Raw genomic sequence first — 72,089 nt, 5'->3', positions numbered from 1 at the left:
CATGATTCCTATCACACAAGACATAGCTTTAAATTAGGAAAATAATTCTATCTATGTCTCCAAAATAATGCTTCAATAATCCTCACAAAAATATTAAACCATTATGTTGTGGTCCTTACATCATTTTACACATAGACGGAGAAAATTATTTCATCCTTGATCTTCCTAATACTTGGGCCTAAACCAAATGTTTGGCATAAAAAATTATTTAAATGATAGTTTCCTCCACTTTGAAACTCACTTAATCTAAAAATCCTAAGAATTTGATCCTACTCATCTCTATCTAGTTGCGAAGGATGAGATAATAGAGGGTATCATAACTCATACTCACCATAGTAGACATTAGCTCTTTGATGTAGTCAAGGACATGGAATATAAAAATTAAGTCAAAAGATATGACCTACAAGAAATATGCATCTAGTTTCCTCTTCTCAATATTGATTCAATAGGGATAATTACTTTTCAAAATGGGGTACATGATTTGAGCATAGTCATAGAATTGCATTCCCTTCTCATGTGTGCATCACATCAATCCCATTCTCAACCTTTACCACATATGCAACTTATAGTAGCTTGGGTGTTATTACACTCTCATTGAACCTCCACATAGGTTTCCCATGAATTATGCTACTAACATATGCATTGTGTCAATCTCACTCTATACAATTGTGTCATGTGATATATTTACAAGGAACAAAGTGATCATACCATATGCATCCAACATGTTAAATTATTTTATCTATATTCAAGAAGATCTTATTATTTTTGTACATTAAATAAGATCTACTTTTTCAAATCTCTCACTTAAATAATGAGTTATAACATAGTTGAAATATCTTCCTCTCTCACAAATCTAAACAACTCATTCAAACTCTAATATCAAATAAAATAAATCCTATGAAAGAAACAATACAAAAAACTACAAAGATCTAAAAAAATCAATAGCATAACAAGTGACACAATGTTTACCTTATTAAACCATTTCAAAAAATATATGATAGCACAATTAAGTTATATTACTCAAAGGAACAAGGTTATAATACAATGTGTTTTAGTACTATCTATGAAGATCTTCAACTCTATATTTTGGAATGAATCCAACTTGTAATAATAAATCCTAAAATATTTATCCCATACCAATGGAGAACCTCAACTTTGTCTTATGGAATTAATTTGATAGTGTGTATTTTCAATATAGTCTCCATCCTAACTGCCTAATACATAGGCCATAGAGATTTGGAAAAACATTAATAGTTTTCCAAAAATGTCAACCAACACAATTAAGATCCAAATTTGAATAATTTTCCCTACATCATGTGTTACTCCTTCTAACATAACATGTAACTCTTCAAGGAGGAATCCTACAAATAGGGGGACATGTGCTCAACTCAAGTGCTTCAAGTTAGAGCACTAATTGCTCTTATGACTCTCTTACACATGACCATAAACAGTTAGTCAAAGATGTTCCACCTAATATATATGTAACACCAACTTCAATGTTATTTAACACTCGTCATAATTTACCTTCCAAGTGATAATGTATCATCCAAAAAATCTTGAAATACCTCTCAAAGATAGCACCCATTCCATGAGGATATGCAAAATACAATATATTAAAAAGATCAAGTAATTACATTTTTACTATCATTTATAAGGTGTAAAAAATCTTATCCTAACCAAATTAGTCATGATTTTTTTAATATAATTTTGTCTTTTTATTTGTAGACAATGAAAAATCCTTAATCTCTGCTTTCAACTTTCTCACAATTTTAATATTTCCCAATATAAGATAGCAAATTTACTAGAAGCAAAAACATAGATGATTAAATATAATTGTGAAATATTTGTGAGGTTGTGACTGAAGGGCTTGATGAAGATCAACGGTTGTCACTCACTCGCGAGATTCTTTGAGGATTCATAAAAGGGGTTGTGAGCTTGCAATTAAGAGGATTTGGTAGCATTGTCGCTAACTCGCCAGTTACTTTCAAAATTGTTATAACCAGTTGCAAGTGTGCGATTAAAGATGGGGATTGACATGTGGACTTGTTTGCCTAGTTCTGTAAAAGTTTTGAATGGCAATCGCCAATCAAATACAAGGGCATGAATTAAAATTTCGCTCGAGTACTTCAGCTTTGAATTAATGCCACAGTAGCTAGTTCATGCAAGTGTGGCAATTAATGAGACTTGAGAGAAGTGACGGTGCCCAAATACCATAAATTGCATGATCAAGCTGAGATTTTGTATAATTATTAATTGCATTAATGCACATTCTATCTTCGAGCTAATCTAGTGAATTGAGCTCTACAAAAACATTGGAAAATTCGGAGTGTTCGATGTGGGAAAATTTCAGAAAATTGGTTAAGTTTTTCTCCTACAGCTAAAATGAGCAAGGTGGCGAGTGGAACTAGAGGTTCCAAGCCCAAGGCCACTGAGGAAAAGATGGTTAAGAAATACAAAGAAGAATTTGTAGATTTGCTACCAGGGACTTCCATTGCTTTGAATACAAATGATTTGGCATTGAAAGATTTATGGAACCAATGCAAAAACCCGACCACGCTTCATATAACTGGTTCTACTCTGTTTCATTATTTCTGGAATAATAGGGTTGAGGGTGTCCCAATGTGAAACCCTTGGGATTTAAATATGGCAAAGTTAATTGTGTTAGATGTGTATGTTGATGTGGATTTGATCAAAGAGTTGGCCAAACGCTATTGCCCAATATCTAGGGTAATCAGAAGAAAGAACCAGTCTGCCCTAGTTTCAATTAACAGAGCTAGCTTTGTTGAAGCTTTCTAGATTACTGGTGTTGCATGTACAGATATAGATTTGGAGCAGATTGCAGAGGATTATGACCGATACAAAGGTGTTATCAAGAAGCATGCAATGCCCAGATACATGCCTAGGGTGAATAGGAAACCGATAATAATTCCAGATAGTATCGAACCACTATTTGACATCACACCTTTCCACCATTATATACATTGTACAATCCATGGATTATGCATAGTGTTGGGTTTTGACAGAGATTCAACAGTCTCAGCTGAATTACTGATGATGGCTATGGACATTCAACACCCAAATGTTAACAAAGATTACAATTAAGTGGGATATGTGGTTGAACACATTCATAATGCTCTAGTTGAAATTCAGAGTGGTGCACCCAACCCTACATTCAAGCATTATTCATTGTTGATGCATTTAATCTTGTTCTATAATGTTGAGTTCATGGATAAAGAATTGGAGCTTTTCAAAGAAGAATTGGGTGTCTTAATGCCAATACAAAGATGGACCCAGGTTTGGGACAGTAGTTCTCCCCATTCTTCTTTCCTTCTCTTTGAAAATTGGATTGTTTTGCCAATTATGGAAATGCTAGGAATAAATAGGGAACGATTGTCAATAAATGTTAGGAGTGTTTTGAGACCTTACCAGTATGTTCCAATCTGGTCTATTTCACATAACTGGGGGGACTTTTTCTTTGTTGATAACTTTACTGTGATCAGAGTCTATGGGTGTCCTCAGCCTCCCCATATTTTACAAAAATTTGTTCCAATTAGGATTGCTTTTATGGAGTTTATTTGGCAATTGACCCTAGTTGTAAAAGAATACCTTGACAAACACATGAAGGGTTCTCTTCTTCCTATGCTTTGGGTTGTGTATGATTTTACCATTGGTAGGAGTTCCTTTGATGAAGTAAACAATTTCCTTAAACAGTATAGGTTGGTTAATGTTGTGTCTAGATTCTGTGATCCTGAAGAATTTATTAAACGTGCATTGCCAAAAATGACACCTTGGACCACAATAAAGGACCATGAACCATTGGATGATGAAGATGTGGTTAGAAATTTGCTGAGAAAAAAGGAAGTATAAGAAAGGAGAACAAAATGGAAAAATTTGATGAGGGTTGAAGCAGAATTGAAGGTTGTTGACCCTAGTTGCTCAAGTTTTTGCCATGATAACCCGTACCTAGAGAGGATTAACAGAATGTTGAGTTTATATGAAACTTTGATGGAACAAATGCCTCAAATTCCAGAAGTGGTTGCTCAGCAGCAAGACCCCCAAGATGGACATTATTCACATGGCAAGACGCCACTTAGTGTGTCTCCTAATGATGTAGAGAGTGGGGATGAAGTTCAATCTACCCGAGTGCCAGCTACAAAGAAACAAAAAACCAAAGAGGTCGGTACAATTATGAGGAGAGACCCTGCTAGAGCAATTGTTATAGAACAAGGACATTACTTTCATCAAATAAGGACACATCTTAGAGAAGCATGGCAGAATGAAGAATAGGGAGAAACAAACGAAGCCCTTGCTCAAGGCTTTGATGAGCATGTGATGTTGTCAAATGAGTTCATGAAAGATGGTGACTTTATTAAGTCAGATGAATTTAAAAGTTTTTTGACAAGGTTGAGACAAAATAAATTAAGACAAAATATGATCATAGAGGAAGGAAATGTAGAAAAGAAAGAGGAGATCATCAAGGCACTATAGGAATATGATCCTGACAGGGAGCAAATATATGTGGAACAGGCAAGACAATTTGTTAAGAGTATTGGTATGATTATGATGCTTGACTGGGATATCCGGTCTATTTTTATTATTTATCAGATTAGGATGCAAGAGGACCCAATGCTTAAAACTGAATTTGAAATTGGAGATGTAATAAGAGGATCAAGATTTAATCCTAAGTCAAAGACACTTGCTGCTTGGTCTTTGGCCCCTTCCACTCAAAAGCCCCACCTTCTAAATATCCAAGTAGAAAAGAAAGCTGACAGAATGATCTGGAATTTGTAGAACACAATTGACATGGAGATTGCCTCATTTTTTACTCAAGTTTCTTTCGTGAATTTATCAAAAACAGAGGATTTGTCAAGAAGATACACAGAAACATATAGCCAATTGATTGTATTATCTAAAAAAGTATGAAGAGATGTTGATGAAGAAGGGCGCTCTGGAGGAAGAGTTAGTGGAGTTGAAAGAAAAAATTGCAAATGATCCCCCTCCAATACAGATTACAGAACAAGTACAAGAAATACCAGCTGATGTGACGGTAAAAATGGAGGAATACATAGAGAAAATTGAAAAGCTTGAAAAGGAACAAAATGTCAAGGCTATCTATGTTGTGTCAGGAATTCTGAAACACAAGATTAATGCATTGAAAGGAAAATTGATGGTAGTGCATGATTTGCACATTTCTTTGAAAGAGGCAAGTAAAACATCCTCTAAGGTTGTCGCTTTTCTTGGACCTTTGTTAAATGTTTGGTCAGGAAGAAGCAAATTAATGGATAACCTAGATACTGCAATGATGTATAGTGACGAGTTCCCTCCCAGGATCAGTGACACTAAAGACATGGTGGAGGTAATGAATGCAGCTTATGCATTTTTCACAGGGAAGGATGTGCTTATAAATGAAAAATTCCAGACATTTGGGGAAGGTTATAGTAAATTGGTGCCTTCAATTTATGGTAGTAATGGAGATTTGAAATCAGTTTCTGATTGGACCAATGAATTTGATTTGATTTTGGAGCAAGAAGAAATAATCAAGCATATAGATGAACAAGTTGATGCTTATTTCCTTAACGCTATGCTTGATTCACTATTCAAGGTTTAGGTTGACCATGCAAAGTTTATTGTTGAGGTCAAGGTAGTTACAGATGTCAAATGGATAGATTCAGTTGCAAATTTGGAAGAGGTAAAGGCATTCAGTTGGCCAACAAACAAAGAGGTGGACAGGTGGCAAGCCATGCTAAAGCAAAAGAAGAAATGTCAGGTTGCTACCCAAGATTCCTCACAGTAATTCTAAGCTTGTTGAATCCTCATCTTATAAAAGGATTCCAAGATTAATTTGAGAGGGATGGCCACTTTTTCTTTTTGATCGATAGAGAGGGATGGTCAGTTGGCCACTTTTATTGATGTTGAAAACTCTTATATAGTTATAATAGTTCAACTGTTCAAGAATTTGATAAGTGCATAGCTAAATCACATTTTGAATTTATTTTCTGATATCATTATGAATATAATATCAATATCATTTCCAGTTTGAGATCTTCACATAATTGTCTTTGTGTTGAATTTATGTTTTCACTGTGAATTGAATGGTCAAGGGTTTTTCAGTTTACGTATGAATCTGGGTTGTGTATGTAATGGCATATTAATTCCTATTTATCTGCAAATGAATCTTATTGAAGTTTATTATCAGGTTGTCTTTGAATTGTAAGTGACTCTATGTCCTAGGATAAGGCACTGGTTTGTTGTCTTGATGTTGACTAGGTGAAGTGACCTTCCAATTATAATAGTTGATTCATTGTGGGTGAATATGTTTTCTTGTTTGCCTTTGATTATGAAATTGTGATTTGTCTATAACATCTATCATGGAATTGGATCCTCAAAAGATATTCCCTTTAATTGAGTTGCGTGCATGTTTTACTAATTATGTTGTATTCCTATCTATTGTGGTGTTTGATACTTTCATTCTTAATACTCTTATGATTTTATATGCTATATATGTTGATGTAATATATATGGAGGTGTTCTATGACTATCATGTACATGTTTTCCCTCCTCCATAAAGTTGGCATTTACTCATACCTATAATCCGCCCACCAATTACAATGAGGTGAATCCTTAATATGATTTCAGACTAACAGAAATTTTGCACTCCTGGGCATAATAGGAAGCATTAAATGAAAAATTACATACACCATAACAAAGAAACAAATGAAAAAAGTTAAAACTCATGATTCTGATCATTTGAAAGAGATAGAATTATACACCGAAGAGAAATAGATTAGAATTTAATTTCTATTGAATAAAATTACTATTTCTGTCAATTGTCACAAAATAAATTTATATATAACTCCTTCAAGAACCTGCACAAAGCTTGACACTAAATGCTTTTCATTTGCTCTGTAAATGACTATACAACTTGCTTCCTTCACCTAGAGTCTAGAATCACTACTAGAACCAGAAAAGGAACCCCAATGACTATAGAACTTGCAAAACTGCTTGAGCCATGTCATTATCACCCTGATGCCTTCATATGGAATGTGAGATGTTATGTTCTGTCCAACAAATCATTTCCAAATATAGGAGGAAGCCTTCATGCCCAGGAACAGAGAAAATGGAAAGAGGAGTTCGAGCCTTCATGCCCACGATCAGGGAAAGTGGAAAGAGGAGCTTTAGGGTAAATGTAATATGTTGGGGAGGGGTTGCAGCTTCCATGTCATCACAAAGATGATTTGCTGCCACTCCCCACCCAAACAAATCCTTCTTTCATTCCTCTGCGGGCTCCTTCTTCAAACCCCCTGCCATCCTGTGGCAGAGTAGAAGCAGAGGATGTGCCATGCTTGGCCTTTCTTGATAAGAAAAGGCTTTCACACCCCCTCCGGCAATCCTTCTCACTTTCACAACCCCTCTGACAATAAACAAACTCACATAGGAGAAAACAAAAAAACACCCATCTGGTATCACAGAGCATACAACAACTCCATGCACGATCCTGCTCAAACATCATCTTCCTTTCTAAGGAAAAAGCCACTTTAAGAAAATGAAAAAGGTTTCTTTTCACTTCTAGCAATTAAGTCACCACTTTTTTTTATTTATAACCTTTTAACACTTCATTTGGTGATGCTCATTCACATGAAAAGTCATTGTAGGATTTGAGAAATACAAATCCACAAAACCCAAAGAAACCTGCATGCAAGAAACCTGTCACAGAGAAAGAGAGAGAACGAAACAAGGGTTTTGGCTCTGACAAAGTGAAAAGATTTATTATCAGAGAAAAAATGAATCAAGAAGTTACAATAATACAAGAGATCAATTCTTATAAAGGAGATCAACACCAAAAGGAAAACCTAACCCTAAGGTGAGAGCATTTAATAATTAAATATTAATTATTAAATGACTAATATATGCATAAAGTGAAATCTTAAGAGGAGAGTAAAGGTAATTAATTACTTTACTCTAACACCCCCCCTTAAGATGAGCTACAATGCAGCTACAAACAATGCAGAAGAAAGCAAAGGAACTACAATGCAATAGAGGGTCCCGGCAATAAGGCCTGATCAGGTACTCGAATACAAGAAAATCTCTATAAAGCGGAGTATAGGAGAAAACCCAGTGGGAGAAAACTCCTCTCCAAAAAGAGATAAATAATCATGTTGAAAAGAAAATATGAAGGAAGGAAGGCCTCACTGAGACCCCCCAAGGACAACTTCCTTCACCCCAAGCATGGAGCGCAACTGAAGATAGCGCGGAGATGCCAAAGGTTTAGTGAAGATGTCTGCAACCTGCTCCTCTGTAGGAATGTACTCCAAGATGAGAGAACCATCTTGAATCAACTGCCTGATGAAGTGCATGTGGATTTCAATGTGCTTTGTCCGTTGATGCTCCACTGGGTTGCGAGAAATGTGAATGGCACTCTGATTGTCACACCAAAGAATAGTGGGACAATCTGGAGGAAACCCAAACTCTATCATCAATTGCCGAAGCCATAAAACCTCCTGACTGGCTAACACTGCTGCACGGTACTCAGCCTCTGTAGATGATAATGCAATAGCAGACTGCTTCTTGCAAGACCATGTGATAGGACCAGAACCAAGGCAAAAAACAAAGCTAGAAGTAGACTTCCGATCATTGACATCACCAGCCCAATCGGAGTCAGTGAAGCCAATGATGTGAGGGGATCCTGAAGTGTAGTGAATGCCATAATGAGTGGTGCCCTGAATGTACCTCAAAATACATTTGGCTGCTTGCCAATGGCTCTCATGAGGATCATGGGAGAACCGAGAGACAAGGCCAACCGCAAAGGAAAGATCAGGACGAGAATGTGTCAGGTACAACAAACTGCCAATTAACTGCCTGTATAAAGTGGGGTCTACTGAAGGAGTAGAGCAAGTGGAAGACAAAACAACACCTGACTGAAATGGAGTGGGGGCAGACTTGAAATCAAGCATGCCAAATCATTGAAGCATATCAAGAGCATACTTCTCCTGAAATATGGAAATCTCATCCAAAGACTGAATAACCTGTAGACCCAGAAAGAAGTGCAAGAGACCAAGATCTGTCATCTCAAACTGCTCCATCAAAGCTCTCTGAACACGCTGAATCATGGAGGATGAGCTACCTGTAAGGATGAGATCATCTACATATAGCACAAGAATCAAAAGATCACCCTCCTAACGCTGAATATACACTGTGTGATCGGAATGACAGCGTGTGAAGTGAGAGGAAAGCAAGAAAGAGTCCATCTTCTCATACCAAGCCCAAGGGGCTTGTTTGAGACCATACAATGAACGTCGAAGTCTGCAAACCAAAGAAGTGTCCTGCACAAATCCCTAAGGCTGCTCCATATAGATCTCCTCATGTAGGTCTTCATGCAAGAAGGCACTCTTCACGTCCATTTGAAACACTGTCAATCCCTGTGAAGCTACAAGTGAAAGTACCAGGCGTATAGAATTCATCTTGGCGACAGGAGCAAAGGTCTCAGAGTAGTCAATACCCTCTACCTGAGAAAACCCCTTCGCAACAAGACGGGCCTTATACTTATCAATAGAACCATCGGCAGCATATTTGGTACAATACACCCACTTGCACCGAACCAACTTTCTTCCCTTCGGAAGAGGACAAAGATCCCAAGTATGATTCTTCATTAAAGAAGAATACTCCTCATCCATGGCCCTATCCCACTCAAGGTGTCCTGTCGCCTCTGAAAACTTTTGAGGATCATCTGAAATGGCATGACTCAAAAGACTAGAACCAGATGTCTGAGTACGAGTGCGACGAGTATCTGAAGGATCACCTGCCAAAGAACCAGCTGCATCAACAGTGACACAGGCCCACCTCGGCAAAGACGAAGCAACTAGTGGTGGTGGAGATGGTGGATCATCATCTACATCATCCTCAAGAGATAAGTAATCCTCAAGAGATGAAGAGGAAGGAGTAGGCAATGAGGGAGAAGCTGGTGATGGAGAATCCATCTGAGGATAGCGCTCATCAAACTGGACATCCCATCGAAACAGGACCTCTCTGGAATCAGGATCAAACAACCTGTATGCCTTAACATCCTCACAGTAGCCAACAAATATGAGTGGCCGGCTCTTCCTCTCCATGGCTTTCCGCTGAGCATCAGGAATAAATGCCCAAGCCTCACTACCAAAAACTCAGAATATAGAAACATCAGGCTTGACATGGGTCCAAGCCTCCTCAGGAGTCATATGTCGCAATGCCTTATGAGGCATCCGATTCTGAATATAATTGGCACAATTGACTGCCTCAGCCCAAAATGAAGAACTCATAGCTCGAGACTGTATCATACAATTTGCCATCTCCCGTAAGGTTCTGTTCTTTCTCTCAGCAACACCATTCTGCTGAGGGGTGTAAGGAACTGTAAATTGATGCTGTAAACCATGCTCAGTGCAAAAATCTCTGAAAGCCTGATTAACATACTCCACCCCATTATCTGTGTGTATCCTCCTGATAGAAAGTCCAGATTGCTTCTCCACAAATGTCTTAAAAATCCTGAATGAGTCAAAGACATCAAACTTGTACTTAAGAAAGTACACCCATGTACGTCTGGAGAAGTCATCAATAAAAGTGAGCACATAACGGGCCCCTGAAAAGGAAGGAGTCGGAAAGGACATAAGATCACTGTGTACCAACTCTAGGGCTGCCCTAGCACGAGAGGCTCGACCCTTAGGAAAAGGATCTCGATGATGTTTGTCAAGGACACAACCACGACATACACCATCAGTACAAGAAATATGTGGAAGCCTAATCACAAGTGCCTGTGTACTCATCTGTTGTAGATATTTGTAATTGACATGGCCAAAACACTCATGCCAAAGCCTGCTCACTGAATCTACATGTGCTATAAGAGAGGAACCAACAGTGTCTGAACTCTCAAAGCCATCAAAGCTATATAAGTGAGATGCAGAATCCACACTCCCAGTAGCCACAACCAAGTCAGGATCATGAAGATCTCGAATAACCACATCATGAGGTGAGAATTCAACTATCTTACCAGAGCCAGAGTGGCAAATCTGATAAACGGATAGAAGGTTTGTCGAAATGTCAGGAACCAAAAGCACATTCTGTAGACAACCACCATCCAATGAAACAGTACCGGAACCCTGAACGGAAAGTTGTGCTGAGTCACCAACTGCAATATGTCTAATGCCGGTAGGGGCAAGAGCGGTGACCAAATCCTCTGTGTGTGTCATATGGTGAGAGGCACCAGAATCTAGAATCCAAGTGGATGCTGAGGACAATGCTCATGCAGAAAGAGCATGACCTTTCCCTGTGGGCTGTGAAGGAGCCTGAGGTGCACTAATATTATGCTGTTGCATGGCTTCCTCCAAAGCCTCTAAATGTTTCCAACACCTGGAAACGGGATGTCCTTCCTTGCCACAAAAACTGCAAGGATTACCAGATTTCTTCTTAGTCTTGGAGGAAGACTCACCAGACTTTGAAGATTTTCCCTGTTTAGAATTGGACTGTGGTTTTGAATCAGACTTAGGTGGTGGCTTGGAGGGATTCTCACTAGCCTCTGAATCTTTCTTAGGCTTAGGTTTCTGCTTCTGTTTTCCTTTGGAGGACTGGGCTACCAATGCTTGGTTCTGTGAACCTGAAAGTGAATCCAACTGCTTAAGCTTAGCTTGCTCACGAGTCAGATGATCACAAAAGACCTCAAAAGAAGGCATGACATGTCGAGCACCCAAGGCATCCATGGTGGAATAGAAGGTTGAAGAGAAGATTTGAAATGGACCCCGAAGCTTGGAGAGGATCAGGAAAATGCACTCTGTATCAGTCTTAGTCTTACCACAACCCTGCAAGATAGATCTTTGCTATTTGAACTTCATCAGAAAGTCCTCAATAGAGGGAAACGAATCAGGTACCAAGGATGTTAACTCTGCCTTAAGCTGCAAAGCTTTGAACTCGTTGACAGTACAAAAAATCCATCAAACTTGGTCCAAATGGCTCAAGGAGTGAGACAACCCTCAAAATGAAACTGGAGACTGTCGGAAATGTGTAAAGCCATCAATCCCATAGCCTGATCCATATTGTTCCTGTGCTGCATAACCTCAAAGGCACATGTCAACTGAGGCTAAACCTCATCCAAACAGGACCATAACCCTCGAGACTGGAGAAGAGTCATCATGCGACCCTTCCAAGTGTGGTAATTATGCGGTGTGAGAGATTCAATAGGTCTGTCGGCCATCCTGTGAACTGTGCCTCAACTGCTCTGAATTTTTTTAATCATTATTAAGTGGTCTTTCAGAACTAGACAGAAGATGCAGAAGGGGTTTGGTTGTTTTATTTTTGGTGTTTGTAGATTCTGGTTTTCTGATGTAAATAACAGAAAGCAAGAAAAAAACACCCCCCCACAATGCAAAAAACTAATCCCCAGTACGAACTGAAAGCCGGAAAATGATAGAAAGCAGTAACTGGTTGAGACAAAATTATGAGCACTTGAAGAATTTACTGATGAAACAGACTACAGATATGGAAAGAGCACAGAACCACCTTTTCAACGCCTATTTGCTTTCGAAAAATGGAGCAAAAACGAGCAAGTTATGCCCCTCAAAGTGCAAAAAGGCTCATCAGACTTTGACTGCGAAAAAATGCAATCAAACTGGAAAAATATGAAAAAATTCCTGCACCATTAGAATGGGCTTGGAGCCATCTTTCCAACGCCTATTCATTTTCGAAAAACGGAGATCGGACGCCCGATTTATACCTGATTTTATAAAGCAGCTCCAAAAGGTCCAATTGGGCCCTTATAGCCCTCAGGGGCTTAAAAAAAATGGGCCCTGGTCCGCTGGGCGACCAGGGGCTGGCGCAAGGGCTGGTGGCGCGGGGGCGGCACCGCTGGTGCTGGCGGAGGGCGGGAGGTGCACGGGCGACGCAGGGAGCGATGCGACGGTGGCTGCCTGGCCACGGCTGGTTGTTACCGTCGACGGCAGAGGCCACCGGGCTGCACACCGGCGGCGCGGCGCTTGAAACGGGCGGCACCCAATATTTTTAAAAACTGTGTTACCTTTGTAATTTTTTTTTTGTTTTTATTTTGTTTTTCGCCTCGAACTGCGTGCCCTGGGGCCGTATGGCCTTGGGGCAAAAAAATTTTGCCTTCTGGAGCAACTGTGTCCGAATCGGACGTATTTTATATGAAAATAGGGGTTTTTGGGCGCTGTGAGTTCAACGGTGAGGTTCGTTTGGGCTCAAAGTGCACCAAAAAAATACCTCCTATTCCAAAATAAAAAACAGAAGACAAACACAAATCTGATGCAACCAAAACCTAGATCTCAAAATCTTTCAAAAGTCTGAACAAGCTGCAGCAAATCTGGCTCTGATACCATGTAGGATTTGAGAAATACAAATCTACATAACCCAAAGAAGCCTGCATGCAAAAAACCTATCACAGAGAAAGAGAGAGAACGAAACAAGGGTTTTGGCTCTAACAAAGTGAAAAGATTTATTATCAGAGAAAAAATGAATCAAGAAGTTACAATAATACAAGAGATCAATCCTTATAAAGGAGATCAACACTGAAAGGAAAACCTAACCCTAAGGTGAGAGCATTTAATAATTAAATATTAATTATTAAATGACTAATATATGCATAAAGTGAAATCTTAAGAGGAGAGTAAAGGTAATTAATTACTTTACTCTAACAATCATCATTTTGGTGGTTTTCAAAATGACTGTAGACTCTAGAAGTCATGCCTATCAAATCCACTGCATCCTGCTAAGGCTCATCTATTGTGAACAATTTTGTTCTGATTTTATTCCTCCTTGATTGGACAAATTCTGCTTCAGAATCCCTGATAACAAGCAACCTGAGCTCTGATTTCTCAGAGAAATCTGTGATCTCCCATCTCTAACTCAGAAGTTGTCCAATCCTTTTATGCCTCTGAAACTGTCGTCCTTGCTTGTCTAATCAACCTCGACTCAAGAGAAACCTTCAAACTAGTTCCTCAGGAATGAGTCGGCATCCAAGCCTTAAAAATTCCTCGTACATATTAGCTTGCCACCACAGTGGTCGCTAGCTCTCATGTTTGTTTAATGTTAGCATTTTTAGGTTGCGAGCTAGCGACCAGATAGTTTGTGGTTAAGTTTTATGGTTATCGCCAGCTCACGAGGTAAAATGTCTGAAGACGTGATCAAGTCGCGAGTTGGCAACAAGTTGGTTTGGGTTTACATCGCGAGGTCTCTAGCTTTTTGGGTGTTAGCGTTTTATGTTACCGAGCTGGAGATTGTTAATGAAATTGCTTTGGTCGCGAGGTCTCGAGTTGGTCTGATGTCATACATTATAGCCGCGAGAGCTAGCGAGTAACTCATTTCATACAGTTGTTTAATGTTAGCATTTTTAGGTCGCAAGCTAGCGATTAGACAGTTTGTGGTTAAGTTTTATGGTTATCACCAGCTCGCGAAGTTAAATGTTTGAAGACCTGATCAAGCCGCGAGCTTGCGAGTGAAGTGCTAGCGGTTAAGAGATAAACAATTTTATGTAGGCGAGTACGTGACAAGGGATAAAGTTACCACTATCTCCAAGTCGCTGCGGTGACGAGGACTTAACATTTTGTGGTCGAGAATTGGCGAGTGGCAGTTCAATTTCCCTCAGTCGCTAGATCTCGAGGTTATGAAGGCTTAGCATTTTCAGCTTGCAAGTTGGAGATAGAGTCGTAAGGGCTTGTCGCTAGGTCGCAAGATTTTCTAATGGGCAGTCTTTCAGGCAGAGAGTTGACGATTGTATGCCACGTGTTTTAATGACTTAATATCTTGAAATCGCTAATATTTTTTTTTTATGGTTTGAAAATAGCTTGAAATCGCCAATATTTTATTTTTATGGTTTGAAAATAGGTTGAAATCGCCAATATTTTTTTTTAATGGTTTGAAAATAGGTTGAAATCGCCAATGCAAATATTTTTCTGGTTTTAAAAATATTACAATTCGCCCATGCAAATATTTTTTTGGTTTTAAAAACATTACAATTCGCCAGGATTTTTCACAAACTTTGAGTGATCACGGCTAATTCGCCAATGGAGATTATTATTTTTTCTCTGTAAACCGCAAAAATTCACTAGGTAAAATTAAAATTTTCCTCAGGAATTATACAGCTTTCACCAGGGTTTTACACCTTGTCCAAGGGGGTTTTCTTAAAGTTTTCCCTGAATATTTGTGCTCCTCAAAATTGTATCACACTTCCGAGCACTAATTTTAATAATCTTTCTTCTTTAATTAATTAAATTATTTTAAATAATTCAATGTCATTCTTCTAAATTAACTTCATTCTTCTTATTCAAATTTAAACATTGAAATTTCCCTCTTCTCTCATAATTAAATAACATTAAATTATTTAATCATCTAATTTTCATCCAACATTATTTTTATTATTTAATTAATTATTTCACCACATTCATTTAATTAAATAATCTTCATTATTTAATTAAATTCAATTTCTATATCTCCATGATTAATAATTTCTTCAAATTGTTTAACTAACTATTAATGTTCTCTCAATTAAATAGATTTATAAAATTATTTAGTTTCATTTCAAATAAATCTCATTTGCCTCCAAATTCAAATTAACTTCAATTCACTCTCATTTTCATTTCAATTTCATGTTTTTGAAAACCAAAATTTCCTCCAAAATGACATTTCATCTCAAGTTCCTACACCACATGTTGAAAATCCTTAACTTCCACTCTCAGTTCCGACTAGTGAGTCAACAATCATTTTTTTCTAATTAGTCAACCCACTCTTTTTGAAAACACCTTTTTTTAACTAATCAATCAATTATCTTAACTTGTCAATCAAATCAATCATCAAGTCAATCAGATGAATAAAATTCTCAATCAAAGTTAGTTATTGTAGCATCATAAATCGAACACCCTTAATTTGGGTGGACAATTCCACACTTAGGTTAGCACCATTCCACACTTAGATTAGCACTCGCCTTAGTGTCTTGCATTTTGCATTTTAAATTCTCTTTAAGTATTTAATTAATTAATTTAATTTAATCTAAAGTCCTCTTTTATCACTCCATGCATCATAAAATTGGGTCCTTAACCCTAAGTGTGTCCCTTTTTATACTTTTAATTAATCCATTCATCAAAACCCTAATTAGGTCCACTTTTGACCTTCAAGGCCCGATTTTGCATATCTAAACACCTTGAATTGTCGCACCGAGCTGGGATTTACTTTGTAATCATGATACCTTGCATCCCTAAAAATTTGAAAAAAAGTTTGGTCCTGAGTTTTTCTCCCCAAATTTTAGGATCGTGTTTTGGCAGCATCATAATATTTAAATCCAACTTCGTGTGAAAATATATCAATTATAGGTTGGCCTAAAGGTGACTTGAGATTTTAATATTTCCTACTTTGCCTATTGCTCATGTTTAGCTCCAACCTTAGGTGAAGAATGTCCCTCCTCTTCCACCTTGTGCTTTATGTGTTGGCATGCTCTTTGTGGGGGTTTCCCATAATGGTTTCGCTTGTAAGTTCTAGATGATAGAATTGCTTAGGCCTTAGACTATTGTTAGTGAAAGAAGGAAAGGTCTTTCTTCCTCTTACAAAAATTTTCCCCAAGTTACAAGCAAAAATCCTACCCCCTCTTCATGTGGGTCATTTGTAGTCTACAAGTGGTTTATTAATGACCTAGGTAGTGTTGTAAGTGGTATGTTAATGGCTTGTGTAATGTTGTAAGTATCCTATTTTGGCTTGTGTTTCTTTATCTTTGGGTCTTTTGGTTGCAAAGGGTCAACACCCTAGTTTGTTGCTTAAATTAATCAAAAGCCTATGAACAAACAACTTCTCTGACTCCAATTCTTAACCCTAACTACCTTTAGAGAAAGAAATCAAGTACCCTACAAAAATATTACACATTTTCATGAAGGTACACTCACTTTCTATTAGCTCCACATAAATAAGTTAAGAAGCCATAAAGTTGGAAAAGAAAATCCCCAAACTAAAATAACATAAACCAAAACATACGAATAATTTTTAAGGGGAAAAATTATATTATATTATTTTTCTACTTTAACTTTTGATCAGTTAAAAGAACTTGAAAAATGCAGGTCTAATATAGGCAAGGCATGGATGGATAAAAATTTAAATAAGTTTCTTAACTTCTTTATTCACCATGATAAATCCATTACACTGTGATATTTAGTACATCATGACTTCATACTATTTGATGATATATTAATTATTAATAATAATCTTTTCTTTTAATGTGTTGCCTATTTAGTGACAAGATTCATGTCACAATATGATTCAATAAAGTCTAATTAACAAGAATCAAATATTTGAATCATTCTTTAGAGAAGTTGAGCTGAAATTTTTTCACATAAATCATGGAAAATTCCAACACGGTGGAAAAGAAATGGTCATATTGAGTATTTAGTCATATTTTGTTTAACACCACCTCTTCATTCATTTTGGTAGCAATGTAGTTCAACCCACTTATTGTAGTAAGAAATTCCTAATAGTCAAGGCAATTTTTAGTTACTTTAATGAGTTCCATAAAGTTCATTGAATTTTCGCACTTCAATTTTGAAGAACAACTTTCATGTGAAGGTCGAAAATATGGTTATGAATCTAAATCCAATTTCAAGTAGAAGCTTATAACATTTTTTAAAAATTGCAACTTCTAATTATTCCAAATTCAAATTCATTATATAAATCAATACTAAAGTGAGACAAGTTAATAAATAGTGTTTTCCTAAAACTATTGTTTATTTACCCACAAATATATAAAAATTGATATGCATTACAGAGAAACATTCGAGAAACCCAATTTAAAAATCACACTTATCTAAATCACCATTCTCACTTATATGAATTCATGCTAGGAATAAGAAGAGCATTAATAAGATGTTGGAAGCTCATTAAGCAAAATTCTTGTCTTCAAAAGTATAATCAAAAAATTATAAATTTTATAGTAAATTATTATTTCAAATTTATAATACTATATATATATATATATATATATAGATCCAATATCATAGTTTAAATTTTGTAGTGATTTTTTTTACAATAAATTCTAATGAAGAGTGCAAAACGGCTCTAAAATCCAAGACTTTTAAGTATTCAACTTATTTTCATTTAAATTTATATTTTTTTTCTCGATACCTCTGATAAAGTAGTAGTAGGCCACACTTAAATGTACATGCATGTCGAAGTTATAGGTTACCTTATTATTAAGAGAGGGGACTTTGAACTTGGCCCAAACTCTTCACGTGCCTCCATTTCCATTACACCACGCCTCATTATACTTTTTGTTTTTCTAAAGCTAAAAAAGTTCTATAGGCTTGAAAGTGGAAAAGTTTCATCATCAAAGCTTGGAGTTTCATTTAACTATGTTAAAATTTGAAACTATATGTCCCATAAAATTGTGTATCATCACATCTATAAAATATGAACAAATGACATGGGAAAGACATTTCCAGTATCTAATGTTTACAGCAATATGAATGTGTCATATTCACATAGGGTGTGCAAAGAATTGCACCATCTCTCTAGGCTACATTAATTTAGTTCCTAAGAACACTTCTATATATCTTCAAAATCAATATCTAAATGATATTTGGACTCCAAAATGAATGCTCAAATGTCTTTAGAATCGTTACCTACTACTTAATCTAATTTGCAATCATTAATAATTGAGTACAATTGATGGCAACAACTTCATTCAATGAACAATTAAAATGACAATGAATTCCAACAGCTTTCCCACCTCTGCAAGTTTGAACCCTGTCGACTTGCCTCTGTCCACTATTCCTCCTGGTCTAGGGGTTGCTTCCTCTAGCACTGGTGTGCGGGATGATGTGTTGGTTGTCGTTGGGTCGTACCCCCCTCCCCACCTTACGACCTCTACAACTATTCCAGGGACTCCCCCACCCCCTCCTGTGGGTGTTGCGGGTCTGAGAGGTCTTGTTGCTACTGGTGAGGGCATTGAGGATGCTCCTTCTACTGATGTCGTGATCCCTCCTAGACCTCCTCTCTCTCGTGGAAGAAGCTTTTCTTAGGTGGACGAAGTTGCTTCTCATCATCCTAAGGGGATTTGACCTCTTCCCTATGCCAAATCCTTCGTTGTGGTGGTTTGTCGACAGGATGTGGCGGATAATATTGATTCTCTATCAACACCATGCATTGGTGTGCAAATTTGTTGGACTCTGGCCTTCTCTTCCAAACCTCCATCATTGGGTATGTGGGTCTTTGAAGCCTCTAGTCGCACATAACATTGAACTCTATCCTTGTGCTAAGGGGTTTTTAATTGCTAACTTTATTTCTTCTTCGAAAAGAGATCTGGTTTTGAGTAAGTTGTGGGCTTGGGGAGATTACTCCCTTTTTGTGAAGCCCTGGACAGCTTCCTTCAACCCCCTTACTAAACCACTTAATATGTGTCTAGTTTGGATTCGCCTTCCTAATCTTCATCTCCAGTTCTCGAAGCTTTCTTACTATGAAGCCATTGGCAACTCCATTGGACATTTCTTGAAGGTGGATGAGGCCACGTCTTCTATGGAGCGCTCTACCTTTGCCTGCATTTTAGTTGATATTGACAACTCTTCGCCTCTCTCAAGAGATGTGGTTCTTATGGTTAGGGATGTGCCATGGACACAACCATTGGACTATGAGGGCCTCCACTTTCGCTGTCAGAAATACTTCTCAACAGGAAATCTTGCTTCAGACTATGCTATTCCACATCATTGAGGTGTTGCTACTTGAAGGAAGAATGCTACTACAAATCACTTGACGATCATGGTTGGCCCCTCTCAGAGAGGAGGTTGAATCCCTCTCTGCTACAAATGCTCTTGTTGACCCTCACTTCTACTGTTTTGGCCTCCTTTGTTGAGGCCCCCACTCTTGTTCCATAGCCTCGTTCTACTCCTACTAAGCGTGCTTCCGATATTGTTATATTATTGATATCTTCTACTACTTTGCTACAGCAACCTATTCCAAAGTGAATAGCTTCACTACGGGGGCCTCCCCGCCTGATCAATCTATTGTAGATCCTCGTGATAGTATTGCCTAGACCATTTTTTGTCGCAGGTGGAAAGGGAAGTCTTCCCCCCTACCCCAAACCCCTCTGTGTCAAGGCCTGGGTGCTTCTCCCCCTCCTTGAGCTAGGGTTTGGGTTTTTGGCTTGACAAGTTTTTCTTTTCGCTCGTCTTGTTGTGGAAGTGACGTCACGGCTAGTCTTTGTTTTTGTTTTTTGTAGTTGCGATTAATGTGATGTTAATGCGCTGCTACTGGTTATCTAATTGACTTTACGCACTTTGGGCTGTTGTAAGGGCCAGCACCCAGTTTTTGCTGCTTTTAATATCAAAAACAACTTATTTCAGTGTGTCAAGATTATCACTACAAAACTACTATGTATTTATCAATTTTTTTAACATGTAGCTTGAAAATCAGCAAAAAATGAGAGATTGCACTTGCATATCCATTTTGTGCATATCCTGCAATCATGTCCATGACATCACATTTATTTAAGACATTCTATAATTACACATATAGTTCTACTAGGGCAGTTGCAACTACATCTAATAAAATTCATCCTTCCATTTTCCTTCGATGGATGTCCTTACCTTGTTCCAAATCTCCCATTTTAGCACAGGCGGAGAGGCTGCTAGTAAGAGTTGATGGAGCTTGGCTTTACACCTGCCAAATACACCTGCTTGAAAGTTCCTAAAATATTTTTCTACTGCCGGTGCTGTCTCTGAGATTGTATTTACATCTGTCTTGTTTAAACTTGCACATTTTGCATACATTTCTGCCAGAAATTTCCAACTCTAATGCCTGACAAAAATATCACTTCCATCATGCTTTGACGGATATACCCTGTTCCAAGGCTCTTGTTTTAGCACGAGAACGGAGAATGCTGTCAAAAGTTGTGGAATTTGAATTTACTGGAAAGTTTCAGAAGCCTTTTCACAAATCCAATTTGTGTCACTGTACCAACTTATTTGAAAGCTCAAGGAATGGACAAACTGTTTATGCGTTCAAATTACTCCTAATTGAACTTCTTCGTAGTGGTTTCTTGTTTGTTAATCGTGGGATTTGCCTTTATTAGAGTAGTACCTGATATGATGCCAATGTTCACATTATCAAGTATATCATGTCTATTTATTCCAATCAGGTGACTTTTATCTTAATGTGCTGTATGTTGACAACCAGACCAACTAGTTTCAGATTTAACAACACTGAACTCTAAAATAATTTTCATAACATGTTCAGTGGTTTCTGGTGACTTCTTAGTGCCTTTTGATATCGATTGGGAATATGGTTTTTATTAGTAACTTGTCAAGCAATGCACCTATTGATATTGATTGGGAATGTGGTTTTATTAATATAACGCTGTTAAGCATATGTACTTAAAGTCTTGATTTCAATTTTGTTTCGTGCTTAATGCCATGTTGGTGGCTTGGGCACGGTTCTAATGATTTTGAAGGCCTCTCCCATAATTCCAAAGGTTCCCACCAGCTCTGAACTTTTTTCTCTCTGTCTAACTGCAATCCTTCTCTCCTCTGTCATCTGCAAAACCGCTCCTTATGAATCGAGCATTATCTTCTATCAGATCTCGTTCTTATTTGCTTTTCTTCTTTGGATTCCTTTCTATTGCAGAGGAGACTTTAACAAAGTTACTTTCAGAGGCGTCCTCCATCCACCATATAAACGATCTGTCACACCTAAACAACTAAAATGGTGGAAGTCATCACGCATTGCCTGCCTGCAGTCCATATTCAGGCTGCCGGCTGCTTTTGTGGTTGGCAATCTGATGGAGATGAATAACCTCCGTGACAAATACACTGCAAACGATCAGGACTGCTTCACGCGTGACATGGCACAGGATCTTGCCGCGCTATCTCAACAACTCAAACTTACACTGAGATAACCTGGGTTTGTGGATCTGGAAACTAGTTTAAACGTGAAGATAAGCACTAGATTCTGAATTATACAAAAAGCAAGCGATCAATCAATAATCGTGTTATTAGGATTTACATCTGTGGAAACAAAAACCACTCTTGGAATTTACATCGTAAATTAGATTAACTTGGATTGAGTTTTGGTTCTCCCTCACCATTTTTTAATTTTTACACGAGTCTGTGCTAAGAAAGTGAATGTATCTAGTCTTTTCAGAAAATTAACTCCGTTTGGCATAAAATCCTCCACGAAAAAAGCGCAAGGCTATACGTGATTTTATCATTTATAAGAGAGCAATTTTAACGTGATGGGAGGAAAAGCCAAGGTTAGCCGTGTCCCAAGCAGTGTGTAGAATCATAGGGATGGAAAATCAGAATTGCAATATAAGAGTCCACTTAATGTATGACAATCGTATTTTTATTTTGAAAATCGTCTTACTCTCTTCGTATAATTTTGCTTTTTTCTTTACTTTATGGAATTTGAAAATGCAAGCGGAATAGTGTCAATAGAAAAACAACAAAAAAGGAAAAATAAATGCCTTAATTGACTCAAATTTCTTGTGTACTCCACGCTCTCTAGATTAAGTCTACACCTTAACGTTTGGAAATTCGACACACTTTAGTGAACGCCAAAGAAAACTGTTTTTCATGCAAATTTGGTCATTTCCTAACTTCATGTGGCGAGACTAAAAGACAATTATAAATGATCGATGGCGCTGTGAGTGAGTTGAGTGGCAGGATGTGACAAATAAATGGCAACACATATCTTGCTGCTTGCTGCTTGCTGCTTGCTGCTTGCTGCTTGCTGCTTATAAAGGCATGCATTCAATGTTTGCTTGATAATGATGTCTGAAACATTGAAATGGTCTTTTTATAATACTCACATTGAATCCAACAGTACAAATAGTTAGCTTAGATATTTCAAGCTGCCAACAGTTAACCAAATTGTATGGTTTGTTGTGCCCCTCAAAATCATACAGTTTTAAGAGCTATATTTTGTCAATAAAACACCTAACGAGTTTCTCCACAAAAGAAGAAACTTGATCAGTAAGGATTAATGGTTGCTCTTGGTTTGTTTCTGGGTTTTGGTTGGTTGGTTCTTTAGCGGTCTTTGTGCTATTCTCAGTTTTCAGTCCCATAGACTGCCTAGTCTCATGGACTTCATCAAAAAAACTTCATTCATTCATTCAGGGAATCTCTCTCTAGACACTACAACAATGGTTTTCTATGACATATGAATGGCTTCAAAATCTCAAAGATTAATGAGCTTCTTGGACTGCACTCCACTTTGACCCGATTTGAATATGGGTCCTAGGGTTCTCTATGGCCTCAGCATTTGGATGGATTCCTCTGTCACGTGGGGAATTGATCCGTGCCTTTAAAAAAAGAAAAAAATTATTTTTATAGTGAATAATATTATTCTGATGTTGGATATCTTAAGAATCATCAATATTGAAAAATTATAACACCTTCAAAATTGTTTTTTTAATGAAACCATCAATAAAAATTAGATTATATTAACTCATTAAATTCAAAAAAATAATAAAATTTAATATCTTGCATGGTCAATAAGCACAAATATTTATTATTTTATGGGTTAAATACTACACCAATAAGAGAACCAAAACAACAAATATGCAATGTTTAACCACTGCCCATCCACCATTCACTTACTAACATAAGTAAACCTTAACTCTTACTTCACTAGCCATCATTCGCAATTTATTTATTATGAGCATGTTGATAAGAGATGGTTTGTAATATATTGGTAAATTCAAGAAGCCACAATCTTTGAGAACACCCTTCACACCACATTGTACTTATCTTGAACAGACCATACAGAACCTGCCTAAATCGATCCTACTTACCATGCTTTCTGCATGAGGGCCCCCGTATACAAACATACAATGCTTAATGAAAAATACCTGTATTCTTCCAAATTCAAAATTGTGCACTCTAATGTACACATGCCTTCACAAGGCCAAGAAATATAAAAGCTCGCCCATGAGATTTAATAGAAATCATTAAATTATTTCAAGCTGTATTTGAGGTCTCTCATTCAATGACAATCAAGTTAACTAAGCACAGTAAGTGAGATGCCAAGCAGGATAATTAGTTTAATAATATTTTTGCATTCTAGATATGCATGAGAAAAGATGATTTATTATTTGTTTATTTAATGAAACACCACCTTTTAGTTTTAATCAAATGAAAAATTAATTTTATTTAATTTATTCGTGTGTGTTTGTCTTCCCAGCCAGGTGTGTGCTCACGGAAGTGCTTAACATGTGATATGTCAATACTTCCCCTTCTGTTCAACAAATTCATTAAATACAACAAAGCAGAAACCATTTTCATGAGAGATTCCTCCCTTCATGTTAATGGATATGGTAAACATAGAAATCAGACATTGCAGTTCGACTCAAAGACCACTCCACTTCCTAAATAAGAAAATTACAAAGATGATCTGCAACTTTGAACCATTTCTAGAAAGGAAAGTGGAGTTAATTGTAAATGTGGAGAAACTCAAATTGACAAAGCTACATCATGCACTGCAGCTTCTCAAAATTAGTTAAATAAGGACTTACAGAAGAATAGTCTTTCAAGACACCGAAAAGGATGCAATTTACAGAAATATAGCTATTCTCCCTCAAAACACCGGAGAAAGGACGAACTTTATGTTAGCAGATACTGAAAAAATTCTTCAATGATGCAGTCCTATACATGATGACCAGTCTATGATACAAATAAACTGCAGTTTCCTCTTGTTAATCAATGCCCTAGGCATGGAAAAGTGTGATATACATCTCCGAGAAATATGATATATTTCAATTGAGCAGAAAGTAATTCTGCTGCACATACACGATTAACGCTTTGCAAAAATATTTGAAAGTGACTAGTATATTACCAAATAATATAGCAATCATGTAGAACTGTTGTTCTTGTGGCGTATCCTTTTTAGGATGCTCAATCTTACCCGCTGACCTAAAGCTTCCAATTTCTCAGTTTTTGCCTTCGGAACTTTCTTGGGTGCAGTTAACCCTTTTAGTGCATCTACTTTATCTGCCTGCAAAATCATCGCAGTATGAAGCTGTCTCAGAAACCTGAACAACAAATTGCAAAATAGATATTTCCAATTGACAACTACTCCACTCTCATTAAACTATGATTTTCAGATAGCAGTTGTTTAACAACAGTTCTTAAAGCATGCAAATATTTTATATAATTAAATTTGTTCTACAAAGTTATGAGCATAAGTAACACCTGTTCATCATTTGCATTCAAGGAAAAAGGTGCAAAGTTTTCAATGGATGACTCTTCATCACTCACTCCCAAGGAAGAACATCTTCCCCAACTTTCACGATTTGAGCTTGAATATGAGGAGCAGTCATCATTTTGACCATTCCCTTTACCCTGAAAAAACATACGAATGTATTATAGATGATTTACACCTAAAATAGTACTTTTGTATTTGTTATACTGGCAGAGTAGCTAAGACTTACATATTTAATTTTTATGGACATCCAAAATGCTTTAGTGAAACATACTCAAAGAATGCACAAGTTAGGAGGCTTATGGCCATATTAAAAATAAAAATGAAAAACATTTACAATTTCCAATCATAGTCTCTCTATGTAGAATCACCTTGGAGAAGCTAACCTTTTTATACCCACTCGCATGGCCCAATTCTGCATCATATCACAGCTAGTGCAATATATGCCCAGAAAAGCATCTTTTAAGCACATTGTGTGTTTTTGTGGGTAGGTGCAAAGGCATTTGACAGTCCTTTGCATTGCACTCAATCATCCAACTGATAATCTATGTATCCCCTTGCCTCAATGGCTTCTTGGGCCCTAATTAAGTAGTATATAGACCACATATGGCTTAATATTAATGCCTGTAAAACAGGTGACTTGGGAGAGAGATAGATCAATGACCCTGCAACCCAGTATAACTAGAACATGTAGTTTATTATTTTGCTATGTGCAAATAATATATATTATAGACAAGTACAACCTGAGTTGGCCTAGTGGTGGAGAACTTGTGCTCTTGAAAGAGAGGTCACAAGTTCAAATCCTACAAGGGGGTAGGGTATGTACACCTTATCGGCTTGGGCCCATTACCTATCATACAAAAATTTAAAAAATTAAAAAAAAATAATATATATATAGACAAGTGCATTGGTATAGGTAGATAGACAAATTATATAAATAAAGACATGCTATAGATATCAGTACTCTAGGTTTCAGAAGGTTGAGACAAATGAGCCAATGCTAGCACCTACAATTGCATAGACATTACCAGGATTAGCATCCAAAGAACACCAACATTGCCACAAATTACATCAAACATATTCCAAATGAATTGAGTAGGCAAGTGCAAAGATGCAGGGCTATAGGAAAGGGTATAGGGGTATACAAGGTGAGACAGTTCCAACACCAAGATATTTGGAAACTTTCAGAGAGGACACAATTGGATACTGTATTACTAGCATGAGTATTTTAATCTTAATCAGCTACAGAGCTCTGATTACAAGTTACAGTGGTTAGTGCTAGTCTCCCTAATAAGTAATAAATGTTCCAAGAAGTTTTTTGATGAGCAGCTCAAATGAGTAAAGCAAAGTAAGCTTCCTTTGTACTGTGGAAGCTTTGGATTGAATTGGCAATAGGATTAATATCATGACTCAAAAAGTTGAATAGATTATTAAGAAATTTCGTGCCAAAATATGTTGGGCATATGAGATTACAAGTGCATATGCAGATTTAACCACTATAAAATAGAAAAGCCTCAGCATATCAAATTCTAAGAGCAGTAATAAAGACCAATTTTATATATATCTAACTTTTCAACTATGTTTCCATTGATGTGTTAAAACTTGGACTTCTTGTAAATCCCAACAAGCCCCTCTTCACAAATCACATACATTCTAGCTACTCCATCACAATTGAGATTGAATATCTGTATCAACTGATTTGGAATTTTCAGATTCTGTTTCACCTATCAAAATTAATATTGACCATTGTATCATGAGAGGAGACCAATTTTGATATTCTTTCATGTGTTGAGATGGTAGCCATTTATGGTATATACCATGTCCTGTACATAGCCCGCAATTCAAATCATTCCTTGTCATGAGATGGAGCTTAGTCCTAGCATATTGTTTGTCCCAAGATAGGTAAAGCATCAGCATTCTTCAGTGTCCAGAGAAAGAGCCCTAGATTGATTATGGTTTCCTCATCCCAAAATGCAAATTAGGGCTAGTTGACTATTACTCGCTGAGATGGACAGAAGTCTAGAATTCAGAACCCCTTGTCCAAGATAGAATAAGCTCCACTGAATCTTCAAATTGCTTTTATTTGAGACTTATTATATTAAGATGTCTAGTATTGATAACTCCCTGTCTGAAAGATGGAATAAACTCTGTTAAATTTCCAAATTGTTCTTATTTGGAGTTAGTTGTTGTATTTTGTTCTTGGCTAGGCATAGAAGACAAAAGTAATTGATGATCCATATGATCGATGTATTGTGGTGGTGAAAATGGAAAGACCACCTTAAAGTGTGATTTGGTGATGGTATTCCTCCAGCCTACACATGCTGGATTTAACTACCATAGTAGTCCAGGAATACTTATCTTGCATTTGTTGTTGTGTGTGCAAGTATCCCAAGGGCCAATTTGTAGCACAACAGCTGGTTTATAGATAGATGGATGGATGGATGATCAAACAAAGCTTCTCAAGAATTAGAATCATGACAGGTCACCCTCTATATCATTCTCTCCCAACTTGGACTAGTTGGAATTTTAGGAGGCCAGATGAATAGATTCTTAGATCTCTTCACAGGTCTCGCCATGCCATATCCTTTGTATTAAGGATGGAAAAGTTAAAAGACTCACTAGAGATAAAACACTGCTAAATTTCAACAGTCGCAACATTTACATCCATTAAAAGAACATTAGATGAATGAGGAGGTGCTTGTTGCAAAGCAAAACATTGCTTGACAAATGTCACATAGATGAGAAAGGAGCCTCCTCTTCACAAAAAACATCATAAACTAAGTCCAAGACCAAGAAAGTGAACTTAAGGAAAGTAGAAAACATTGGATACAATACATCTAGGATGCTGCAAATGTATGTATGCATGTATGTCTGCCAAAGAAAATAATATAAACATATTAAATTTTAAATCCCATTTATCAATTTGCAATAAACTTAAAAAAGGGTGAAGTTCCATTAGTTCTTGCAATAAACCTTAGAGAGAGATGATGGATAGGAGCAAAACAACAGTGTAATCCAAGGCCTGTGTGTAATTGTGGACAGTAATGTCTGTAAAATTCATAGCATCGTACAAATTTGCTCTGATTCATTTGAATCCTGCAAGGTTTCTTTTCTAGACCTGTAGAATGATATTTTATCAGCCTGAATCTTGTCTGTCCATTGCTCAGCAACTCAGGGGTTTCAATCTTTGTAGGTGGACCAGCGAAGAATGGATAAGGGATTGGAGCATTTACCTGTGGATTTTGCCTGGCATACCTTAGGTATAGAAGTTCTGGTTTGGAGTAGGGATTTTCATGAGTTATCTGATCACTGGCACCTGGCCTGCCATTGGATTTAAGGATGTAGTTTCTTTCAGCCATGTTAAATTCCTAAGGCTACCATGAGTGGTGATATCTTAATCTATCCCATATTGTACAGAGGGAACTCTACAGTACAAGGTAGGTATTAATCTTGTAGACAGACAGAAGAAGAGATCTGTTACTAGCCCTGCTCAGTCTGGTTTGAATGAGCAGCTCCCTGTGGTGAACAAAGGTCAAAGAAAGAGTAGAATCTTGATCTGAGAGCTGATAATTTGTAGGGAGATTTTAAATAGGAAAATATAAAGTAAACTTGCAACCCATGCATTCAAAAAGAGGTTGCATGAGCCTATCAAAATTGGTCATGAAATACACAAGCTAGGAAGGACCAATAATGCTGCAAACAAAACATTCAGCTCCCCAGCTTCAGTCAAATCAGAACCCATTCAATTGTTCGAGCTCTGTCTAAAGCACTGTCAACTCTTCTGTAGCAAGTAGTGGCGCATCTTTTCTTGATCACACGATTCTTAAACTTCTTAATAAAGTCAAGTATATCATGGAATAACAGAAAAATGATAATACGAGAAGGTAAAGAAAAGAGATTGTGTAACATATGGGTCTTATTATTCCATATTCCCTGAAATTTTATGTCCTTGAAGCTGATTTGCAAGGGAATGATGATAGACCAGATTATGGCCTCTACACCAGTATGTTTTCTCAATGATCTCAGGATGCTTGATGTTGGTACCAATTTTAAATATTGTCTATGTTCCAGCTCTGTTCTGAAGACTTTGTATATCTTTTCTGCATGGAAAAAAAATTGTAGTCTTTTTTATAAGCTGTACATGGCATGTATATTTTACAATAGCTCAAAGTCCTGCAGGTTTAAGCTGAAAATCAAACATTATTGGATGTAATCTCTTCTTTTGTGCAGATGGGTCCAATAATGGAAGCACATGTTTTAAATTTAAAAAAGAATATTCAAATATGGCCTCCTAGTTGACCAAGCTGAGTGGAAAATTGTATTTTGTCACTCCATAATGGGCACGTATCTTTCATTTTCATGGGTCTTTTACTCGACCTTTTTCTAATATAAATTATGTTCTAGCCATATCCAATAGGTTTCCCAACCATACCCAGACTGTAGCTGGAAACAAGTATGGCCCAGATGTGTATCCGGCTTTCATTGAGGAGCACCCAACCCAAATACAAATCAGAAATGGGAAATTCACATTGGGAGAGGTTTAAGCTGAAAATCAATCTTTACAATTTGATGTAATCTCTTCTTTTGTGGGGATGGGTCTAATAATGGAAGAACATGTTTTAAATTTAAAAAAGAACATCCAAATATGGCCTCCTAGTTGACCAAACTCGGTGGATAATTGTATTTTGTCACTCCATAATCTACATGGTCAAACAAAACCTGTCGCAAAGCAGGTTTGGAGAGTGTTAAAAAATCAGCAACGGAATTCCTGATCGACCAAAGACAAATCTTTGCCTTGAAATTTATCAGGAAGTGTAAAAGAAATAGAAAGAGACCAGAATAATTATGGTAATATTATCAGTAGCACTGAATGCAAGATTCCAGAGCTTCATAAAAGGACCCACTAAGATCATAGGATGTGGTTCTCTTTGAAAAATACCAGCAATATCATTTTCTGAAGAGAATGACAAGTAAATATATTTGCGTGAGAAATATGATTCTACTTCACATTGATCCATTCACCAAAATGTTAAGCTTTCAGATAAAAATCCAGACGAGGTAGATTAAAGCTCTTTCCATTCTCTGTACTCCACCTCCTCCAATGGAATTTCTGCTCCAGGTGTAGCTCTCCAGAGAATATTTAACAACAGAATTATATTGAGGAAACTCCCTGTTTTCCAAAAATAGATAAATTATAATTCATCATTTGACATCTTGGAAGTAACTAACCATGGTAGAACAAGAGATTTGTTGCCCAAACTCCACATATTGTGCTATGAATGAAAGGATTATTCATATAGCAATTCCATAAACTGATTGTCAAATTCCTGATGTTCCCAATATTGTTCAATAGAACTGGGAAAGAAGCGACTTCTCAAATACACACTCCCATGTAAACAAAACCTGTTAGAAAACAAGTAAAATGTCAAGAGGACAGAGCAACATCCGAGAGTCAATAAGATCCTTTGTTCTTTCAAGAATAAGCTTGAAAGACCAATCTGTTTGATATTCCTAGATGCATGGTGACTCATCTTTCTAATGGTAGATTCACCCTTCTTCTTTTCTTGTTTCAAGATACAAATGTCGTAACAAAGATCATTTAAAGATTTTTAACATCTTCTAACACAGAATCTTGTTAATCTTGTTATATTCATGAAATGCACAATGCAAAATTCTCTAGGTGTCTCAAGAAATAAGGAAAATTTGAAATGATAAGTAACAATAGGTTCACTCTTCTTGATCCCCAAATGACCACAACAGCTCATTTTTGCTTCAATTTTTACACCTTGGCAGTAACTAAAAGAGGTAGAACAAGAAACAGTTAGCCAGTGTGTGATTCCCTAAAGTATTGCAACTTTCCTAATATTCTCCATATTGTTCAATAGAAATGAGAAAGAAGCAACTTCTCAAATACATTCACTCACATGTAAACAAAATCTGTCAGAAACAAAAAAAAGGAAAGACTTCAAGAGATCACAGCAACATCTTTGTGTCAATATGATTTTTTGTTCTTTGAATGGTAGGCATGAAAAGACCAATCTATTTTGACTTTCTTACATAAACAGTGACCAATCTTTATAATGGTACATCAGCATCATGCTTTTCTTATTTCACAATGCACATGTCTAACTGACTCTAAAGGATAATAAGGCCATCTATGTTCAAGCAAATTGAACTAAGATCATGAAGGATTTTTTGTATCTTCTGGCCCTGCATCTTGTTTAATTAGAGGACCACGGGTAAATTAGCATAAGAAAGGAACTAATGTGTTAAATGGCATAATCGTGAAGTGTGTACTACAAAATTGCCTATGTTTCTTTGCACATGGGAGAGAATTTTAAATGATGCATAACAATAGATGGCGACCTTGTAATGTTTCCAGAAGACTGCAAATCTAGAATATGTTTTTTATCGAACCTTTTGCAATGTAAAAACTAAAATCAGGACAGGCTTAAATCAAATAAAAGATTTTCAAATAGTTTGAACAGACATGTTACACTATTTCCGATGTTTTTACTGAGAAAAATATGTCTCGAAAAAAGCCTTCTATCAAAGCACTGCTAATTACTCCACTAACGCTAACATAATCCTATTTTCAAAGGTCGTCCCTATCATGTCAAACCCATATCAACCATCAAGCAGAGAGAAATAATTGTAACAGATTAAAAGTATTCCACAATAATTATGCATATTTAAATCACCTTATTTAACACGCATTGCATGGACTGGGATGAATTGAAAGTTGAAACCTTCAAAAACAAATTCCCACAAAGCACAAAAATGTTGTGGCACTATCCTATAAAAGAATAAAGCATACTATCCCTGTCAGTATTTGGCAATTCATTACATCGGAACATTGGCCTTTATAAGACTTACCCGTCCTGAACATGATTCTACCTCATCTCCCCCTAGCTCAAAGACAACATCATGTTGTTCTATGGTTCCTTCTGGCACCTGAAGAAACAATGTAATAAGCTACATTGTCCAGAATTAAATGAAAAAAATTTACAATCATAAGCTACATTGTCATTTTCCTAATCTTACAATCATTTTCTGGATTTCTGCAGAAGACTCGGACTCATGAAGTGCTTCATTTGGTAAAGGCATGCTGGATCCTGCAAAACATAAGCTACAAATAAACACCCAAATCCCAGCTTTAAAGCTGCCAAACAGGACTTCAGAGAGCTAGAATATAAAGGGCCAAAATCTTAAATGAAAAGCTTATATCACCATTGGTTGTGCAAGGAGCTGAAGAAGAGCTAGCTGCTCCAGGCTCTAGCATACGGATTCCAGTGATGATCTCATACAGTAAATTCTGAAGAGTAAAACAAAGCTTCAATAGATATATTTCACAAAACATAGGCATCATTTCATCAAATATTTTATCTCAAATATATCTTTCTTATTTCAGAATATGATTTTGACTGCTTTTTCAGACATTTTTTTTCTTACCTTCTCAACTGTTTCTTATTTCAGAATATGATTTTGACTGCTTTTTCAGATTTCTTTTTTTCTTACCTTCTCAACTGTGTCCTGAATCTAGTATCAAAGCAAGTTAATTTTGGTTTACCTAAGGTAGCAGAATTAATTCTTATTCAATTTTCCAACACTAATATTATTTACTTCACCTTTTCAATACTGTAATATTGTTTGCAGCTCTAATTTCCCATCTGATGATAAATGAGGTTATCAAACACAGTGGAAGCTTTCAACAAATTTTACCTCATCCACTGCATTGCCCAGCCGTAATGCGCCAAGCTCAAAATATTTATCAGCTGCAGGAGTCCCTGTAGCTGGCAGTTGTGGAGGGCGAAGGACATTATAGAAGAAGATTGACACTGAATCATAGTAGAACTGGGGACGTGCAGAATTGTGATCACCCTCAAACTTAATTATATTCTTGTCTCCCTATAAAATCAACCAACATGTACAATATAGGAATTTGATTACTTGTTTTATGCATGCTAGTCTTGCCTCCATAACAGGAGGTATTCAGATTTAACAGAAATAATTAAGGAATACAAAACTCTAATCCAATACCGCATATGATTCGAAAATGCTGTCAGAATGATGTGGCTGGATGAATACATCTTCAGTTGCATGTCCAAACAGCGCTGGAATGAAGGTTTTTGGAGCTATCTGCAATATTGATTCAATTTGTGGATTACAAATAAATATTAGCAGCTCATTCCTAGGATTTTGCAGTAACCCTATTTTTGTTATATCATTGATATTTCTTTTATATTTCTGTTGCAATTTAACTACATTATATCATAATGAACAAATTACAAAAATACAGCCCAAGTACAGAAAAAATCGACATATGCCAATAGTATGAGACATGAAATAATGTTGAATAATTAAAAAGAACTTGATAAGCTACACCCATGCAGCTGCAAAAATTACATAGGCATAATGAATTATGATCTAGATTCCAGATAAGGTATAATGAATAATTATTTGTTTCAAATCACAAACCTGGGCAACATTTAGATCCATTATATCAAAGCCAGCTCTCTTTTGAATAACCCGTCGCATATACTGGACAGCCACTTTCACCTGAGACAAAGAAAACCCACATTAGACCATAAAGCATTGTTCTCCAGAAAATAAAATTCTCATGAAAAGCACAAGAGAAGTCAAAAACAGTACGAGAACTGAAGTTTGTCTAAACAGATAAACCAACAATCATTGCGCAAATTATATAGTTTGTGTTTGGCTATAAAACATAAACCAGTTTTTAAGGGAACGCATTGGGAAAAGTTGAAATTGTGTATTTCAATTTTTAAAGCATCATAGATCCAAAATTGAACTAAAGTGATTTGGTTGCAAAATTATCTTTAAGAGATTACAATAATAAATAAGTTGAATAACTTCCCATTTGTCTTGTAAATCTAAAATTGGAGGAGAAAGCTACACAAGCTTGCATGAAACTAGGGTGCAGGTACGGCAGAGGTCCCAATATTTAGAATTCAGAAATTTGCCTACATGCACAGACATTTGGAAAATAGTTATACATTAAATAGTATTATGTGATAGAATTATAATATAAAATACATAATAATGTAATTATAAAATATATTATCGTAATTGTTAAATAAGATAGCAGAACTAAGGTAGTCACATGACTTAATAATTATTTTTATTGCACTTTAAAATAAATAATAGATCAATACATATAGTTACATTATAAATACCACGTAATTATGTATTTAATAAGGAATAAAAAAAACGAGCTTCTCGAATAGCTGTGGCAAAAAAAATTCAGCAATCACATTTGGATGATTCATTGCTGTATCAAATCTCTTTTCATCCTGACCATGGAACATGGAGTGTGATCCAACACACTGACATAAAACTTTGCTAGAGAGATCTTCCAAAGGCTTGCTTTCTCATTTTCATGGATTGTGGAAATCTTATGTCTTTATAAGAAATAATAAGTTCAGGATTAATTCTTAAAATAATTTATATGTGCTATATTAGCTATTGAAAAATAAAATATTCATAAAATTATTACAAGAATGCAATTAATGCATTAGTGGACAAATAAATTTGTTATTATTTTTTTATCACTTTTGGAACGGCTATACTGAATCATTTCCTAGAAAAGGAAATATTTAGTAAACCGAATAATTAGTTTGGGATATTCCTCATTTTCGGAAATCTGCCTAAAAGCAAAACGCTGTTTAGGAATCAATCCCTATTCAATATCGGTCTAACCTTATTATCTGTAAACCAAACAGCTATGTTATTGGGTCCCTGAATTTTTGACCCAGGTACTTGTGTGGATCTGCTCTTGGTACTGGTCCAGTGTGCATTCAGCCCTGGGTATACTCGAGCAGTACCCTGAGCATACCTGAGAAGGACCCCCATGTAATTTCTGTTCTGAATCCTGCAGATTTTAGTTTCAAGACTCTATAAAGCTACCTGCTATTTGACTCAGTCACACAAAGGTGTTGAATACCAAGTCTTCAGAAGATTAGATACACCATCTGTGCTAAGCATTCACCACGTACCTGAAATAATTTAATGATCTTAGACCACCTCAATTATGAAAGAAGAACTAGATCACAGTACTGCACTTTCTTGCTTGAAAAAAACTTACTATTAATGAAACTCTGTATATAAATGATCTCAAATTCAGTACTTAAGTCTTTCTTGGTCTTTGTGTCATGTCTACTATAGTGCCTCCTCCTTAAATGGTTCCACCAGAACATTCTATATGTTAATCTAGAATTACTTCTAGCCTTGTTATCTTAGCTAAACTTTGTTTGGGAACATAATAATGGATTAAAAGCCACCTTATCAGCATTATAGCTGGACACTAGTAGTGGCTTTTTGTCAAATACCTATGCAGATGATAAATGGAAATCTGAAATAATACATTGAGGTAAAATATGAAGTCCATTGGAAAGGATAAGTGAGCCCATTAATCTCCTAATCAAGCAAACCTAAGCAACCACGTTTTTGGTAATTGTGGATAGCAAGTATCCTTATTCAGCTATCCTTATTAATCAAGGAATATATTTATTAGCAATTATGAATATACATGCATACATACACTCATACAGCCATACACACAGACATGCATACACACAGACACACACACGCACACAATAGTCCTAGAAATAAAATTAGTGCACCTTACTTGAAAGTATAACCTTCAATTGAAAAAGGTAACCGAAAAATATAAACTAAATAGTAATACACATAGTTATAGATGTACCGTAAATTTGGGAAGGCGAATTTTATAGACATCAACCAGTTCCATCATGAGATCAAATAAATTTGAAAATGGGCTGTCCAATACCATCCCAGCAATTGATGGATCCTCTGCTCCATAAAGAAGGCTGCAATAGAACAAACACCATGTAAAGAAAGTTAATTCACATATATGGGTTACAACTTACCACAGGAAACACTGACATTGGATTTTAGATGTGATATATGTCATTTCACCATTTTCCAAATCAATATGATCAGTGAGTTTAAAATTCACTAAATTGACATAAGAAAAAGTTAAGGAATAGAACTTGACCTCAACAATTAACATCAGCATACAACTGATTGCCATTAATGATTGCTTTCACTGGCTATTTGATTCTACAAAACAGTGTGCTGAGAATATTCCTATGAAGTCTATGTTAGATTTCTTGGTGTGTATTACCCCGGATTCTCTTCCCTCTAGGATGTTTTTGTATGACTGGATCGACTCAGTCTAGAGTTATAAAAAATAAATAAAAAAGCTTGACATTTATATTTTGTTTTGTAGAATGTTGCTTGATATTCTTTGTGTGTTCTAAGCATGGTCACATTATACATACAGAGTAACAGCACAGCAAACCAAAAGTATAAACAGAATTGATTACACGGTTTTAAAACAGGAAAAACAAGGCAAACTAAATTATGCTAAAATAATCATAAAACATAGGGAAAAAAACTGCATATGTTATTTCATGCCAAGTAGAATGTGTAAAAAGAGAAACAAACTCCAATCACTTTAATTAAGGCCTATTAGGCTATTTGGCTTCAATTTGGCTTCTCAAAAGTAGACTTAAATTCACGCAACTTGGTAGAATTTGAAATGCAATGAATCCCCTTGCTTGTATTAGAGGGTACCCTGCAAAGAGTTGGTTCTCCAAAGGATTAAGAATTTTAAGAATATTAGCACGGATGGATGTGTTACTACTCCCTTGGGAGCAAATTTTCACAAATAACACTACCTACCCTGGTGGCATAAAGGGAATTACTCATTGATTCAAAACGTAGGAGAGATTTTATAATTGTAATATCCCTACATAAATATTACTATATAATAAATCATCTTATTTCTTATATAACCAATTTCTATCTTAAATTCTTATATAATCAATATCTAAATATTAATTTATAAACAATGTTTAATATTTAATACTAATTTATAATCAATAATAATTAATATTAAATAATATAATAAACTAATCTCAAGTATTGAAGTGTTGTTTGAAAAGGCACGATTCTATTATTCTCAGCAACGGCTTATTAAGAAACTCACGATGTACAGAAGGGGTGCAAGGAAAGAGTGTTGACTAAGAGCCACATCCTTGCACACGAGACCATTGAAAAAGCTTATAAGGACAAAATTCCAAGTGGGAGAAATCATCAAATGATAAGGAAAAATAGGAAGGAAAACAAAAGTAAAAGACTGAATCAGTGGATGTCAGCTACTTGTAACCTGCTGCCAACGGTATGTTATTACCATTATACTATTAATATTTCATTCTAGGAATAATATGCTGTAACTTATAATATCAGAAATATAATTAAAAGAATATATGTGTGTGTATACATACATACATACATACACACACACATATATAAACATACATATATATATACCTATGTACACATACATACATGTGTGTGTATATGTGTGTGTGTGTGTGTGTGTGTGTGTGTGTGTGTGTCTTGATCAGAAAATAATAGTATTAGATTGAAAATCAGAAACACACACACACACACACATATATATATATGTCTTGATCGGAAAATAATAGTATTAGATTGAAAATCAGAAACACATACACACACACACACGTCTTGATCAGAAAATAATAGTATTAGATTGAAAATCAGAAAGAACTCAAATAAACATTAAAGAGAGTATGTATATACTATTCATTCTTGCTACTACTGTCAGTATTTAAGAAGATGGGATTGGGTTGTTTCCAAAAGGGGCAGTCTAAATCCAGCCAATAGGATGATTCCCAAGATTGGGTAGGGATCAGCGTCCCGTAAACTTTGAGGGCATAGTCCCAAGATAGTGTAAGGGCTATGTTCTGTAAACTTTGAGGGAGACTATTGAGATTGGTATCTAAGTGCGTGGCAACATAGTCGTCTTCTCCTTCCTTAAAACTGGAGTGGTAACAACGATTGAACTTTGCATTTAGAATTATGGATGATACAATTAATTATCTAATAATAGAATTAATTGCCTAGTATGGTGGATTGACAATTTATTCATGAATAATTGTTAAATTATTTAAAACTATGGAATATCACAGATTTGATTTATGTTAAGGAAAGAATTAAAAAATAGAGTAGTCTCTTAATAATCAATTTAGTTTGTCAAAAGTATATTGAAATAAATAAATTACTGTTATAACAGGCCTAAACTTAGTAGGGGACATTACAATAATGAAGAATTATGATATAAAGGTTGACTTGTGGCCTGATGTTGAGGAGACTGCAGGATTCAAATTGTTGTCCAATACTTATAGATATATTTACTCACTAATGTCTTTCTCCAATAATTTTATTTTGCAAGCTTCATTCTCTGTGAAAATTGACTAAATCTGTAAGCTGAAAATTATTTGATATTCATGTCTTGAATCCAAGAAGTCCTTCAGGTGGTTATTAATGTACCAAAAGTTCGCTATTGGTTCTAATTTTAAGAGTTCTAGTTCTAGAGCTTATCTAGTCTGTGATGCTTTGGAAACTGTCTTGACTGTCTGTTTACTACACTGTTCTGGAATTGTTTTTTCACACTTGATATGAGTGTTCTAAGAAAGGCAATATTAATTGGTGGGATATCTTATTCAGTTACATTACCTGAGATGTCGGTTTATCTAAATCTCTTTCTAGACTATTGTTGATTATTTCTTCTGAAGTTCTGTTGCTCTTATGGATTGCTAGAGGCAAAGATATTTTCCAAGGTGATCATAGCCTATAGGTATCTAACTGGCTTCTCAAAAAGTAAGCAATTCTTTGGTTTCACTGTTCACAGCATGCGAATTTTCAGATTGGGAAGAGTCGTGAGGAGATCAAAAAGTTAGGGGTTGAAGGTTCCAATAATTCCTTTGAGCTCAAGGGAAAAGATGATGATGTACCTAGTGGATTCATGATCCAAATTATCTGGAAGTCCACTATGGGGCTGATGGATGACTAGTGCAAAGACAGTTTGCTGGAAGAGGTCCTCTTAAGAATTCTACTATCTCTGCTAGCAGAGATGGTGAAGAAATATCCTCTGCTTATCCCCTTGTTCCTATCAAAACATATCCAAAGTGGTGGTTGCAGGAGCCTGTGGAGTTCGGAACAAGTTGGCAGAGAATAAGGTTAAACTGTAGTGTTGAGCCTTGGACTTGGACTTGGACTTGGCAAGCCTTTTTTTGTTTGGACCTAAATTCAGTGCAAAAAGTTCAGCAATTAAGAAAAAAAAAAATTATATATAGAGAGAGAGAGAGAAAAAATGCTTTTAATGATTCCTTTTGTTTCAAGTTGATTTTCTTATCTTTTGAGTCTAAGAGTTGAGGCTAGAGATGTAAAGAACCTGACTCAGGCAAAAATTTACGAGTCCTCACCAAGTCTCAACACTAAGGTTAAATAGGTTTCGGAAACTTTAGAAAAGTGAAAAGCAGCCAAGGGAAAGGTAAACGGAAAGGAAATCCAACCTCGATGCTGGGTGGATGTTCTGTCTTTTTATCTTTGGTTTTTGTTTAATTGGATTGTTATTGTAGCTGGGATGTTATGCTCCTTGTGAGCTGTCTTGCATTTATGATGTCTTGATTTTGTGCTCCTTGAGAGCTGCACTTCATAAAATTTTGTATTTAAATACTTGTATTATCATATCTTTGTAAACATTACCCAAAATTAAAAATTTAACTTTTAGTTTAAAAAAATAGAGTGCCAATAAATAGTATAGTAAAGACCTTGTAACAGCACCCATTGATCTTCCCCATAGCCCAATGCAAGAGATATTTTTCATACTACGCAGATAGGAAACAGCTGCTTTGAGGTCGTCTTTCTGCACATTTAAGAACTACCAATTATTTCTATATACATAAACACAACCATAAGAGCATACAAGACACCAAGAACTCGTACCAATTTAAGCTGTACGGAGAGATTCTACTTACCTCATGCCATCCTAGACTCACAAAATCACCATCGGACAGGCCTGAGCCAGAAAAATCAAGAGTGAAAACTGTAATGTTCGAAGGTAGAAGTATAACTGCTGCCTCATTAGCATCTGCTCGACAGCCACTGCAATACCAACCAAACTGTCAGAAAAATCAACCAATTATATTTCCTTCTTATTATTTATCTAAAAGTTAAACTTAGATCTCACAACAATATCTAGCACAATAAATTTCTTAAACCTGAAAACATTTGCTACATATTTGCTAGCCAAGATAAAATCTCATCCAATATGAAACCATTAATTGCTATAAATATAAATAACTCTGCTTCTATACAGACATCCCACATCATGTTACAAATATTGAACTCTAAATAGACACTTTGTAAGTGCCAGCAAGGACAGGCACATGAAAAGGGACATTAACAGAATTCTAGCTGGATACATGAATTCTAGTTACCAGACCAGAATCAAATATGCATGCGGATACATGAATACACAATGCTGGTATGGCAAAAAGAATTTGAGGGCTGGGTACAACTATAAAAAAATATATAAAGATCATAAATACAAACATCTTTACAACCTAAAACAATTATATTCAAAATACCACAGATCATTCATAAATATCAGGTACATAATACATACATATCATGTGGGTAAATTAGAAGAATATTATAGCTTTAAGTGGTACAAAAAGTTGTGGATTCAATAAATTTAATATTTTCATTCCATAATACCTTTGTAAAATTGCGGTTTAAGTAAATTCAACATTTTCATTGTATCCACTTTGGCATATCGCCCATTTTTGAAGATTACCTCAGATAGAACGATGTTCCTTTGGTCTTTATGGTCGTAAGTTGGCTATTCCTATCAGTTTATATATAACTGGCAACTGCCACTCGACTAAGATGCACTCTGGGTTAGGCAGGTGGGACATTTGTGATAGCCCAACAGTCTCGGAACTATACACAGCAACCAAACTCGTTTACCACTACTTTCCCTTCTACCAGACTGCCAAAAGTCTAATTTCAGACTTTAAGGGAATAACTACCAGAATAGCAATCATTCTGTAGAATCTCACTGTCGAAAGATGCCAAACAAGGTAAACTCATACCTATTGTGACCAGTGTTACTGTGAGAACAAATACTCTCTCGAATCTTTCATTGTCCAAGACTAATCTAATAGTTTGCCATAATACTTTGAAAACATTAAATGGCCATCAATTAGGGTTTCAAGCACAACTTTCATCGTGAAAAAGCCAAACAAAATTGTCCAGCTTTTCACCCGCTGCTAGAACTACCATTAAAATGCCATAGAAATGCTCCATCCAGCCTGGAATCCCTGGGCCATTTCAGCCAAGACAAACCAAACCATGCTCAATTCCACAAGCAATTCAAAACCATACATTCCAGTACTAAGCCTAAAAGTGAAGCACCCATTGCATGCAAAAGATCAAAGGGACCTTTAGAAACTGCATTTCAAAATAAAAGTTGAGACATTGCCGACCAAGATGTAGCAAGATGCATATATGCAAATGGGTTGGCTTTCAATGTTGTTCGCTCCCCATATTGGGAAAAAATGTTGAAAAAGTGTTAATGAAGCTCTAAGAGGGTGTAAGGGCCCAAGTTATGAGAAGGCACATGGAACCTTATTGGAAAGAGAGATGAAGGGTGTTGAAGATGCATTGAAGCCCATAAGGGATTCATGGGCCGAGACAAGCGTATTAATTGTTTCAGATGGGTGGAAAGATTCTAAAAATCATCGCTTGATCAATGCCATAGTGGCATCCCTTAAAGGGGCAATGTTTTTTAAAGTTGTGGATTGTGAGAGCTAGGTAAAAGGTGGGCAATTTATTGCAGAGATTCTCATTTCTACCATTGACACACTGGATCCCTGTAATGTTGTTCAAGTCATAACGGACAACGCAAAAAAATGTAGAGCTGCTAGTTTGTTGGTTGAGGAACGCTATCATCACATCTTTTGGACACCTTGTGCAGTTTATTCACTCAATCTTATGCTACAAAAAATTAGGAATAAAATTGATTGGATCAAACAAGTGTATGCAGAGGCTGAGAACATCCAAATGTTCATCACAAACCACCACATGTCTCAAGGGATTTTTAGATCTTTTTCGAGTTTGGAGCTATTGAAGGTAAGTAAAATAGTAATTTAATTTTACATTTTCTGATTTTTTATTTTCAATGTTCATAATTTGACTATGTAAGCTATAATGTGTATTCTTCTTTAAAGTTTGTCTTTATTTTTTAATCATTTTGGCATTAATTTGTGTTATAGGTTATTGAGACCCGTTTTGCATCAAACACAATCATCTTGAGATGACTTATGAAAGTTAAAGAGGCACTTTGCAATATGGTGATTAGCCAAAATTGGGCTATATGGAAGCAGAGCAGCACTGAGAGGGCAGCAAGAATTAGGATCGGGATATTGGATGAGTCATGGTGGGATCTTGTGACATATCTTCTTAGTTTCATTGAGCCCATTATGAGCATGATTCACTACACTGACATGGATAGGCCTTGCATTGGAGAGATTTATGATGGCATTTACTCAATGCTTGAAAAAATGAAGTGCATTATAAATGCAAAAGACCAGAGCAAGACCCTGAGGAGAAATTCTTCAAACAAGTGGAAGCAATTTTTGTAGAAAAATGGAATAAGATGACCACTCCTTTGCATCTTCTTTCCTATGCCTTGACACCAAAGTACTATAGCAATCAATTTATTGATCAACCAGGAGTAGCTTGCACCATGGAGAGATTTAGAAGTGTCAGATGAGTACAAGGCAGCATTCCTTAGACTCTACCCTAAAGATGATGTGCGGGATGTGATTACAAATGAGTTCATAGAATTTGCAGATGGAAATGATCCAAGTGTTGACGCTATTCGTCATAGATTCAAGAAGGATGCTCATAGTTGGTGGTACTTCCAATGCTAATGCTTCCAAAACCTACAACCCCTCACAGTCAAAATTTTATCACAACTACGTTTAATTAATTCAAATTTATCACAAGTTTTATTTATAGTTTACTTTGTCTTCACAGGTTGCTAGTGATTTTTAAATTTATAACTTTAATTGTTTACTTTGTCTTCATAGGTTGCTAGTTCATCTACATAAGAAATAAATTGGAGCACATACTCTTTCATCCACTTCGTAAACCATAATAGACTGCAATCAAAAAGAGCGAAGAATTTAGTATATGTGCATTCCAACCTACGTCTTCTTTCACACAAGCAACATGACTACAAGCATGGGGAGATGAAGATGTGGGATATAGAGCCAGAGCATACTAATTTGGATAATTCCACTTCTCAGCTTGTTGCATTTGATGACTCGAAAAGCAAACAAACTTATAGTTCAAGTGCAAGTCGCATTGGCATTGGTTCATCTATTGTCAATGTCAACGATGAGGAGGATAAGGATGAAAATGACGATGTTGATGAGTTAGAGAATCCATTTGATAATTTAACTTTAAAAATTAAAACTATAGTTCCAATTGTTGAAACAATGATTCTTGAACTCAATATTATTATTTTGTCATTTTGATATTGAACTTGATGTATATGATGCTATGATTACAAGTTTATGTTGGTTTTGTTGTTTATATGATGCTATGTGACATTCTAATCGTAATTCATGCTTCTAGGCTGCATTTATATATAGTTTTTACATTGTTTTTGTACTAACGAACCCAAACAACTTTTCAAAATTTTGTCATACCGGCGTACCGAGTTCTCAAACCCGAACAGGCAATTTAGTTAAAATCACTTTAATAAACCTTATAACTCCAAATTTTATTTTTAAAACATTTTCGAGATTAAGTCACTTTTCAGCATCTCATCGTTTAAAACTTTTCGTTCTCTTTCCAACAAGCTACAATATTGAGGTGTCTAATAAATTATTTTAATTAAAAAGGCAACCTTAGTAAAATTAATTAGTATAGCTCAATATTACACCCAAGTAGCGACAATGGTCAAAATGCATCACATCGAAAACTGACTGCACAAGAGTGATACTGATTATGAAAGAAGACACTGCCTCCAAAGAATCTTGGAAATCACACCAGAAGCTAGAAATAACATCTAAAAGCATCATATGAATCCTCTAAACCATTTGAGCTCACCAATGACATCAAATTACCACTCTAATTAGGCTGACACAAACCCAAAAAATTAGCGCCAACAACAAAGCAAGAGAACCTACAAATGGGAACTTTACATCTTACAATGGGTACACCATTTTTCTCGATGCAAGCTTTGATACCTAGTCCATTATTCCAGATCCTTTCTTTGAAGGAAGGATGATTGATTTGCGGCCTACTACTTGATCTATCTTTTTCAGTTTTAGTGCATGGTGGATCATTACTTCCAAGACTAGGGCCTATTCATTGGGTTTAGAGTCCAAGAACACCATTAGGAACAACAAATCAAAATCACAAAGGAACATGAGTTGCGTATACACATACACCACAAATAGCATATCATGTAATTGAACATTCCTAGTTATCCGTCCCAAACTAGCAAACTAGCAAGAGAAATCCCTAAGATAGAACTTCCAAAAAAATCCACAAATGGAACTGTGGAGAATTTGGCTACAAGAATCATGTATAACATTAACCTCATTGAAAAAGACAAGCATTTCTTGCTCTAATGACAGTTGAATTTGCAAGATTCGATACTCTATAAGCTCCTTCAACTTGCAATCACATGGGAGGGCAAAATGACTGACCTTCTTTTGGAAAACAAACTAGCATGTATGGCACTCTATTTATTGCTTTGTCGCTTCAAGAATCAAGGAGGAAATCCATGGATTCTACCTACATGTAAGGGGAACTTAAATCTCACAAAATCAGCAAGATGAACAATTTGGATCAAGAGCAAGGACCACCAAAAGCTAGAATGCAACCACCGCATTAATAGGTTATTAGGTTGTTGTAGGGCCTTATCAGGTTATTAGTGGTACTCTAAGTTATGCAAGGAGGTAGGTGGGAGTGAGCAAGTAAAGACGCAAGAGTTTCATGGATTAGGGATTCTTCATGACCCATACCATTGTTAAGGAATTGGGGATTGATAATACTTCATACCTTGTACCACATGAGAAGTATTCTTGCATCACCAGCTCCAAAAAGTGCATGGAAGAAAACATTGAAAGTCAAGGATCAAGGATACCACATAAAAGGTACCCACACAAAGGATGATTGAAACTGTGACTCTAAAAGGTAACTTGGTGTTAGAATAATAGAAATATTGAGCATGCTTCTCTAAATATAAAAACCAACAATTGGATTACTCTTTATATGTCTTCCACTCTTGTCAATGAGAATTACTCCTTATTTGTCTTCCACTCTTGTCAATGAGAAGTCTTTACTATTTTCCATACACTACCACAAGGCAACCTTCACACAACATGAACTTCAAGTTATGATTGCAAACTGTGAACCTTTTTTCAAAAGTTATGCTGCTAGGTAAACAATTCCATTTCAAAATTGTAATATTACATTAATTTTATCATTGTGATTTTGATTGTTCCAGGAATATCGAGTTCAACATGAAGCAATATTTTTTATGATGTATTTAGTAAATAATGCTTTTTGAAATTTCCTTTTTTTTTTTTGGCTTTGGTTTAAGGATTTTCAGCACTTTGGCATTTTATCAAATTTTAACCAATCCATAACCCTATAATTTATAACTCTTTTCAGAACCTTTTCATAGTAAATGAACAAAATGTTGTTTTAATATAGGATTATGCCCATCAAGTTGTAGACAAAGATATTATCCTGGCCATTTACCCAAAAACATAACCATATTGGACAGAGTCACAACAGCTATGGTCAACAATAATCCTAGATTAGACAAGTTATCAAGACAAATTGTAATGTCCCCTTTTGGGAAGACCCTAAATCTTGCCCTAAAAACACAAATTCAATAAAAACAAGAATGTAGTATAGTTAGAGATATAACTTTACCCCAAAATGTATAAGCAAGACAGATCCTAGTTGAGATCCTGCAACCATGTTATATAATAATGAAACATAATTTATAAGACCAATTATTTCTATTAGGGTTAGTAATAACACACAAGTATAATTGTGTATAATCATTATAATTCATTAGATAAATCAAATCACTTCTATATTCATCACAATAGGTTTGAATGTGGAAGCACAATAGGTTGGCCCAAAGCAATCCTCGCACTAAGCCCAAGAGAAGATATACTGTCACATCGGACATCCATCACGGGGTGGTCTACCTAGTGGGATGCTTGTATCTACACTCCCTATTCATGTCTCCTTATTCATCCTCTTATGACTGATTTCTCCAACAATCGACCATCGTAGAGGTTGGAAAGGAAATCACAATAGGGTGCCCAGAAATCCTCCTATCTAAGCCCAAGAGCAGACACTCACCGTCATGGCCCCACATGGCAGGCACGTTGGACATCCAACATGAGGTGGTCTACTTAGATGATGATCTCATATCTGCTCCCCATCCCTGCATTTCCTCCTCTCCTCCACATGATTGCTTGTCAGGTTATGATAGATTAATGATTTAGAACATGCATTTCACATTATCACACAACAATAATTGATTAGATTATTTCATACCACTATTCTTGTAGAATAGAGACCTATTGCAGGTTATATATATTCAGACTGCTGTTGCGATTTAGACAGATCTGACCTAATATTACTTCCTTCTTGGGGTGCTGATAGCTGCTCTTTGGATAAGTACTTCCGCTCCTTTGATTTGATGCCTGTCTATCTTTTCCTTCAAATGGAATTCTTCTTTTATATCTCCCTTTGTGTAGGGAGTCGCACCCTTTCACCACCAATGCTCTTTTGAAAGAGTTCAACCCCATCTCTTGATTGCTGCTTTTGATTAATAAACAATTTATAAATCATTTACTATTGCTGCCCCTTGTTTAGTCGGCCATAATTACCATCACTGCCCCTTGTTCATAAATAAATGGGCCAGAATTAACATATATAGTCGCTCCTTAATATTGTTCAAATATTTAAATTAAACTTCTATGAATGTGGGGTTTGTCTTATTGTTTCTTCTTTCTTTTGTTATTTCTGGTCGGGGTATGACACAAAATATCACAATGAGGATTTAAAGCTGATCACATACCTGTTTGACGAATGACCATAGAAACCAATATACAATACTATAAACTTAGCAGAAAACAAATTTCTGTCTTAACGATTAATCCCAGGAAGGAAAAGGTGCTTTAAGCTAATATGACATCAAAGATGAAAATAACAAAAGGCCAGGATCATGACCATTGGCCCATTACAAGTGAAACTAACAAAGCTCATAGGGTAGAATAAGAGCTTAAATACGTTGACAACAAATTTCAAAGTGAGTATGAAAGAGCTTAATAACAAGATCTTTAGCTTGAGATTGCATGTCTCCCTCTACAACAACCAGCTGGAAACCCATGTTAATGAAAAGGCAACAATATTTTTGCCTATATTATCAGGACTTTTAACAGGTTATTGAGAGATTCAATTTGCCACTAATGGAATTAGCTCTATACTCCTGATACAATTTAATTTGTAAAGCATACACATTCATTGATCTCTTACCCTTTATAATATTGACTATGATGCTCTCCCTTCCAGTGCTCCCTGTACCTTCCATCCATGCCAAAACAAAAAAAAAACAATCCTACTACAAATGCAGACATGCAGGGTGAATTGCAAGCATAGACTTCAAAGCAAAAATTCATAATCCAGTACCTTGCCACCCCATGAACATGAAATCACAGCATAGGAAGATGTCAAATCAAAAGATTTTGGCTGTCACAGTGCCAAGCAATGAGTTAGTGTCATGCATCAAACATGCATTTGAGAGTTCCACAATCAAAATGAGGTCCCAATAATGACCCTCTTTCTACAAGTTGCCTACATCCATCAAACATCATTGATATTTGTGCCGGTAATAATGGACTTACTAACCCTATTTTTTCATGCTAGCTCCAATTTGGCCAAACCACTAGTTGTTTCACTCAGCCCTTATAATATGATGATATATTAAATCATAATTTAGCCCTTTAGATTCCAACTGCATGGAAGGATGCCAACTAAATACAAACTATGATCATGTCCAGACATAAGACTATTAATGATAAATATGGAGTCAACCTCCACCATAAGGTTTCTAAAGTCCAATAGCACAGATACTCCAATCCTCCAACAAGGGACTCTACCTTGGCACTGATGTTAGTCCACCTAAATCCATAAAATAAAAAGTATTCGGCCTTTCCCCTTCACTCTCCCTGTACAATATCTCCTCCTAAGAGTTCAATCTTCAAACATCCTCAGGATGAAATTCAAATCTCCTATTAACAGGTGATATTTTTATGACCTTCGTAAATTAATTGTCACTCTCGACTAATTCAGTAATGGAGCTTATATTTTTTCAAATTTTAGTTTTAGATGCATAGTTTCAAAGGAAACATATATCCACGACAAGGCAAAAATAACACTATCTCCCGGTACCAAATTCAACAGTCAAATTAAAAAAAAAATGACCTCATTCCAAGAGAAATATTGAAGAGCATTTAAAAAAACCTTTAGCCAGAGCAGCTCAATCCCAGAGTTGCCGGAAACTCCTTTGTCCCTCCCCGGGAACGCGTTTCCCCGTATCCGTACCCATTTCTGAAACGGATACGTATCTGATACAGCCCAGATACACGTCGAATATTGTACCCACGCATGCCCAGAAATACTTGATTTCCAACCATGCTAAATACTAATGTGATTTGATTTTTAAACAAAATTGACGTAAATCTTCCTGAATTTAATTTTTTTAAACTTCATTAACACTTTTTTTTTTTAAATGGTATTAACAAAACCTACACCAAATGAGAAAGACAAATGAAATGTTTTTCTATTTCAGTGACCCATTTTTTGGGTTATCTTCCAATGCAACTCTTCTATTTTTGCATATTGTAAAATGTTAAATCTACTAATCATTATTTATGTAGTAATTATGTGTCTATATCTCTTTTGAAGTAATGAAAATCTCCTCGAATGACTTAGAAAATTGTGTTAAGTATATGTGTATGTGTTTTTTATGAATGATGTGTCCAGCCGTATCCATATTGGGGGTCTTAAAAAATAGCCGTATCCCTATCGGATACCGTATCCATGTCCATGCAACTTTGCTCAATCCACAATATTATCTTGTAAGGGTTAAGATGCATTACTCAACAGTCCAACAATGCAGAAATACATTATTCCTGTGAAGATGATGTCTTGGGTAAGCATTTGAAGAATTAAAACATATTGATGAACTAATTATGAACCGACAAAACCATGCAATGCTGAACAATGGGAGTGTTAACATATCGATGTTTTGATCACTGTAATAAAAATTCCTCAGCCTTCAATCGGAACATAGAGTGTTTGCACAGACACGAATCAGATGTTACCCTCAGATTCAAGACAAGCTAGATTGTATATTGCAAATTTAAAAAGGCAGATTATTTACTTTTCATAAAGATAATGCAAAGGAAGAATTATTGATGTTACTTCAAAACAATCAAAATAATATAAATCTTTATGAGTAGTTCAGTGCACCAACATTTTTATCTCCTCCTAAGAGTTCAATCTTCAAACATCCTCAGGATGAAATTCACACCTCCTATTAACAGGTGACATTTTTATGACCTTTTGTATATTAATTGTCACTCTCGATTAATTCAGTAATGGAGCTTATATTTTTTCAAATTTTAGTTTTAGATGCATAGTTTCAAAGGAAACATATATCCACAACAAGGCAAAAATAACACAATATCTTCTGGTACCAAATTCAACAGTCAAATAAAAAAAAAAATGACCTCGTTCCAAGAGAAATATTGAAGAGTATTTGAAAAAACCTTTAGCCAGAGCAGCTCAATCCACAATATTATCTTGTAAGGGTTAAGATGCATTACTCAACAGTCCAACAATGCAGAAATACATTATTCCATTCAACATGATTTAGCAATTCTGTGAAACAATTCTACCAGACTTCAAAAGCAAAGTTTGATGCAGGCATGCATGCAATGCGTAATGAATTAATAATCAAATCTTTCCTCAAACGAATACTGTCAACAGAATGAAATAAAGCATTCATAAAGTAATTTAAAGCACAAAATATACAAAAAAATGTTAATTCTAAATCATAAACATTTTTAAGTAATGTTGTAGTTCTTCTTAACTTACTAGGAACGAACACAACCTTTTTTTAGGATAATATGTCTGACGTTATTGTACATATCATTAATATTTATTTTATTGAGAACATATATACATTCACAATTTACTTGCATGAATTACTCATGTATAAGTGCCAACTAGTAACATAGCAATCAGACAATTATCCAGCAATTAAAAATCTAGAGTAGAGATGTTTAATTAACCTGTTTCCATGGCAGTAAATAACACAAGGAAGTGATGAGTCTTCTAGAAATGGTGATGGAAGATAGTGACTGCATTGCAAGACATGGCCCCGATCATTCTTGATCTGCAAATAAGAAGAAAAATTAACCAGCTATGAAATTTAAGAGACTTGAGGGGTTACAATATTCCGATTCAACAAAAAAAGTTTCTACAGCTCTTCCAATGGCACCAACAAGAAAAAGGGAGTTTTCCTGCGGAAATTAATTAAACTACAATAAATTCAAATCCATCATCCTTGCCTCTAAATCTTGTCTGCAGTACTTCCGTCCTGCAAGGGTAAATTCCTTCTCCCACAGGTACTGATCTGGACTATACTCCGCCCTGAAATACTCTTCAGAAAGTCAATAACCAAGCCACCAATACATACCTGATCCGAATAGAATTCTTATACACACTAAAAGAACCCATTTTTGTAAGTTTTTGGCATGAATATATAATCTGCAAAACTGAGAAGCACTGAATGATAACAAAAAAAAGTAATATGTGAAACAGAGCAGAATTGAATGATAACACAAGAAAAAAAGTCAACTGCAAAACTGAGACAACCTGAATGATAACGTAAGAAAATAACCTGCATGACCGAGAAGAAACGTATGATAACACAAGAAGGTGTCAACAAGGTAGAGTTTTTATAAAGGATGTTTTCTAGAGTTATGGAATACATTTTACCACAGGTTAAACATTCAAAAAATGAACTCATGCATATGCTACATAGATAACATTTGTCAAGAGATGCCAAAAATGACTCTTGCAGTTGGTATTTTCTGTTAAGAGTAAGACCATACTTAGTGCCAATATTGCCAATCTATGTAGATACAAAATATAAACTCTAATGACAGACATACAATTATCACAAGTTGCAAGCAAATCACCATTAAAAAACAACATAATAGCATATGATATAGATTACGAACCCAAATGCGCAATAATTTATTTCACTTTAAGCAATCCAAGGACATACAGAATATCCCATATTTCACTTTTCTCACACCTCATTAACATCAATGGAACTTGTCCTTGTTTCCTGTACCGCCTGCATCTGCTATTATGAAGTATGATAGTCTCTGCACTGTCTTTGTTTCCCTCCAGTTCTGGAGCCAAGCCTCTCTGCTTGTAAAATTCTTGCTCACTTGAGACAGAACATAACACATACATTTAAAACTCCTTCATTATGTTATTCAGTCAGATATACAGACTTGTATTCCTCTTTATTGTTTTAGCCTTCATTACCCTATGATCTATCATCCACATTCACACATTCACTATTCGATAAATTTTGCCTCGTGCTACATGTTATAATTATCTTCCCAATTCCCAGTTTCCATTTTCCACACTCCCTTTTCAAGTGGTTTGGTTCCCCGCAGTGAAAATAAGACTTCCTCCTGCCATGACACATCCCTCCAGCTTCATATTTATATCTTTCACCTTTTTGTCTCTACTGATATCTTGTGTGCTTCCTTTGTTGGTGACTTCTTTGACTGCCTTTGTAACATGCTAAAAGTGTTCTCGACTCTTCCTCCCATTCACTTGCCAGTCCTGAAAAAGCATACCATTAAATCTTCAAACTGCTTCTCTCTTTCAGAACAGTACTCAATGCCATTGTAGAGTTCTCGTATGAGCGAATTGGTTTATAGCATCATTGAAGCCAAGTCTTTATTATCCGTCTTAACCCCAACTGCTGCAAAATGATCTCTCATTTCTTTCAACTTTGTTTAGTCCTCTGTCATGCCTTCTCCCCCATCCATCTCCAAATTATACAACACCCTTTTGAGACACAATGCTCTAGTGGCATTAGTGACTTCGTTTACTAAATTTAATTTATTCAAAGCTTATTTGATTTATATCTGTCCTGTGCAACAAGTAAGAGCACATTGATCATCACTAACAATATATTTGTCAGTAGAGTTTTATGATTTTTACCTCAAATGATGAGCATTGTGCCTTCATCTCTGCCAGATATACAACACGCCATAAGTTGTTATTTATCATAAACAACCTCGATTTGCAGTGTCCAGGCAGCATAGTTACTGTCATTTAACAATGGTCATTTATAAGTCTGACAAAACCATACCCCTCATCCTGGATTACCCTTAAATTTGAAGAAATCCAACAGTCCTGGAATGAACTTCTACTTGCCGTCCAGTCCAATACCTTCTCCAAGAAGGAAAAAATAATTAATTCTTTTGGCTTCATGCAAAAAATCATCTCAACCATGATCATCTGTGCACTGAACAACATCAAAGTTCAATTCTAGTTGATTGCACAAAGCAAACCCAATATTTTCAACACGATTAATAATGTCCCAGAAACAATGTACAGGCCTATGTTGCAACTTGCAAGAAACATAAAAGGGGTAAACATCAATGCTAAATTCTTGTAAATTGCAAACCGAATTCTTTCAAAGGGATTGATAATGTCTATCCCAGATATATTGTATAGGCCTACATTGAAGAAACACAAAATGGGACTCCCATTACACATTAAAACAGCCCAAACTATGATCTAAATATGAATGATTATTTCAAGGTTTTCAGAATTGTTTTCAAGCTGCAACATCTGTAATACGGAAGTAGTTGCAAGCTGTTTCAGTGCCATTTCTGCCATTTTTTGCTTATCGTATTTACACTGTCTTTTTGCCCTTACATTTGGTTTGGGACATGGCAGGGTCATTTCAGGCGTCTGAGATATGTATGTTGCATATGTAGCAGCTGGATATTTAAATATCCAGGCATATGTAAATATCCTATGCACATCCTCCCAAACCAAAACTGACACACAATCGAATCAGGAAACAGCTGATTCAGATCTTATGGATTGTGGAAACCTTATGTCTGTTATCAATTTCTCATTGTTAACATAATTCATAGCATTTCAACGTTTCTCTTTTATTAGCACCCACCAATAAAAGTCTTCCCCATTATGCTTCACGTTACCTTCAAGATTCTACATCAGAGAAGGTTTTATAGTGGAAAATCCATAATCGATGAATCCTTGCAACTCAACATAAGTATCTCATTTAACCGTTATTGTGGCATATTGCTCGCAGGTATAACGAATAAAAAGCTCTCTGCAAATACAGTGACTCACAGAAAAAATGATTCAATCCCATGAACCATATTGCTGTTTTCAACAAAGTGGATCTTGCCTACCAATTTGAAAATTCAGTTCGAATTTCCTCGAGCATAAGCTTAAGCACTTGTTCCGTCAAAATCTCCCCATAAACAAATCTCCACAGAAAAATAGATCGTCTACAAAATGTCATTTAAATCAACTGGCAAATGACGGCATAAATTTGTCTTGCACTTTAGAGTGAGAGGCAAAAATGGTGCATGACATTTAAGTGTGCAACTATGAAAAAAAAAATCTTTTTACAGGACTCAGAGGAGAAAATCATCTCACGTTGAATTTTTTGAGTTAGGTTGTTTTTCATATTTTTTAATTTTGTTATTTATTGTTATATTTTCTGCCATTAAAATGACTTTATAAAAGTGTCGCACAGCTCCTCCGGAAAGGCACTTCTAAATTCTCCCTTCAAAGTAGGGTAGAAAAAAAAATTTACATTTCGGCATAAATAAAATTAAAAATTTAAATAAATATATTATGCAGATAAAACCCGGATATTCAGAGCAAAAAACTTAAAGACGGTCCAAGCATTTCTGAATTTTCCCGCAGGGAAAATACGCCGCCAATTTTTCTTTTTAAAATAATTTTTCACTATTAGTACCTAAATCTCAAAAATGACCGTTTAAAAGAATTCATGAAATCACGGATAAAGTTGAAAATTTCACCTGCTGTTTTCAGTACTCAAAGCTCATAAAAATACACAAACAACAAAATCACAGCTCTTAAAACTTCTAACTACCTTTTCGCTAAAAGTACTGAAAATGATAAAGCTAAACTTGCCTGGGAGGCCGAATCACAAAATTGATAAACTGCTCCATCATGCTATCGCCTTTGAAACCCTAATCTCTCCCGCTGCCGCAACAAAAATTGCCAATATTATGCTGAAACGACCCCGTCTTATTTTCCCTTTCTTCTCTTTCGTTTTCTCCCTCTTCCTCTCCCAGAGCGACGAGAGAGGCCGAGGAAAAGCTTCGTCGTTGTGCAAGCAGCACAGGTCCTCTCTTCTTACCAGATATTTCACGGCATTTGACGGGAACCGAAGCGACGACGAAGTTGAAGCTAAAGCATCACAACAGACAAACACTAAAGACAAAGCGAACCTAAACGGTGCCAGACCAAGCGTGCCTGAAAAGGACAACTAAAATACAAACAATAATCTCACAATTCTTCACATAAAACCCTGTGCATTCGCCTGATTTATCCGCGCAACAGCTTTATTCTATTTATTTACCTTGCGCAGATCCACGTACGGTAAGCTACACGGTTTTTCTCTTGAGGTCGCGTGTTCGAATCACGTCTTACAAAACAGGCCTTAAAATTTGGCTCACTCTGAGCTATGATGTGCGAAAAGCTGAAGCAGCATACCCACACACAGAGACAACATGGGGCCGACGGATGATGCTCCGTTGGATCGCCGTCAGTCGATACTGTACTGCGAGCCGAGTCTGCCAGCTGGCATGACGGCGACGTCTGTATCCGGAACGGGGAGTTTTAAAGATCCCTTCGTCCTTAACGTAAATGTCAAAATTACGTCGTTGTGTGGTCACTGCAAAGAAAAAATTAAATATTAAGACTTATTATAAATTTATTCCCAGCCAGGAATGCAATAATCAAGAGTGTAGTTGCACATGTTTTCAGCTCTTTTTTAATTATCTTAAAGCCGTTGCCCTTCTTCACTATTTCCTTTTGAAGTGGCATTATCTTGCATGTAATCATTGTTCTATATTTTCAAATGATGTGAAATGAAATTCCTTGCGATTTTAATGGGTTGAAATCGTTTTTGAGATCTGACGTTTAACGTCTCTTTGGAATTGAAAGTTGTCGTTAGCCACGTGTCATGGATTCACTTTCCAATACACTATCAACTTGCATATTAAACTAGCAATTGTATTTTAAATTGTAACGAGTGTGATGATAAGGGTTTCCAGGTAAGCTAATGATAGGGTAGAAGCATATCTTAAAATTAATTTATATAGATCAGTCAAGCTTCTCTTATTAATCAGTCAATTAATTTGGAATTAATAAATCTGTCAGAATATATCAAAAGATATCTTCATAAAAGTAAAAGTGGTGAGAGGTATAAGATGATAGGATTTTTTTTCTTCAAAATCCAAAATAAAATCTTATTTTAAAAAATAAAAAATTGTATTTATTAAAATCAAACAGAAATAGAGAGTTACAGTCATTAAAATCAAATCAAATCTAATATGAAATAATTACATTTGTAGCTAAAATAAAAAAAATAGAAAGTTGCGCCATTAAAATCAAATTGAATTCAATATGAAATAATTGCATTTGTAGCTAAAACAACAAAAATAGAAAGTTGCACTCATTAAAATCAAATCAAATCCAATATGAAATCGTTTAAATAGAAACATGCCCCACATTTTATGTTTTATAGAGTAGAAATAAAAAACAAATCAAATCTAATTGAATATGAAATTAAATCTTATTGCGTGGGAGGGTAACACTACATGGCACCCACCCAACTATTTTTTCCCTTTATTTTAATAACTAGATAATGGATAATTTTTTTAAAAAAAGTAAATCATTTCAAATTCTAAGACAAGACTCTAAAAATTATATTTTTAAATCTAGATTTAAAAGAAACTTCTAATTTAAAAAATTATGTTTTAAAATTCAATTTTTTTCGTACAAATCATTTCATATTATAAAATAAGACTAAAGTTTAATATATATTAACCATGCTAAAAGTAAAAAAATTAAAAAAATTGATATCTCTCGGCTTCTACATAAATTTTATTTATAAAATATAGGTATGTTAGTAAATAGAAACATGCTCATGTTGTCTACTTTATTAATAGTTGGCTTTTTGTATTGTGCCTTGAACGTTATATATTAAAATATTTGTTTACTAATTTGAAAGGTGTTCTAATGTGAGAAAAACATTTAGATTAAAGAGTTTAAAGGAGAATATATTTTGCATTTGTTTGTTAGTGATATTATCATAGGTTCATTGCATGCTTGCTTGATATTTTCAATGTTTTCACAAGAACTATAATAGTAATTTGCTAATTTGGTGTGATTAAGAAGAACTTGACCCTCGCAATTTAACAAATTCTTAAGGGTCTTCCTAAATATCACGGGTCCTTGCACACAATTAGACATAAGAAATCAACACAAGTGAATTACAACAATCCATCTTCTATCAAATCAAAATCATGAGTTTAAGGTCAAATTCATCTGCAAGTTCCTATCAACACTCACATCAATAATCTAACCAAAAAATAATTATTTTGAAGATTTGAATCTTCTTTTCAATTGACCCTTAAAATCCAACACCTTACAAACCACTTCCTCACATATGTCACAACACATCTCCTCATTAAATTTTAAGATAAGTGTTGCATTTAACTTTTAAAATTTGTTTATCTAAGATTAATTTATGTTTTCTTATTTATTGGTATGTGGTTTCATTCAAGTATGAGGATACCACTTACAACCACAAAGATATTGTTGGAATATGTGATCTTGGCACTGAAATGTCACTTTTGGAGGATTCAAACTTGGATCTCTAATTTGAAAAGCTTATAGCCTTATCATTTTAAACACAACATTTCAACAACTTAATTATATGCTTAATTAAATACATTTATTTAACTAACCTAAATAATTTGTGTAAAATGTTTATTTTCTTCGTAAAATAGGGTTTAAAAACCATATATTGATTGATTTGAAAAATAGGTTTATTTTTTCCAATAATAACTCTCTTTCATATTAACTAAATAATATTTAATACAAAAAATATTTTTAATAATTTTTCAAAGTACCAAATAAAAATTAGGTCTTTTATATTTCAATATTGTGGACTATTTAAAACTCGTTACTAATCCTTAATCAATTCAAAAGCATTGGCTCCGAAAGAAAACTCATCCACTTTTCTCACAAAATTTGTATAAAAAAATAAAATAAATAAATAAAATATGGGGATTCGAGTATTCTACCAAATGAAGACCAATGTGAACCCATTTAACCACTTGATCACAGAAGAGGACAAAAGAACTATGTTGGTAGCAACAAGAACAAAGTATACATACTTTGATCAATCATTGTTGCCTTTTGAATAAGAGAGCATATTATAATCATCGACTCCTATATTTGATCTTCATTCAAAAAACTCTTGAAAGGTTGCAAGATGTATACTAAAATGAATAAATGTGGGTGTCCTTTGAATATGGATAAATGAATAGAGGTATCTATAAGAACCGTTTAGAACATCATTGTATGTGTGTATATGTATAATAAAGGTCAAGCAATATGTCCCCAATGAAATAGATTATTGATCTATCCTTTCTTAATTAGGAAAAATGATAAAGATATAATTGGGAGAAAATGTTCTTTTTGAAATCTCTAATCTATGTTAAGGAAACCTCAAATAGTTGAAAATATAGAATGTCTAAATAGGTTTAAACTTTTTGTCAACATTTTTAGAGGATAGTGTACATCCACTCCAAACTCTCTAGTGTGTACTTGAATATTCCTACAATGAATATGCACCTTACACATTTGACATTCAATATTCTTTAGTGAACAATCTTAAAAAATTGATCAAAATGCATAGTTTACATGTTATAGCATCCATCAAGCCACAAATTTTATCTATCTAATTCATTTGCTTTCTGGATCTCAATTATTCTACCTCCCTCAATCTACCCTTCCTATAATGGTAATCATATAATACCTTGGCCTAAAAATCCTTTTCATTTCAAATTCTCATTAGTTCTAGTTTATCAAATTCAATTATATATATTAGCATATATTTATTCACACCAAGAATACTAAAATGATTATTAACAACCTAAAGTTTTTATATTTCAGTGTGAGTCATTTAAAAAAATTTACTAGTTCCCTTAATTGTTTTAGAAACATAGACACCCAAATAAAAATTCAAGTTTTTGTTCACAAATAGCCAGAGAGAAAAAGAAACAAAAGAAAGAAAATATAAGAATTCAAAAATCTCTATCAATTTAAAACCAATGTAAATGCGTATGTCCGCTTGAACCAAACAATATCTTATTGGTGGCAATAACAAAAAATTGTTACTACTTTGATTAATTATAGTTGACTTCTCGATAACATAGTGAACTATGATCTTTATTTCCCACATTTGGTCTTCATTCAAAAAAATTGCAAAGAGGTACATACATGGAAATAAATAAGTGTGAATGCCCTTGGAAAATCCACATACATGCCTAAAACTACATATATAGGCATCATCTTATGTGTATGTTCAAAAGAGAGGCTAGGTAGTAAATTCCCAATGATAAAGAGTCTTCTTATCTATGCATTTAGAAACAGGAAAAATAACAAGATATCAATGAGAAAAAATGTGCTTTTTGAAATCTTTAATCTATGTTTTACTAAAATCCCAATTAGTCAAAACATAAAATTGCTAAATAGGTTAAAATTTATTGTTGAAAACATTTTTAACATGGGATGGTGTATGTGCACTCCAAGCTCCCTGGAATTAAACTAGACCTTACATGTTCAAAAAATTGAGCTTCTTAAGAGAATGCCTTGAAATATGATCAAAACATGTACTCTATATGTCAGTGTCCTTGAACCAACACATTATTTTTGTCCAATTCATCTCTTTTTATCTCACTTCTTTGACCTCCCTTTAATGTAACCTTCCTTCAAAATTTTTGTAATGAAATTTTTGAAAACCCTTGACCTAACAATCATTTTCCTTTCAAATATTCATTAAGTTTGAACTATCAAATTCAAATATATATTGAGACATGTTCATTCACACAAACAAAGAAACAAATTTTCAATACGCATACTTAACAAACTCATAAAATATGTTTTCTTCAATATTCATCATATCCAAATAAATAATCTAATATAGATCATACATCCAAATGCTAGAATTTCCTTAAAGGGGAAATAATGTAGATACACTCACCCAGTTATTAGCCAAAAAATAAATTAATTAATTTAATACATTCAAACACACTAAATTCTACTCGGTTTACTCATATCCACACACAAATATAATAAATATATTTACGTTAAAATACAAAATCAAATTTCTATATGCATTCATTCACTCCCACATATAAAAAATTTCATGCATTTAATATATACATATGACCCCACATTACCTAAAAATGAAAGCATTCACTTTTTCTTTTAATTTATTCATTGAATAAAGCAATAAGGAGATAAATAATACAAAAGGATAGTCAACCATCTATCAATGAACACATATCAAATGACAAGAGATGCAAAGTGTCAAGTTCCTGCCTACGGTTATTATAGGATAGAGTAGTTGATTACTGGATATGAATATTACGATTGAAATAGCTATCACTATCAACATTGGATAAACAAAGTTATTTTATCGTTAAAAGGGTTTAATGATAAGATAATAATTTCTTATTAAGTTAAATCAACATGTACATAAATTGAGAGTAATGTTGTTGAAAGTAGAAAGTCTACAAATTTTTTAGTTACTAGTTGGTAGATAAGATTTCTTTAGATTTCTATAAATTTTGTGAATTTTTCAATTTATTATTTGCACACAAAAAATTAATATTTACCTATTTATAGTGGATGAGATAAGGTTTGTATAGATTATTTATAAACTTTTTTATTTTTATAAAGTTGGCAAATTAAATACAAGGGTTAAAAGGAGAAAACTTACCTTTCTCGCAATCCAAACATTCAAAGCAAAAAGGAGAAAAATTTATTAGTTACTTGTTGGTAGATAAGATTTCTATAAATTTTGTGAATTTTTTAAATTATTATTTGCACACAAAAATTTAATATTTATCTATTTATAGTGGATGAGATAAGGCTTTTCTAAAATTGTGTGCAATGGATGCATACATATTCCTGCACAAGGCACGGCCAAATAATACATATAGAGCTTACAATTAGAACAAAGTTTTGGATGAAAATAGTTTGTGCCCTTCAAAATTAGACATTGAATATCTCTACATAGGAAGGGCTTTACAAAGAGTTTGTACATTTAATTAAGTCCTCTTATAGTTGAAAGATCAAGGACTTGCTCTGGAGGCTGATCACATTAAAGGCTTAACAATGTCTTGCAAATATCTGCATAATTCGATATTGTAGTTTTCCAATTCCTTTAAGCTTTTTTCTATCTTTGTCAAGTCCTTTACTTATTGCACTTGTAATGCAACTTGTAAACATAGATGACAACCTTTTTCTCTTTCTTGTGGCAGGCTTAAATCTTTTTGTTTGAAGGAACTGTAGGCATTGCATTGATGTTCGATTGATATGTTGGAAAATGTGTCACTATTGTTGCACATAATAATCGGTTCAAGCGAACCTTGACTATTCTCTACAATAAATGAAAATAAATTGTTAGTGAATTTAGTTGTTGATTAGCAATACTCAAAATTGCTAATATAAAATGTAAACAAATTTTACAACACCAATTTAAAAAAAAAATGTTTAGAAAACAGTAACTGAAAAAATCTTTAATAAAACTTTTTACTAATCATTGATAAATTTTTAGAAAATTGTGATGCAACTCTTGGGAAAATAATGCATTAAATGCATATGGGCAAAATGAACTTAGGGATCCTAACCCACGTTCAAATTCCACTAACATAGTAAGTGAAGCTACTATGTGTTGATATTGTGTTGTAAATTTCAAAATCACAGATCGAAAACCTGGGGAGAGAAAATCATAAATAATATGAAGTAAAAACAAATTTTTGTCTCAAATTCATGTTAGGGTACAAAAAGCACAACCCATAAACCTAATATATGTTTCCAAACTGAAACAAAATTAGGCAAATTACAACTTCAACGCAAAAAGAAAAATAAACAAAAAGGCAAATGTCTTATCCAATTCAATACCCGACTTACAAGCTAATGCTATAATTGACGAAGACATTTTCAACTTTAATATGTTATTTTCACATCTTATTTGACATTTAAATTTTAATGTGTGAGTGTGTGTTAATTGTTATTTGTGAATATGCATGAATGATGTAGGTGTGGCAAATAAAACAAGGGACACGTTCTCAATATTTGACATCAAATCGGTGGGAATGTGGCAAAATAGGGATAACTTAATTTCAACATCTATCATTTGTTCTATATATGTGGCACTTCTTTGGGAGAAGCTTTATGTTATAAGAAGCTCAACGATCTTTCATATGCTGTGATTTATCAGCTAGGTAGATCGAATCTTGGGATTGGTTTTAGGCACGGTTCAAGTCATTGTTCATTCTCCTCGTCCTTCTGTGACGACAATGGTAGTCAGAGACCATCCTGAACCTCCCAGCTAGTAAATGGCAAAGGTTGTTTTGTTAGGGTTTCAAGCAGATCCGAAGCAAATATGAACTAACAATTATATGCAGATTTAAATACAAAAGATAAAGAAATAAAACAGGACACAGATAACACAGAGATTTAACGTGGTTCACCCAGAATGGGTTACGTCCACCATACACAGCCGTCCAATCTTTCTTATTATCCAGCAAAAAATAGTACATCAACCTTACAATGCCTTAAGCATCCCAGCCACTTATAACATGCGTTTTTAGGGCAACAAACAAAGTCGGCCTTTTTAGGGTTTTCTTACAATGTCGGTTTTCATCAACAAAAACGGCAAAAAAAAATTTCTCGGGGGCTGCCGCCCCCGAACCCCTGCCCGGGGCCCGGCCCGACCCCGGACCCCGGCGAGGATACGTGCTAAGTGTACAGTACTTTGCTGATCAGTCGCCACATTTCAACAATCTCCCACTTGGAGACTGATCAGGCTCCACACCGAACAATCTCCCACTTGGAGACTGATACTACACGACACCACTGTACATGCAACATTCGCTGGATAAAACACTAGGACTTGACTGGTATAAATTCCACAATTATTAATCAAGAAGACCAACAGAAACTGATGAAGAAATCAGCTTCTCCTGTGGAACTGCCTTTGTGAACATATCGGCAGGATTCTCACTTGTGTGAATCTTCTCAAGCCGTAACTGACCCTCCTCCAAAATAGTCCGGATGAAGTGGTACCTGAGCTGAATGTGCTTTGTCCTTGAATGAAAAGCAGAGTTCTTCGCAAGATGAATGGCACTCTGGCTATCAGTATACAATGGGCTATCCTCTTGTGTCTGACCCAATTCCTTCAGAAAACATTGCAACCAAATCATCTCTTTGCTGGCTTCTGTAGCAGCAACATACTCAGCTTCAGTGGTTGAAAGTGCAACAACCTTTTGCAGCCTAGAAATCCAACTGACTGCAGTTCCCCCTATAGTAAAAACATACCCTGTAGTACTCCTCCGTGAATCAATATCACCTGCCAGATCAGAGTCAACAAATCCACTTAGAGCAGCATTAGATCCTTTGAAACATAATGCCTTCGTAGTAGTTCCTTTCAAATACCGAAGAATCCATTTCACAGCATTCCAATGTTCCATACCCGGATTACTCATAAACCTGCTCACAACTCCCACTGCATGTGCAATATCTGGCCTTGTGCATACCATTGCATACATCAGACTGCCAACAGCTGATGAATACGGGATGTTAGACATTTTATTAACCTCTTCCTGTGCCTTTGGACACATCTCCTTAGTCAATTTGAAATGACTAGCCAAAGGTGTACTAACTGCTTTTGCATCCTGCATGTTAAATCTTTTCAACACCTTCTTTATATACTCACTTTGGGACAAATTCAAGGTTCTATTTTTCATGTCCCGTGTAATCCTCATACCGAGAATTTGCTTAGCTGCACCCAAATCCTTCATAGCAAATGACCTGGCTAATTTTTGTTTAAGATCATTTATATGTTGCATGTTAGACCCAGCAACAAGCATGTCATCAACATAAAGCAATAGGATAATATAACTGCCATTATCAAATCTCTTAAAATATACACAATGATCAGAATGACATCTATGATAACCGTGTTCAGCCATGAAACTATCAAATTTTAAATACCATTGTCGGGGTGCTTGCTTTAGGCCATACAAACTTTTCTTCAACCTGCACACCAAGTTCTCCTTACCTTTGACCTCATATCCCTGTGGTTGCAACATGTAAATTTCCTCCTCCAAATCTCCATGGAGAAAAGCTGTTTTGACATCTAATTGTTCAAGATGTAAATCATCTGCAGCCACAAGACTAAGTACAGTTCTAATTGAAGTCATTTTTACAACTGGAGAAAATATTTCATCATAATCTATACCCTTTTTCTGTGCAAAACCTTTTACCACAAGTCTGGCCTTATATCTTTTCTGACCTCCTTCCTCCTCCTTCAGCCGATAAACCCATTTGTTAGGCAAGGCTCTTTTTTCTGCAGGTAAAGGGACTAAGTCCCAAGTCTTATTTTTCATCAAGGAGTCCATCTCCTCTTTCATGCCTAGTTGCCACTATTGTTTGGCATCCACCTGCATTGCTTCTTCATATTCTTCTGGTTCACCAGAATCTGTTAATAAAATAGAATACAAAGAAGGAGAAAATCTTTCAGGGGGTCTACTTGTCCTCGTAGAACGTCTAACACTTGCAGGAGTTTGTGGGACAATCTGTTGTTGCTGAGCATCAGGTACCTGTGGCATTTCATTTTCAGGAATCTCATCCAACACCACATATTCTTGTTTGTCCTGTTCATGCTTCTTTTCCTGCATCTGTTCTTTATACATAACCTTCTCATTGAATATAACATCTCTACTTCTAATTATTTTCTTATTTTCAAAATCCCATAACCGATAGCCATATTCATCTATCCCATATCCAATGAAGGTACATTTCTGAGATTTAGCATCAAGCTTGGTTCTGTTTTCTTTATCAACATGGACAAAAGCTTCGCAACCAAAAGTTTTTAGAAAAGAATAATTTACCTTTTTACCAGTCCATGCCTCCTCTGGAATACCACCATCCAAAGGGGTTGAAGGTCCTCTATTTATCAAATAGACAGCAGTATGTACAGCATCTGCCCAAAAATGTAAGGGCAATCCAGCATGCAATCTCATGCTCCTCGCACGTTCCATGATGGTCCTATTCATTCTCTCTGACACACCATTTTCCTGTGGAGTTCCTGGAACTGTCTTCTGCTTTCGAATCCCATTTAAGGAACAGTAATCTTCAAATGCTTTGCTGCAATACTCACCTCCATTATCCGATCTGAGACACTTCAACTTTTTTCCTGTCTCATTCTCAACTAGAGCTTTCCATTTCTTAAAAGTTTCAAAAACATCTGATTTTTGTTTTAGGAAATATACCCATGTTTTTCTAGTTGAGTTATCAATAAAAATAACATAATAACAAGAGCCACCAACAGATGATACCTGAGCCGGTCCCCATACATCTGAATGTACAAGCTCTAACTTCTCACTCTTCTTCTCTTTCCCAACCTTGAGAAATCTGACTCTTTTCTGTTTACCATAAACACAGTTTTCACAGAACTCTAAATCAATCTTCTTTAGTCCTGGCAGTAGATTTTTGGAGTGAAGGATTTTCATCCCTTTCTCACTCATGTGCCCAAGCCTATGGTGCCACATTATCGAATCTATTCTTGCAACATTTATTGTTGTTGTCCCTGCAGTAACTTTATCTGTAGCAGCTAAGGTAGAGTAAGTGTTACCAGTACACAGATATAATGTGCCTACCTTCGCACCTTTAGCTACTACTAACGATCCTTTAGTGACCTTCCACATATTGTCTGAGAAGGTAACTATGCAACCTTCACTACCTAGTTGCCCTGCAGAAATTAAATTTCTTCTTAAATTAGGAACATGTCTTACCTCCTGCAGAAACCAGTCATTACCATTCTGCAACTTGATCTTTATCTTTCCTTTTCCAACAATTTGACAGGGCTCATCATCACCCAAATATACCTGTCCAAAATCACCTTGAACATAATCTAGAAAATATTTTCTATGGGGTGTAGCATGAAATGAAGCCCCAGAATCTATTACCCAGGAATCATTAACATTATCCAAACATAAGATTAAAGCATCTTGTAGAGTATTACTTGCAATATTAGCTTCCTTACTGTCATTTTCATTTTTGTCTCCTTCTTTGTTTTTCCGAGACCAACAGTCTTTCTTTAGATGACCAGGCTTTCCGCAGTACCAGCAATCTTTCTTTCCTCTAGATTGAGAGCGTCCTTTCTTTGACTTCCCTCGTGACTTCTCATTTCCAGGGCCTTTTCCTCTTTCCTTTGATCTTCCTCTGTTCTCCACATTCAAAACACTACCCGATGATGTTGGAGTCTCACCTGTGCTTTTCCTTCGCATTTCCTCGCTTAGGATAACACCAACAATATCATCAAATACCAAAGTATTTTTACCAGAGACAAAGTTACTTACAGCCATAACCAAGCTATTCCAGCTTTCTGGCAAAGAACATAAAATCAAGAGAGCCCTAACCTCTTCTGCAAAGGTAATTTTTACCGAAGACAATTGACTGGTAATTGTATTAAATTCATTTAAGTGCTCCGCTACAGATCCTCCCTCACTCATTTTCAAATTAAACAAACGCTTCATAAGAAATACCTTATTCGAAGCCGAGGGTTTCTCATACAGCTTAGCCAATGTTGCCATCAAATCTACAGTCGTTTTTGCTTCTGTTATATTGAATGCTACAGACGCCGCAAGGCACAATCGAATGGATCCCAGTGCCTTTCTATCTAAAATGTCCCACTCTTCATCTGATATTGTGGTTGGTTTCTTTGCCTTTCCTTCCAATGGCCACCACAAATCCTTTTGATACAGGTAATCCTCCATCTGCATTTTCCATAACTGATAATTCTGGCCGTTAAACTTTTCGACCTTGAATTTGGAATCCTCCATTGCTCCCACTCAAATCTGAAAGTCCTGCCAATTTACAGAAAACCTCGCTCTGATACCAATTGTTAGGGTTTCAAGCAGATCCGAAGCAAATATGAACTAACAATTATATGCAGATTTAAATACAAAAGATAAAGAAATAAAACAGGACACAGATAACACAGAGATTTAACGTGGTTCACCCAGAATGGGTTACGTCCACCATACACAGCCGTCCAATCTTTCTTATTATCCAGCAAAAAATAGTACATCAACCTTACAATGCCTTAAGCATCCCAGCCACTTATAACATGCGTTTTTAGGGCAACAAACAAAGTCGGCCTTTTTAGGGTTTTCTTACAATGTCGGTTTTCATCAACAAAAACGGCAAAAAAAATTTTCTCGGGGGCTGCCGCCCCCGAACCCCTGCCCGGGGCCCGGCCCGACCCCGGACCCCGGCGAGGATACGTGCTAAGTGTACAGTACTTTGCTGATCAGTCGCCACATTTCAACAGTTCATATAATTGGATAAAGACCAAGCAAACTGTAAGCAGTTTTGTATATTATTCTTTGCAACAAGGTACCTTTAACCTGTTAAGGTTTCTAGGGACCTTGTACCAATGTTTTATTGTAAGATAATTTGAGGTAGTGTAAATATATTGATTTTATTTTTCATAATTAGGGGAATTGAACTAAAAACATATAAGTGAGAAAATTCAGTTTTACTGTTTGCTTTTCTGTCATATTTAGCCATCAGGTTTTACTATTTTCTTTTCCATCATATTTAGCCATCAAGATTGTTGCATCAATCCTGCAAGTTCATTCCTACAACAACAGAGAAAATTAGCATTGGAAATGGTTGTTCATGTTGTTTTGCAGGCCAAAGAGGATGAAGGAAAAATATTGCTCAGATGAATGGAGGAAGCTACATAAATTTTGGTGCAAAAATTACTTTTTTGAGATCAATTTAATATTCATAAGAATGAGCCTGCAACATTAATTTCAAAAAAATTTATGTTTGTTAATTTGTTAGTCAAAAATGCATCTACACTTCCAGTTGAATGGGAAAGTGCAATAGAAACTTTTCAAATAAAACCTCTGTGCTTATTAGAAACCAACAGTGTAGTAGCCATAGTAACAAGCAAGGAAAATGCCAGTCTGCCAATGGCCATTTAAATATGCAGTCCATTAAAACCTTTCTCTTGGTTTTGCAATCTAAGAGTTTCTAAGGTTTTGCCGGATCATTCAATCAGTCTTTCTATTGAAAGGGTAAACAAAATTTTGTTTCAGATTATTTCAAATATTTTCCAGTAAATCAATTTGAAACTTGATGTATTTGAATTTTTTATTTTTATTTTAATAGAAAAGACTCTTCATGTAATCAATTATAAATATCCCAAAACTTATCCAACCATAAAAACTCCCGTATCAATTTCTTTCTCACAGTGTGGATTAAACAAAATCTATTCATAACTATTCAAAATCTATATAATATTTTTTCTAAATGAAATTTGTAGCTAGGAGTTGAAAAACTTCAGTTTTTTTTTATAGAAAAGACTCTTCATGTAATCAGTTATAAATATCCCAGAACTTATACGACCATAAAAACTCATTTCTCACGGCGTGGATTAAACAAAATCTTTTCTTAACTATTCAAAATCTATATAATATTTTTTTTCTAAATGAAATTTGCAGTAAACAAAATCTATTCATAACTATTCAAAATCTGTATAATATTTTTTCTAAATGAAATTTGTAGCTGGGAGTCATGAGAGTTGGCGCACAAAGGGAGTCCACGCATAAATTTACAAATAGAATCTATATAATTTTTCAACTATAATGGAAGAGGAATGAATCTATAATGACAAGGCCACAAAATGAGAAAGGCAGGCGGGAAGAGAAGAAGATACAATTATTACAGTCTCTGTGGGAAGCACATTATGCCAATATAAAGAATGGGAGTTCATGCATTTCTAAGGCGGTTGGGGAAGTGGCTAAGGTACCTCACATACGGGATTGCTAAGCCTATGTAAACACCAGCAAACAATTGGACAATGGTAGAGTACATTGGAGCATTTGGAAAAGGGTATTTGGGAGTAGCTCTTTCGAAAGACCAAAAAGAAGACCCATTGTTGGTCGAACCTAAAACCATACCTCAAGCTCCCTATCCTCCATAGTTAACTACGCAAGCTTCATACACTCTATCGTATCTTCCCATGAGATGATGGACAAAACTAAATTTCATGGAAGACATAGACTTTGCAAATCTATCCATAATGTGATCAGTCTGGAGACGTTGCTACAGGCCAGGAACAATAGCCTAAGGGTTATTTTGAAGCCTCCACAGGCCAAGAATAGGAGATTCAAATATGAAATTTACAACCTTTTTGAAACAATGGCATACCTTGAATATGAAATTTACAACCTTTTTGAAAAAATGGCATACCTCTTTTTTCTCTGTTTCTGCGTGAACACCACTTCAAATAGCAAGTACGCTCTTCAACAAGTCTGCAAAAGATAGGAATATTATTTAGCAGAGCGAAGAAACATGAATCCAACACAAAAACCTACAAAAACACAATAACTGAAAAGCAGTTGTCAAAGCATGAAACCTGCAATATATTTTGCAAAACTGAAGAATGAGAGAGCTTGAATACACTACCCGGTCAAAGTAATAAACCCAGGAGAACGGAATCGAGGTCTTTGTTTAAACATGTATTTTATGACATTATATTTAGATTAAATGGAATTTTAGTTTGCAGTAGCATAAATATATTAATCGTATCTATCTAAGATATGTTGAGAGAAATCAGTTTTAAAGAGCCTATATTGAATATATTGCATGGGATACATAGGCAACTCAAGACTAATATATTTGAACATATTATAGCTATATGCATAAATAAGATATCTATACTATTATCATATGTAATCCTAACATGTAAAAATGTTAATTCGACATCTAACATTGTTTGAATGAATTAAGTATTTTCCTTTAACAAGTATCAAGACAAGTATCAAGACAATAAATTCTATATAATATTAATTCTACTTTCATTTTATTTTATATATCTATAATAAAATAAAAATCCCATGAAAACTAATAAACCATATCATATTCATCTAAATTTACAATATACATGACATGTTTTGAGCACTATGAAATAAATTTCATATTCAATAAAATATGTAATATTCATAATATATATCTATTTTCAAACTTAATATGTTTCACATTAAAAGAGTAGTAGGTATTAAATCAAAGAATCTATTAATACTAATATACATGAAATATATTTAATACTATTGTAATTCCAAGAACTTTCTAGTTTCTCTTAATCAACTTCTCCTTTTTACATTTATTCATCTTTTAATAGTAGGTGTATGAAAATGATGGCAATAATCAAGTAATCCAATTAAGAACATGTGATTTGTGTCTTATCAGGGTCCAAGCTAAAATAAGTGCAATTGACATGCCCACCCCCTTTGTAATGGTATGATTAAAATTTTATTTAGATTTGCATCTTCAAATGGCATTTTGGAATAACTGTCAAATTTCACCATTACAAATATCGATGGTTTGAATTTGATTAGATATACGATTTCCATATTCTTATTGTTGCTTTGATTATCATACCAAATCGAATGATATATAGGCCTTGATGATAATGTGCCATGATTGCATAAAATGCTCATTTTTTCTTAGCACCTAAGATTCAATATCATGGATTATATGTTGTAACATCTTTTATGAGTGAACCATTCTCTTTCATGATGTTAATTAATTTTCAATTGCTCTAGTTTTGTATTCTTCTCTTTAAAATTCATTATTTCGTGGATCTTGTTTATCAAGATCTCTTCTACCCATCATATCTACTTATGTTACTTCTACAATTTACCAATGGTAAGGCCTTGAGATGATTTTCCACTCATATTTTTCATTCTTTATTATATTTCTCAAGCATCTTCATCTTCAAAATCTTAGTGGTTTTCAATGCCATATGGAATACAACTCTATTCTACATGCCAAGGGTTATAATTTGGTAAATCCCACTTTAATGTAAGTGAATTATCATCAGGTACAATATCACTTTGTGATTCACAAAAAAGGCAAGTAAATAAATAACTCAAACTAATGCCCATTGGGGCATATTGTCATGGTAAAGTGATTAAGTTGATGAGGCGACCACCAAAGTTCATACCCCCACTAAGTCGCTAAGCTCACTGACCTTGTGCCTTCATTGGGCAATTGTGCTTGCAAATTGTGGGCCTTCATTGATCCCTTGAGCTCGCAAGTTTGAACAAGTAAAGTGTGTTAACGTGAGGAAAGATGGCTCCCCAAAAGTGACCTAAGTGGCAAGAGATCCTCCATAATTGGTATCTTTGGGCTTGGACTTGGCTAAAAACTCGAGTTTTTTCGAACAAAAATAAAACAACTCAAAACCAATAAAATTCAACCATCTATCTAATTCTCATGTAGGTTTGATGGTAAACCTTGAGAATATCCTTATAATCATCATCACTCTCCTTGCCTCCATTTATTATTTTTCCCAAAGTTGGGATTACATGTCTAATGCCTAAGTGCATCTATTGAAAAAAACTCTCCATTGTATATTTATTTTCTTTTTATCAACTCCATTGTATATTTCTTATTCATGTATACATCAATAAAATGTAAAGGTTTTTTTCATGGATGTCTTCATCTATTTTTATCACAATCTCTAACACCTCTTTTGATACATGTATTTTCTTGTTGATATGCTTTGATCATCTTGAGATCTTCTTGCATGATCATATGTTGCCATCTCATTCACATGATGTCTCATTTGTAATCAAGTTCTTTAATTATCAATTCTTCAAGCTTCATTTATGTTGTAGTTCTTGGTTTATAAACAAGTTTAATCATGTTGTTTATCTTATTTTGCACATTTTACTTTAAGCTTCATTGGAGCATAAAAAGAGTGAATTTTAATACAAGTTTTAGGTTTTGAGTATGAAACAATTTTGTGCAGTGTACTCACGAGACATCAATTCAATGAATAATGCAAAAGAAGAGTTTTGACCTTTAAATCTAACATTCATCATATTTATTGTGAATGTGATAGAAAGATCACAACACAATCTTATAAGTTTAATTATAAATAGAAGATATATTTAAAAAGTCAAAATGCTATTTTTGATATACAAATTTTATTCCCTTATCAAAAAAAAAAACTATTAAAAAAACACAAAAAAATCTAAATTATTATTACATTCTAAATAACAATAAATATAACTTAGAATGTGTTGGAAGGAAAATTATTCATCTAATTCATAGTGTAAATGAATGATTTAGTTGAACATAATTTCTTAGTAATGTGGCTGAATTGAAAGCTCAAGTGTAATAATGTGAAATTGATTACTAAATATTGGAATCTCATTCTATATAGAGTGAGTGATGATTTGTTCGTAACATTGAAGGAAAGTGTAAAGCTGTCATTATTTGAGTAATTTATTTAAAAGTAGACTACCTCCTCTGTTTTATATATTACATGTGATTGCAGCTTTTGTAGAATTTAAAACTTGTGTAACAGAAAACTTTTAAAGCTCCAATAGTACAAATCACCAACATAAATATCTATGTTG

General features: G+C 35.2%; 1 protein-coding gene across 2 annotated transcripts; it reads right to left on the bottom strand.

Annotated features, from left to right (window-relative positions):
• Positions 1-24,451: 24,451 nt before the first annotated feature.
• LOC131073732 (uncharacterized) lies at positions 24,452-55,206 on the bottom strand. 2 transcript variants are annotated; one of them, XM_058010232.2, is made up of 15 exons: positions 54,917-55,203; positions 54,466-54,744; positions 50,802-50,883; positions 50,523-50,626; positions 40,089-40,215; positions 39,882-39,976; positions 35,921-36,044; positions 33,673-33,753; positions 33,235-33,333; positions 32,917-33,102; positions 32,425-32,509; positions 32,239-32,309; positions 32,071-32,148; positions 25,185-25,334; positions 24,452-24,987 (listed from the first exon to the last, which is right to left on the bottom strand). In XM_058010232.2, the coding sequence occupies exons 2-15, from the start codon at positions 54,504-54,506 to the stop codon at positions 24,844-24,846; spliced, it is 1,467 nt and encodes a 488-aa protein (XP_057866215.1). In that variant the 5' UTR covers positions 54,507-54,744; positions 54,917-55,203; the 3' UTR covers positions 24,452-24,843. The 2 variants fall into 2 exon arrangements, with proteins under 2 accessions (XP_057866215.1, XP_057866216.1); XM_058010233.2 differs by having other exon boundaries at positions 54,466-55,206.
• Between the last annotated feature and the right edge of the window lie 16,883 nt (positions 55,207-72,089).

The sequence above is a fragment of the Cryptomeria japonica genome, chromosome 1 (assembly GCF_030272615.1).
Source record: "Cryptomeria japonica chromosome 1, Sugi_1.0, whole genome shotgun sequence".
NCBI lineage: Eukaryota > Viridiplantae > Streptophyta > Pinopsida > Cupressales > Cupressaceae > Cryptomeria > Cryptomeria japonica.
Note: the sequence above shows the minus strand (reverse complement) of the source record. Positions and strands in the feature narration are given on the sequence as shown.

Bases quoted from the DNA above. Each gene is read 5' to 3' on its own strand.
- LOC131073732 (XM_058010233.2), bottom strand. From the start codon at position 54,506: ATGATGGAGCAGTTTATCAATTTTGTGATTCGGCCTCCCAG. The intron at 36,045-39,881 runs GTCTTTACTATA...GTTCTATTGCAG, and splicing joins TCAATGGGTGCTGTTACAAG to CCTTCTTTATGGAGCAGAGG. The intron at 32,310-32,424 runs GTGATATAAGCT...TATGTTTTGCAG, and splicing joins AGCTCCTTGCACAACCAATG to GATCCAGCATGCCTTTACCA.